This window comes from Coregonus lavaretus (assembly GCF_964263955.1).
Source record: "Coregonus lavaretus genome assembly, contig: HAP1_SCAFFOLD_367, whole genome shotgun sequence".
In the NCBI taxonomy this organism is placed as follows: domain Eukaryota; kingdom Metazoa; phylum Chordata; class Actinopteri; order Salmoniformes; family Salmonidae; genus Coregonus; species Coregonus lavaretus.
The window spans coordinates 366,875-437,500 of record NW_028157359.1 but is presented as its reverse complement, the minus strand read 5'-3'; the positions used below and the strand labels follow the sequence as shown (position 1 = coordinate 437,500).

Sequence of the window (70,626 nt, the reverse complement as noted above, 5' to 3'; positions counted from 1 at the left end):
GCGACTTACAGGAGCAATTAGGGTTAGGTGCCTTGCTCAAGGGCACATTTACGTCATTTAGCAGACGCTCTTATCCAGAGCGACGCACCAATTGGTGCGTTCACCCTATAGCCAGTAGGATAACCACTTTACAATTTGGGGGGGGGGTAGAAGGATTACTTTATCCTATCCCAGGTATTCCTTAAAGAGGTGGGGTTTCAAATGCCTCCGGAAGGTGGTGAGTGACTCCGCTGTCCTGGCGTCGTGAGGGAGCTTGTTCCACCATTGGGGTGCCAGAGCAGCGAACAGTTTTGACTGGGCTGAGCGGGAACTATGCTTCCGCAGAGGAAGGGGAGCCAGCAGGCCAGAGGTGGATGAACGCAATGCCCTCGTTTGGGTGTAGGGACTGATCAGAGCCCGAAGGTACAGAGGTGCCGTTCCCCTCACTGCTCCATAGGCAAGCACCATGGTCTTGTAGCGGATGCGAGCTTCAACTGGAAGCCAGTGGAGTGTGCGGAGGAGGGGGGTGACGTGAGAGAACTTGGGAAGGTTGAACACCAGACGGGCTGCGGCATTCTGGATGAGTTGTAGGGGTTTAATGGCACAGGCAGGGAGGCCAGCCAACAGCGAGTTGCAGTAGTCCAGACGGGAGATGACAAGTGCCTGGATTAGGACCTGTGCCGCTTCCTGTGTAAGGCAGGGTCGTACTCTCCGAATGTTGTAGAGCATGAACCTGCAGGAGCGGGTCACCGCCTTGATGTTGGCGGAGAACGACAGGGTGTTGTCCAGGGTCACGCCTAGGCTCTTCGCACTCTGGGAGGAGGACACAGCGGAGTTGTCAACCGTGATGGCGAGATCATGGAACGGGCAGTCCTTCCCCGGGAGGAAGAGCAGCTCCGTCTTGCCAGGGTTCAGCTTGAGGTGGTGATCCGTCATCCATACTGATATGTCTGCCAGACATGCAGAGATGCGATTCGCCACCTGGTTATCAGAAGGGGGAAAGGAGAAGATTAGTTGTGTATCGTCAGCGTAGCAATGATAGGAGAGGCCATGTGAGGATATGACAGAGCCAAGTGACTTGGTGTATAGGGAGAAAAGGAGAGGGCCTAGAACTGAGCCCTGGGGGACACCAGTGGTGAGAGCACGTGGTGCGGAGACAGCTTCTCGCCACGCCACTTGGTAGGAGCGACCGGTCAGGTAGGACGCAATCCAGGAGTGAGCCGCGCCGGAGATGCCCAGCTCGGAGAGGGTGGAGAGGAGGATCTGATGGTTCACAGTATCAAAGGCAGCAGACAGGTCTAGAAGGACAAGAGCAGAGGAGAGAGAGTTAGCTTTAGCAGTGCGGAGAGCCTCCGTGACACAGAGAAGAGCAGTCTCAGTTGAATGACCAGTCCTGAAACCTGACTGGTTTGGATCAAGAAGGTCATTCTGAGAGATAGCAAGAGAGTTGGCTAAAGACGGCACGCTCAATAGTTTTGGAAAGAAAAGAAAGAAGGGATACTGGTCTGTAGTTGTTGACATCAGTGGGATCGAGTGTTGGTTTCTTGAGAAGGGGAGCAACTCTCGCTCTCTTGAAGACGGAAGGGACATGGCCAGCGGTCAAGGATGAGTTGATCAGCAAGGTGAGGTAGGGGAGAAGGTCACCGGAGATGGTCTGGAGAAGAGAGGAGGGGATGGGGTCAAGCGGGCAGGTTGTTGGGCGGCCTGCAGTCACAAGTCGCAGGATTTTATCTGGAGAGAGAGGGGAGAAAGAAGTCAAAGCATAGGGTAGGGCAGTGTGAGTAGGACCAGCAGTGTCATTAGACTTAACAAACGAGGATCGAATGTCGTCAACCTTCTTTTCAAAGTGGTTGACGAAGTCATCCACAGAGAGAGAGGAGGGGGGGGGCGGGGGGGGAGGATTCAGGAGGGAGGAAAATGTGGCAAAGAGCTTCCTAGGGTTAGAGGCAGATGCTTGGAATTTAGAGTGGTAGAAAGTGGCCTTAGCAGCAGAAACAGATGAAGAAAATGTAGAGAGGAGGGAGTGAAAAGATGCCAGGTCGGCAGGGAGTTTAGTTTTCTTCCATTTCCGCTCCGCTGCCCGGAGCTCTGTTCTGTGAGCTCGCAATGAGTCATCAAGCCACGGAGCTGGAGGGGAGGACCGAGCCGGCCGGGAGGATAGGGGACACAGAGAGTCAAAGGATGCAGAAAGGGAGGAGAGGAGGGTTGAGGAGGCAGAATCAGGAGATTGGAGGGAGAAGGATTGAGCAGAGGGAAGAGATGATAGGATGGAAGAGGAGAGAGTAGTGGGAGAGAGAGAGCGAAGGTTGCGGCGGCGCATTACCATCTGTGTAGGGGCAGAGTGAGTAGTGTGGGAGGAGAGCGAGAGAGAAAAGGAAACAAAGTAGTGGTCGGAGACATGGAGGGGAGTTGCAGTGAGATTAGTAGAAGAGCAGCATCTAGTAAAGATGAGGTCAAGCGTATTGCCTGCCTTGTGAGTAGGGGGGGACGGTGAGAGGGTGAGGTCAAAAGAGGAGAGAAGTGGAAAGAAGGAGGCAGAGAGAAATGAGTCAAATGTGGACATAGGGAGGTTGAAATCCCCCAAAACTGTGAGGGGTGAGCCATCCTCAGGAAAGGAACTTATCAAGGCGTCAAGCTCATTGATGAACTCTCCAGTGGACCTTAGTGGATTGAAGCTGAGCTGGTCCTGGAGTGGTGATGTGGTTCAACTGGGTCTGTCTCTCCCCAGCTGCAGGTTTGGGTGTGACCACGATGGTGAACACACCCATGGTGTCTGGTCCGGATCGTACTGCTGCTAAGGTGTACACACCTGCGTCTGTAAGTTTAATGTCTTGGATGGTTAGTAGGATTTCATCACCTTTACATGCACCCCCTTTTGACCCCTGCACACCCCTTATCATTGAAAACCTAGCTGCTTTAGAAGCATCTCCTATTACATATGGATAGCCTCTACGCCATTCCCAGAAGGTGCCAACATTTGTAATCATAAAATCCCAATATGGACACCACTTTCCCCCACACAGATAAGTACTTCTCTTTAACACATGGGGATACATTTTGTTACAGTTTTCCTTCTGGTTCCAATTGCAACCAGTGTCCCCAATTCCACTAGCCCTATTCCTCCATGACCAGATCTTACATGGTTCTAGGGACATCACTTGAGATTCCCCTTCCTGTAAGGTAATGACTATATTATGATACTGACTGGATGTCACTGTTCCCCATAGGGCCAGCCCCGCTAGTAACCATACCATCCTCCCCGTCTGCAGCCAAGTCCTGTTGTACTTGATCTAGAGTTCTTCCTGGAACTATATCTTTGGCACAATGTGGTCTGTGGTACCACACGTCCTTCTTACTCGTGTTTACCCTCAGCGAGTGACTTGATACCTCTTTCACCTGAAAAGGCCCTTCCCACCTTGGCTCCGTCCACTTCCTGGAATGCACCTTCACTCTCACCCAATCTCCCACCAGGATGTCTCTGTTCTCGTCCGTGGTTTCAACAGCAGGAGTGCGCACTTCCACCACCTGTTTAGACAATCTTTCAACAAGAGAAATTAGTGCCTGCATGTAGTCTGTATATCTGATTTTTGCAATATCTAGCCTAGCCTCTTCTCATCCATTGTGGTCCATCAATGTGTGCAATCCCATGTGCATGGGCAGAGTCTGTGTAGATGTCCACATTCTTTCCTTCACTTAGTTGTAGAGCTCTCCTCAACGGCCTAAGTTCAGCTAACTGTGCTGAAGCTTCATTGGGACCAAGTTTCTCTGCTTCCATTACTTAATGTCCTCCTTCTGTGTCTTGTTTCACCACTGCATAGGCAGCAGTGTTTCCTTCCTTTGGGTCCTTTGACCTGTAGCAGCATCCATCAGTGAACAGGGTGATTTTGTTCCCCTCCAAGGGTGAGTTTTGCAGGTCCATTCGGACTTTAATCTGTTTGGCTGCTCTATCCTCACAGACATGTGGTTCTCCAAAACCCATACCATCGGTCATATTGGTTGCTGTTGTCACATATGTAATGTGCTTTGCAGTGATGGCCTTTGTTATGCTGGATTTTCTTTTACTGGACATTGTGAAAAGTTTGGAGCCTATAAAAGCGGTCACCCCATGATCTGTATTGATTTCAAGTGGATGTCTCATCACAATGTGGGCTGTTTTACCTATAGCTTTTGCAATGGCAGCCATGTGTCTGGCACAGTCAGTCTGTCCTGTTTCAATGTTGTCCAGTTTCGCGCTATAGTAGTGTAACACTCTTCTTTCCCCCTTTTGTTTCTGATACAGGATGGAATGTACATAACCATCCTGCTCCGAAACATCCAAACAGAATGGCGTGGTGTAATCGGGTAAGGACAGTGCTTCAGCCTGTGCCAGCATCTGTTTGAGTTGGATTAAAGCTGCCTCTGCTTCCGGAGTCCACTTAAGGACTGCTGTGAGGTTTCTGTTTCCTGCTTCTCTCAAGATTGCCCGCAGTGGTTCCACTTTAAGACAGTATTCTGGCACATGCGTTCTGCTATATCCAGTAAGGCCAAGAAATGACAAAAGGTGTTGTACAGTAGTAGGTTTGGGATGTTCCAAGATGGAGGTCCTCTGAGCCACAGACACAGCTTGTCCCTTCCCTGACAGCACTCTTCCCAGGAACTGGACACTTCTCCGACAGCACTGCACTTTCTCTTTCTTTACCTTGTATCCCTTTTTGGCCACCAACAGGAGAAGGGACTTGGTGGCCTGCAAACAAGACTCAGCAGTGGGTGCTGCCAACAGAAGATCATCAACGTATTGGAGTAGTGTCACCCCCTCAGGTAATGTTAGTTCTTCCAAGTGGCTCTTCAGGATAGCGTTGAAGATTCCCGGGGAATCACGGTAGCCTTGTGGAAGTCGGGAATACGTAAATTGCTGCCCTCTATAGGTAAATGCAAAAAGTGGTTGGGACTCTGGATGTAATGGGATGCAGAAAAATGCATTGGCGAGATCCACTACTGTAAACCAATCTTGGGTGGGTGAAATGTTCTGTAAGGCCAGATATGGGTCTGGTACAGGTCGAACATCTGGTACAGTTACTTCGTTGATTGGTCTGAAGTCCTGCACCATCCTCCATTTCCCAGTGTCACCTTTCTTTACTGGAAGGATGGGTGTATTCCACACAGAACAGGTTGGATATATAACCTGTCCTTTTTGGAGTCCTGATATCGTAGGCTCAATACCCCTCGTCTTCTCTTCACTGAGAGGGTATTGAGATTTGTGAACTGGGATAGTGAGTTCACTTCCTTCTCGAATGGAGACAACCACTGGTTCTACATCAACCAGCCCCACATCTTCAGCACTTGTTGTCCACAGTTCCTCTGGTAGTTGATTGAAAATGTTAGGAGTATCCGGATGATCAGTCATCTCCCTGCCATGGTAACGTGATCTCCTCACAACCTCTGGTTTTGACACATCATCCACATTGAGTTTAATTCTCCATACTTGATTTCCCTCAAGGAATGCGCTTTCCACTTTGTAACAAGAGGTTTTGTTCCACCGTAGGCAACTTGCTGCCTTTACCGCTGGTCCCAGAGATCTTGCCTCATATCCAAATCCCACGAGAAGGGTAACATGCGGCATAGAATCATTAGGAAGAGCAAACCATTTGTCTGTGAGTACCACGTCTCCATCCATGACCATGCAGCTGGTAGCCACTCCTTCTTTGAGTATGTACATATAATTGCTGGTCACAATCGGGCGCCTATCGTCCATTTCCTCCTCCCAGGCTTCATCCAAGTCCCTGGTATAGTTCATTGTCATGTGCGGAGGGTCCTCAGGTGGATAGTATGCATTTAAGGTCTGTATCCAGGCCTTCCATAGTTGGAACTCTCTGCATACTCGGGGAGCATCAGGGTCAGTATCCATGAGCTTCAGCCAGTAAACATATGCTTCCTCCTCATCTTCCTCGTTTAGGTGTGTTCCCACATATAGCATGTGAGGGGGGTCGGAGAGTTTTTTCATGATTACTGGCATGAGATCATCTATGGGCGTGATGGATGCATGTAAACCCTCCTGGTTACAATAGATACTACATCCCAGTTTGGAAAGCTGGTCCCTCCCCATGAGCCCCATTGAGCATTCCGGGTTGTATAGAAACTGATGGGTAACCTGTTGGTCATCCCATACAACCTCCAATGGAACTGTGTATGGCTTTCTCATTATAGCCCCAGAAACCCCAGAGAAAGCTTGTGTTTTGGTAGTGAGTTGATATGTTGCTTGTACAGAAGACCATGTACATCCTGTATCAATCAGCATATTATGTTGTCTTCCTCCAATCGAACATGTCACTATCGGCTCTGAACCTGGTGGGAAAGTGTAAATGTTGGTGGTGGGATCCTTATGGGTTTCTGGGCAGCTTCATTGGTAATTGTGTTCATCACCCAGCCATGACATGCTGGGCAGGAAGGCAGCGTTAGGCACTGCTGGGTCTTGTTTTCGGTTCTGCTGTTGTGGTGGTTGGTGCTGCTGGACTGGCATTCCTCCTCCTTGCCAGTTTCCCCATCCTTGTTGGTATCTCGGTGCTTGTCTTCTGGACTGTCCCATGTAACCCCTCCCTCTTTGTTGTCCCTGTCTTGGGAGATAACAGTGTCTTGCCAGGTGGCCATGCATCCCACAGTTAAAACACCCTTGGTCAGCGTATCTAGGGGTGTATCCCTGTTGTCGTGGTGGTATATAGGATTGCTGGTATGCGGGTGCACCATATCCAGGAGGACCAGAAGGTGCCATCATTTCCGTCATTGCCTGTATTACAGCAGTAACTGCAGCAGTAGTATCATTTCCGGGTGCAGGAGTGGTAGGATTAGATGTTGGGGTACTGGTTACCACCATTTGTTTTCCCGGCTTGTCCTCTGTCAGTTGCTTCTTCAGAACCTTTTTCTGAAGTTGTTTGAGTTCATCCTCTTCCTTTCGCTTACCCTCTCTCCATCGTTCCACATGGTGTTGTGCTATCTCGGTAAATTCCGGAATTGATTTTGCGGTGATTGCCACAACTTTTTCACATTCAGCTCGAGCCTGATCCGGGAGTCCCCCCAAGCAGTTTGTCAGGAAGAGGTGCTTCATGGTGTCTTTTCCTGGTTCTTCATTCCATGCTTGCCTCCAGAGGCACTTAGCCCTCTTCATGTATGCTGGTATGGTTTCATCGTCATTCAATATCAGAGTTCTCATCAGTTCGGGTCTGGCCTGGGTAGGATACTTCCTCCTTATGACATTCCATACGTCACTGCGGTGGGGGTCAAATCTTGTAGCCGACCACACTTGCCCTCTCAGTCCCCCAGAGGTCATTATCTCTCTGCATTCCTGGTCTCCCATACACCTGTTCATTACAGTAACCATATCACCTATGGTGAGTTCATCCGCTGCTGTGAGACTCTCAAAAGACTTCACCCATCTGTGTCCAGATTCATCAGGTTGGGGGAGACTGTCCACCAGTGTCTGTATGTCTCTGTGAGACCATGGCTTGTAAACTGAGACCCCCCCTGGGGTCTCCCTCAACGGGTACTGCCCCCCTTTGTGTCCTTCTCTGGACTGGGCCCTGGCTCGGGTATGGTATGCAGGTCCATCATTGTTGTCCCATATGTCTCCATCAAAAGCTCCACATATTAGTTTTTGTTGTTTCCCTCTTTCCTCCTCATCTCTGAGGTCAATACAGTGTCCCCTTACTGGTGAGCGTTCACTTTCACTTCCGTTCTTGTTCGCTTTGAGCTCCATTTTTTACTTTTGCAATTGTGCTTCCTGGTGTCGTACTTCCTCTTTTATCATCTTCAACTCTTCCAGTCGTTCTTCATCTCTCTGTCTCTCAAGTCTCTCCCTCCTTTCCCCTTCTTCAGCATCCTTGTTTTGTTGCCACTCCCCCTGGGCTAGACCACCTCTTACGTTTCCTCCAGTTAGGCTCATTCTCTCTTCCTTCTCACTCTCACCGTCACCGTAAATACTCCCTCCTCCTTCTGTTCCGCATCTGTTCCCCGTCTCTCCCTCAATTCTACTCAGTTCAAACACTCCTTTTTCTAGCGCTCTTGCATCTTTTAGAAGTACATTTACATTTTTTTTACATTTTTAGTCATTTAGCAGACGCTCTTATCCAGAGCGACTTACAGGAGCAATTAGGGTTAAGTGCCTTGCTCAAGGGCACATCGACAGATTTTTCACCTAGTCGGCTCTGGGATTAGAACCAGCGACCTTTCGGTTACTGGCACAACGCTCTTACCCACTAAGCTACCTGCCGCCCGCCATCCACTTCTCCCCTTCTGTCAGTCATATCGCTCTTTCTGACCCACACTCCTTCTTCCCCCTCATCTGTCCTTTGTTGATAGTGGACTTTTCCCGCTATATCCAGAACCGGAGCCATTGTTTTTGGGTGGTCTTCATATGGTGGTGGCGCTGTTGGTAAGGGTGGGTATAAACGGGTCCTTTCCTTTTGTCCTGTTTTCTCCGCACACAGTTTCTTCAATTTTCCAAGCATTGCTAGGCCAATCCTCTCCTTTAGCTTTGCTTTCTCCATTGCGTCTTTAATTTTGCCACTGCGGGGCTCTCCTTCACTTTTCCATTCGCCTTCTGCTTTCTGGGTTTTCCGTTTCAACGTCTCCAGTATTCTCCCTGGTTCGCCTTCTACAGGCACTCCATCGGGGGACAGTATACAACCATCGTCTATCCATTCTCTATAAAGTTTTTCTCCTCGCCTGCTCCATTCTTTTCCATCTTTTCCTCCGTTTGTTTCAAGTGTGGATTTTAGAGCCTTCAATATTCTTTCCGCTTCTCCGCTGGTAGTCATGTTTTTTTCGTTTTAATTTGTAATATTCGTCCGCTATTTAGTTATTTAAAGTACATCTATCTATTATTCCCACCTAATTAGTTAAACTCGGCGCCAGGTTATTTCAACCTTAATTGTTTGAAAGCAGTATTCTTACAGTGCCACACATCAAATGGTAAATTGAAGGAATAAACCCAATTGTTTCAATTATTTAACCAATGTGGCGATACATCAAATTAAACGCCACACATCAATTGGTAAATTGAACGAATAAACCCAAGTTTTTCAATAATTTAACCAATGTGGTGATACATCAAATTAAACGCCACACATCAATTGGTAAATTGAACGAATAAACCCAAGTTTTTCAATTATTTAACCAATGGTTGATACATCAAATTAAACGCCACACCAAATCACTTCAATTTACTTATTTAAAAGCAGTATTACGCTATGTCAAACATCAAATGTTATATTTCAAATATATCAGTTCAAACGTTTTAGTTCAGTCACACTCATTCATCACTTTTCATTTCATGTTTTCGATTGTTACTGACGGGTTATATGGTTTGAGTAAACACAAATCCAACATTTATTCCCAAATTATACCGTTTGGACAGCCACAAACGTCTTTTGATTCCCAATTTGTTTTCTATCAAGGTATACAGGTTTATCATTCACACTTTCATGCATACGACAACACTCGCACTGTCTAACTTTTATAGTACCTCCTATGGGTGTCTTTTGTTAACGTTTGCACACTTTAAACTTTATTTCCTAATTGTAATTCTCATCATTTACTGTTTTAAAATATTCTTTGTATTCACAGTCAAAAATGGTACACAGTTAAACGTAGTATACAGTTATCACACAGCAAAAATAGTACACAGTTATCGCACTCACTCACAATACACAGTCATAATCCTATCATACAGTCAAATATGTCACACAGTCATAAATGACACACTTATATTCCACACACAATCTATTTGGGCACACAGCCGCGTCTATTTTATTCAAAACACTGTGCTGAACCTAGCCGCAACCCTTAGTTACGGACCTTGCCAGTCACCAGTATTATCAAAAATTTCCCGAACCTAGCCGTATCTCAGTTACGGACCTTGCCGGTATAATTCTTCGAACCTTAGTCGTACTGTCGTAGTTACGAACCTTGCCGATAGCAATTATTTAAACCAATTATTCCCTATATCTTCCGAACCTTAGCCGTATTGTCGCAATTACGGACCTTGCCGGTAGATGTCAGTATTGTCTCCTGAACCTAGCCGTATCTCACGGACCTTGCCGGTAGAACCAATACTCTCTGGTACCATGGTTTAAACATCACATTTACTAAAGGCTTGCATGTCACAATATTGTGCTTATCTACTCATAATAGTTTCATAATTGAGTTCACTTACATCAGACAGGTGTTTCACAAAATTAATTTGGATAAAGCCAATGTGCAGATCTTTAGTTATTTAACAATAGGTATCTGCTTACCTTTTTAGAAGCCCGGGCAGTTTGTGAAACACACGGTTCGATGAAAGAGGTGACCAAATGGGCCGGACAGTATCCAGCGAAGTCCCTTCTACCAGATCACGTCGGGGTCACCAATTGTCAAAGTCGCGTCAATTCAAATCTGGTATTAGGAACAAAAGAGGTCAACACGACTTCTAAGATATACTAGTTATTTTAATTAATGCAAAAAACTTCAATGGTAAATATGATGTTTCGTATATACGGACTCTTTGAAATACCTCGCAGGGCACTTCAGAGAACTAAAACATTGTTTCAGATCCAATACTCAAATACTCTGACAGAGAAAGTTTCCCACTTCTCTGCTGGCCAATTAGAGTAAAGGAATGAGTGTGGTTTTAACTTTACTCAGCCAATCCGTTGGTTCAGGTGTTGGTCCCATCTCCTCGGCGCCATTTGTTGCACACTTCAGCCAGGCACAAGTTTATCATAACAACCTGTCATAGTGAGAAGAGCCAGCTCCCTTAGACCTCATTCCTACGTCCAAGGAAGGTTCACAGATCACAAAGAACCAGCATAGTCTAGCATTTGGAGAAACAATCCTTATCTCATTTTACCCCCTAAAACAGCTCTTCACATCAATCACAGCCTGCCAGGTGTCACAACCTACATTAGCCCAGTCAAGAATGCATTCTTTCTAAGTTAGTCATCCCATCAATTTAGGAGAATAATAAATCCCCAATAAACGCCAGGGTTGTAGGTTCGATTCCCACGGGGGGTATGAAAAAAAAAAAAGTAACGTATGCACTAACTGTAAGTCGCTCTGGATAAGAGCGTCTGCTAAATGACTTAAACATGTTAAATGTAGAGGGCCCCGTAAACAGTTCCACAAACGTCAGCATGAGTGCTCTGACTGTGGAAGCACTAATCACTGGACCAAAGCTCACTGTCAGATGCACCAGCTGTGCGTCAAGTGCTTTTCTCCGGGCCACATGAGCTTTGACTGTAGTGAGGCTGGGCAGCGACAGAACCCTGGATGTGGACAGACTGGCAGGTCTCAGGAAAACTAGAAAGCCTCCGTTCTGAGGAGGGCAATGTGGGGCATTCTTATTTTTCCTCCACTGATGATGATATCCAATCTGTTTATTCTTACTTTTGTGAGTCAGTACCCAAGAACAACACAGTCATTTTTCAGAACACAATGAGAATTACTCAGAATGACAGTTTGTTTTACACCACTGTGCTAGTACAGGATAAAGTTGAGCTGAAGGGGATGTTAGATAGTGGGTCCATGGCTACTACTCTGCGCGCAGATATTGTACCTCGGTTGAGGGAGGCAGGAGTGGTAGAGGGGAACTTTCTAGCTCCTTCAGACATCATCCTGGTGGGTTGTGGTGGGAACAAACTAGCCCAGTGGGCATGTGACTTAAAAATTCAACTTTATGGCTTCTGTTATGTAGTCCCAGTGCTTATTGTTGATGGGCAGGTTGATTAACTCATTGTGGGAACTAATGTGTTGAAGTCTCTGATTAGACAGGGATTTTCTATGTGCTCACGCAGGTGCCCGAGAGCTGTGGCTGCACCAAGGGCTAAGCTATTGTGTGTTGTCTCTTCGTGTACAGGTATGTCATTTATTTTGTCAGAATTATGTTGTATATCATTTTACTTGTATTGTATAGTGTGTTGTTAGGCACTGAATGTGTCCCCTGTCGGTCTGTCCCCCTGTCGGTCTGTCCCCTGTCGGTCTGTCCCCTGTCGGTCTGTCCCCTGTCAGTCTGTCACCTGTTTTTCTGTCTGTGTCCCAGGAGCCAGAGTAAATGCCAAAGACAACAAGTGGCTCACTCCTCTGCACCGGGCCGTGGCTTCCTGCAGTGAGGTACGTGTACTGATACTGTCAGCCCTCACACACACTCCTGTGCATATGTGTTTGACTGTTAAGTGTGTTGTGATTTTTAAATGCACTTTAAACAAAGTTGAACATGATTTGAACTGTGTTCCTGTAGGAGGCTGTCCAGGTGTTATTGAAACACTCTACTGACGTGAACGCCAGGGACAAGAACTGGCAAACGCCGCTCCACATCGCTGCGGCCAATAAGGCAGTCCGCTGTGCCGAGGCCCTGGTCCCTCTCCTCAGCAACGTGAACGTGTCAGACCGGGCCGGGCGCACGGCGCTGCACCATGCAGCCTTCAGTGGACACCAGGAGGTTAGCAATTAGCATGGACATGATTACACACTGTAGTCTACACTTTATACCTGTCCTATCCCCACGTTGAGCTTACTGTGCATCCGATTACTTATATTGGTTGAATGTAGGGCTGTGACGGTAATTGGATAACCGTGACATTGACGGTTTTGGATGAAGAACGCCATGAAAATAAAATAACCGTCAAAACCAAGTATGATTTTCTCTCCATAAAATGTTTTATCACCTTTTATTTTAATGTAGATATACTTTATCCATAGCGGGAGTGTTAACTCTTGATTATATGGTATTGTTTTGCTGACTTAGTTGGAGGAGATATAGACAGTTTAATAGATGGACTATCTTTTGATGCACCGCAATCACCAAATCTGCTCTATGTGCGAATAGGAGAGAATCTTTGAAGGTCAATTCAGGTTAATTGAAGAGGGGGGGTAAGGTGAAAAGTGGGGACCGGGGGTAACTATAGTACCTCTAGATCTATAGCCTACAGGCTGGGGGTGGGTGGGTAGCCTCTGACCTCTGACCTTCACCTCTGACCTTTTTCATTGTTACAGTAGATCAGAGGAGTGAGGTGAAAAAGATGGCTCTCATTGCAAAAAAAAACCCATAACAACCTGTTTGGGCACATTTCAGTTTCACACCTAATGACGATGGAGAACCAGATGACTTGGCCAGCCTGTTTGCAGAATATGCGCCAAACCCATAGGCTACCTACTAAGAATTCCAGCACCACAAACGGGACACCGATAAGTGGCGAGCACTGCCAGACACTGGAACTCGTTATTTAGTCATAGGAATGGTGCCTTTACGAACGGTGGAGAAACCCGCCTTCAAATAAATGCTCTGGAAATTTGACAGACTATACGAGTTACCGGGGAGAAAGTATTTGTCTCAAACAGCGGTCCCTACCTTGTTCAACAAGGTGAAGGGGGAGGTTCAGACAGAGCTAAAGGACGTAGATTTGTTTATTTTTGCACTGAATACGGACATGTGGTCAAGTGTAAATATGACTCCTTACATGAACCTAACAGTGCACTATCTGACGAAAGACTGGACACTGAAATCCAACTGTTTGGAAACAACCTACATTCCGGAATACCACACAGCCGACAAACTCTCCGAAGCCCTGCGTTCGGAATTCCTTGACTGGGCCCTTGATGAAAATCTAATGTCCTGTATCGCCACAGACAACAGGGCCAACATTGTGGCTGAAGTGAGGCAACTGAACTGGCCTTGGCTAAATTGCTTTGGCCACAATCTCCATCTCGCTGTCACCATCAATGTGAAGCTAGAGCACAGGCCGTGTTCTAGGCCTATGTAGAACTCTGGTGGGCACTTTTTAGCAGAGCTGGCGATTTAACAGGGGGACCTAGTAAGGCCCAGACCGAGCTGAACCTCCCAATTCACAACCTCATTCTTGTGAGAAATTAAGTTTTAATAACTAAGCTGTAATAACCATTTATAGGCTATTCAATATTAAAAGAATAAGCTATGCAAAATGATTGTTCATGAATAATTGTAATTCAGATGCCCGAGCAAATAAACAAACAAAATAGGCTAGTTTCCTTGAATCACTTAATGTTGCATTACCATAGGCCCATTGTTTTATTTAGCCAATCATACTCTAATTAAACCACTGATTATAATGAGTTAATAATGAGAATATAGAACATATTCTGGGAATCCTACATGTTACGTGTGTATACTATACCAGAAAGCATGATCATTAGCTTCTTCTGGATTGTTTTAAATCGCGTAGCCTGTCGGAAGGCAGCGGGTGCGGCGAATAGGCTTCCAAATAGATGACTGTTGAGTTGTGAATGTCAGTGAAAGAGAGGCTCAACCAGGCATATCGCAATTTTTCAAAATACAATGGAGGGAAAACAGTTTGGAAAGCAATTGGCTTATTGCTTCAAAGAGAAGAAGATGAAAATACTAATGTCTTTTTAATGATCAAAATCCTCAACTTAATTGAGGGAACAGTATCATTGGCATCGGCTATATCCCTGGTGAGTGTGCATATTCACTGTCTTTATCACTGGGTCAGTGCCACTTGAAAGTCGTGTTGAAAAATATTCTGCTAATCTCTCTAGTCATATAAAGTGTAGTAGAATTGCGTGATTTTAAAATAATAAAAGGCCACATTTTTCCAGTGAAAAGAAACCTACTCCACCACCCGCTGCATTGAACAGCCTGTGATTGAGTTATATTATTAGCCTAAATTATGACTATCCAATTTACTAATCACATTAGGAATAGTCAGCTATTTTACATAAGTTCCGAGCTGGTCATGGGTGCACTTCAGCCACGCTCAAGGTCCTAAACGATATTATAACCGCGATTGATAATAGACAGTACTGTGCAGCCGTCTTCATCGACCTGGCCAAGGCTTTCGACTCTGTCAACCACCGCATTCTTATTGGCAGACTAAATAGCCTTGGTTTCTCAAATGACTGCCTCGCCTGGTTCACCAACTACTTCTCAGATAGAGTTCAGTGTGTCAAATCGGAGGGCCTGTTGTCTGGACCTATGGCAGTCTCTATGGGGGTGCCACAGGGTTCAATTCTTGGGCCGACACTTTTCTCCTTGTATATCAATGATGTCGCTCTTGCTGCTGGTGACTCTCAGATCCACCTCTACGCAGACGACACCATTTTGTATACATCTGGCCCTTCATTGGACACTGTGTTAACAAACCTCCAAACGAGCTTCAATGCCATACAACACTCCTTCAGTAGCCTCCAACTGCTCTTAAACACTAGTAAAACTAAATGTATGCTTTTCAATCGAACGCTGCTGGCAGCCGCCCACCCGACTAGAATCACCACTCTCGACGGGTCTGACCTAGAGTATGTGGACAACTACAAATACCTAGGTGTCTGGTTAGACTGTAAACTCTCCTTCCAGACTCACATAAAGAATCTCCAATCCAAAGTTAAATCTAGAATCGGCTTCCTATTTCGCAACAAAGCCTCCTTCACTCATGCTGCCAAACATGCCCTCGTAAAACGGACTATCCTACCGATCCTTGACTTCGGCGATGTCATTTACAAAATAGCCTCCAACACTCTACTCAGCAAACTGGATGTAGTCTATCACAGTGCCATCCGTTTTGTCTCCAAAGCCCCATACACTACCCACCACTGTGACCTGTACGCTCTTGTTGGCTGGTCCTCACTACATGTTCGTCGTCAAACCCACTGGCTCCAGGCCATCTATAAATCACTGCTAGGCAAATCCCTGCCTTATCTTAGCTCATTGGTCACCATAGCAGCACCCACCCGTAGTCTGCGCTCCAGCAGGTATATCTCACTGGTCATTCCCAAAGCCAACACCTCCTTTGGCCGCCATTCCTTCCAGTTCTCTGCTGCCAATGACTGGAACGAATTGCAAAAATCTCTGAAGCTGGAGACTCTTATCTCCCTCACTAACTTTAAGCATCAGTTGTCAGAGCACCTTACCGATCACTGCACCTGTACACAGCCCATCTGAAATTAGGCCACCCAACTACCTCATCCCTATATTGTTATTTATTTTGCTCTTTTGCACCCCGGTATCTCTATTTGCACATAATCTCTTGCACATCTAGCATTCCAGTGTTAATACTATTGTAATTATTTTGCACTATAGCCTATTTATTGCCTTACCTCCATAACTTGCTACATTTGCACACACTGTATATATATTTTCTGTTGTATTTTTGACTTTATGTTTTTTTACCCCATATGTAACTCTGTGTTGTTTTTATCGCACTGCTTTGCTTTATCTTGGCCAGGTCGCAGTTGTAAATGAGAACTTGTTCTCAACTGGCTTACCTGGTTAAATAAAGGTGAAAACAAAAAACAAAACAAAAATATGTTTGCAAATGTGATGATGCATGGAATGCTTGATATTTTTCATGGAGAAAATTAGCTTCCCCAAAATTGAGAGCAAGACTGGCCTAAACGCGCTAATGTTTTCCTTTGCTAATGTCCGTCCCGCCCCCCTGTCAGCTGTCAGTTTTGTCGATGACCACGTACATAAGACACGCCAATCACCGACACCTGAAGTTCCATGACCATCACAGCCCTAGTTGTATGCTTGAGTTTGTTCAGAGGAGGCTTTGAATAAAATCCGATCTGAGTGTGAAATGCCTTACTGAGGGTAAATGGAAGCTCCTCTTGTGCCCGGCTCAGCCTTATACGGTTTAAGGTACTTTACCGTATCCATTTCAGTAAGGCCAGATTGTCCAAATTCTACCCAAATATTGATGGTACATGTGACAGGTGTAAAAGCTCCTTGGTGGACTTGACCCACATGTTCTGGTCCTGTCCCCGTCTGGCAGATTATTTGTCCACTATTTAAAACCCTTTCTGAAGCATTTGATATAAAGTTGCAGCCTAGTGCAGAAATTGCTATTTTTGGAGTACCAAACAACAATCCTTCTCTGACCAATAGACAGCTAGATGCCATTGCCTTTGCCTCCCTGTTAGCCCGCAGAAGGATTTTATTGGATTGGAAATCTATCAATCCTCCCTTAGCCTCTCTTTGGCTCGAAGATCTGAAGCTGTTCCTAAAATGAGAAAAAATGAAGTTACCATTCGAGGGTCAACCAACTCATTTTATTCCTCCTGGGACCCGATGATATCCTATTTTGAACAGCTCCAAACACTTCCTCCAAATTTGTACTCTTGGCCCCACCTTGAGATTACTGCTATATAGGCCTATAAAATCACTTAATCACCTGAAATTGTTAGGCTATTACATTTTTGCTTGAAGTAACGTTGTTGTATACTTTTGTTTTGTTTTCTGACATGTAAGTCAATTACTTTCCCTTTCTTTTTAAATGTGTTTGGAGGCATTCTGGGGAGAGGGGGAGGTCAAAGGGGGACTAAAAGGGGAGAAATGTACCATGTCTTTACATGTTATCTTTCATTCATTGTGAATACAAAATATATTTTTTAAAGGGGAGGCTTTGAAGCCAGATTTAGCGGATTTTGCTGTTTAGTTTTCCTCAACCTGTGTTTTGTTTCGCTCTCCTCTCCCTGTTAGATGGTGAGGCTGCTTCTCTCCAGAGGAGCCAACATTAATGCCTTTGACAAGAAGGATCGCCGAGCAATCCACTGGGCTGCTTACATGGGTGATGAGTTTACCACATCATTTACATTCTGACTAATGTCCTTTATACCAATGAATGAATGAATGAATGGACTGTGTGTTAGTCTCACAGCTCAGCTGTATGAGCCACGTCTAGTGTGTTATTATGTCAGAATCATGTACTTAGTAGGTTGATTAGATGTTTTCAGTTGTACTAACATGATGTAGGTGTTGCTTATGGTGCTGTGTACCACTGTAAACTAATCTATCTCTCCCTCTCTCTGCCTATCTCTCTGTGTTTGTATCTCTGTTTCTCTCTTAACCCCCTTACTATCTCCCTCCCCTTCTCTCTCTCTCTCTCTCTCTCTCTCTCTCTCTCTCTCTCTCTCTCTCTCTCTCTCTCTCTCTCTCTCTCTCTCTCTCTCTCTCTCTCTCTCTCTCTCTCTCTCTCTCTCTCTCTCTCTCTCTCTCTATTTATCCCTCCCCCTCTCTCTCTACCATAGGGCACATTGAGGTGGTGAAACTTCTGGCCTCTCATGGATCAGAGGTGTCCTGTAAAGACAAGAAGGCCTACACCCCTCTCCACTCTGCAGCCTCCAGTGGAATGATCAGTGTGGTCAAGTACCTCCTGGACCTTGGAGTGGATGTGAGTCAACACGCATTCAAATGTGTAGTCACTGTTCAATTACAACTCAATGAAAATACAGAGCTCTAGTGGGTTGGCGAATGATTTCCTTTCAAGTAATGAAGAGATGGAGGTTGGAGCCAGTGTTTTGGGCCAGGGGGTTTTCAGAACCAAGTGACCTGATCAGGAATGTATTGTTTTGTTCCCCCCCCCCCCCTCTCTCTCTCCACTCTTTTCCCTCCCTTGCTCCCTCCAGATAAATGAGCCCAATGGTTACGGTAACACCCCCCTCCACGTGGCATGCTACAACGGGCAGGACGTGGTGGTGAATGAGCTGATCGAGTGTGGCGCCAACGTGAACCAGGTGAACGAGAAGGGTTTCGCCCCACTCCACTTCACGGCCGCCTCGTGCCATGGGGCGCTCTGCTTGGAGCTGCTGGTGGGCAACGGGGCCCTCGTCAACATCAAGGTGAGGAGACCGGATGACCAACACTGTGTCTGAACTAAATAACACCCTATTCCCTATGTAGTGCACTACTTTTGACCAGGGGCCCATAGAGCAAGGAGCCGTGGTGGCACTGCCTGTGTCCCAAATGGCACCCTGTTCCCTTTATAAGTACACTACTTTGGTTCAAAAAGTAGTTCACTATGAAGAGAATAGGGTGCCATTTGGGACGCACACACTGACGCAGCACATGGCTTAGTATTTGGCCCTGGTCTACATTCAAATACCAATGGAATAGGCCTAACAATGCAAACTAAATGCAATCAAGCGCTCCTCCAATACGTGTTTGATTTTGCCTGTGGTCAGCAGCACAGACTGCCGTGTGAACCATCTTTGTCTTTCTATCTGCAGAGTAAAGATGGAAAGACCCCCCTCCACATGACGGCCATCCACGGACGCTTCTCCAGATCTCAAGCCATCATCCAGAATGGTGAGTCGCTGTGAATGCTCTCAACTGAATATATATGAACCAGTAGGCTCTTCAGCATTGTCTTTAGTCTTCAAACCATGATTCACTGGCACAGAGCAATGTTACTTGCAATGTGGTTGAACATAATGCTTCATGATGCCTCTTGGGTCAAGTGGTTGACGTGTGTGTGTGTGTGTGTGTGTTCTGTAGGTGCTGAGATCGACTGTGAAGAAAAGAATGGAAACACACCCCTGCACATCTCTGCTCGCTACGGCCACGAGTTACTCATCAATACACTCATCACGAACGGAGCTGACACAGCCAAGTGAGAACACACACAGTTTCCAGCAATAATGCAACATGCATCTGCAATTCTGTCATTGACCGAATAGCCGCTTGGAGACTATGCTCAACACATTGTGGTGTGTGGGGGGTTGATAGACAGGGCATTGCAGCATGCTGATGTGTTGATCTGCTGTGGGGTTTAATGAGGACTGTGATGTGGTGCTGTTTCCAATCTTAGCTGAATGAACTGTAAGTCGCTCTGGATAAGAGTGTCTGCTTAAAGTCTAAAATGTAAAAATGTGTTGCAGGCGAGGCGTCCATGGGATGTTCCCCCTCCACCTGGCTGCTCTCAGTGGGTTCTCTGACTGCTGTCGGAAGCTCCTCTCATCAGGCTTTGATATAGACACCCCTGACGACTTTGGAAGGACCTGTTTACATGCTGCAGCAGCTGGAGGGTGAGTGGACTGGTCCAGGCTTTACACCAAGGAATATTTAGTTCATGAACTGGAAAGCCACCAGAAAGAACAAACACATATTCACACTCTTACATTTCACATGGTTTAGCAGTATTGTTTAGAGTTATTTAAAAAATCGTATAGATCATTAGTGCGGTATCATTTCTGTATAATGTGGTTCCATGCCATGGTGGTATTGACTTGAGCTCTGGTCTAAATTGTCTTTATATCTTCTTGAAAGAGAAGCCTGCAAACTGCTCTTGCTAGTATCACTTTTTATTATTGCTTTTAGTAGCATTATAAAAACAGTGATACTAGCAAGAGCAGTGTACGGGTTTCTCTTTTCTTTCAGGTTCTCATTGTTACCATCCACCTGATAGCTCAGATGAACGAGAGCCTTTCTGAACTTGATATCTTGTTACCATCCACCTGATAGCTCAGATGTACGAGAGCCTTTCTGAACTTGATATCTTTTTACCATCCACCTGATAGCTCAGATGAACGAGAGCCTTTCTGAACTTGATATCTTGTTACCGTCCACCTGATAGCTCAGATGAACGAGAGCCTTTCTGAACTTGATATCTTGTTACCATCCACCTGATAGCTCAGATGTACGAGAGCCTTTCTGAACTTGATATCTTGTTACCATCCACCTGATAGCTCAGATGTACGAGAGCCTTTCTGAACTTGATATCTTGTTACCATCCACCTGATAGCTCAGATGTACGATAGCCTTTCTGAACTTGATATCTTGTTACCATCCACCTGATAGCTCAGATGTACGAGAGCCTTTCTAGACTTGATATCTTGTTACCATCCACCTGATAGCTCAGATGTACGAGAGCCTTTCTGAGCTTGATATCTTGTTACCATCCACCTGATAGCTCAGATGTACGAGAGCCTTTCTGAACTTGATATCTTTTTACCATCCACCTGATAGCTCAGATGAACGAGAGCCTTTCTGAACTTGATATCTTGTTACCGTCCACCTGATAGCTCAGATGAACGAGAGCCTTTCTGAACTTGATATCTTGTTACCATCCACCTGATAGCTCAGATGTACGAGAGCCTTTCTGAACTAGATATCTTGTTACCATCCACCTGATAGCTCAGATGTACGAGAGCCTTTCTGAACTTGATATCTTGTTACCATCCACCTGATAGCTCAGATGTACGAGAGCCTTTCTGAACTTGATATCTTGTTACCATCCACCTGATAGCTCAGATGTACGAGAGCCTTTCTGAACTTGATATCTTGTTACCATCCACCTGATAGCTCAGATGTACGATAGCCTTTCTGAACTTGATATCTTGTTACCATCCACCTGATAGCTCAGATGTACGAGAGCCTTTCTGAACTTGATATCTTGTTACCATCCACCTGATAGCTCAGATGTACGAGAGCCTTTCTGAACTTGATATCTTGTTACCAGGAACCTGGACTGTCTGAATCTGCTGCTCAACACAGGGGCAGACTTCAACAGAAAGGACAGCTTCGGAAGGTCTGTCTGTGGCATCAAATAACTTTCATATGTGATCTTTATGATAATGGGGAATATAGTATAGGGGCATATAGGAATTATTATGGGGAAGATTGGGCGGCAGGTAGCCTAGCGGTTAAGAGCGTTGGGTCAGTAACCGAAAGGTTGCTGGTTCGAATCCCCTAGCCGACTAGGTGAAAAATCTATGTGCCCTGCAGAAAGGCACTTAACCCTAATTGCTCCTGTAAGTCGCACTGGATAAGAGTGTCTGCTAAATGTAAAATGTAAATGTTTTACAGCTCCAATAAGCTGTTTCTGTTGTTGATGTTGAATGGTTTCTGTGCGTTCTTCTAGGAGTCCTCTGCATTATGCGGCAGCCAATTGTAACTACCAGTGTCTGTTTGCCTTGGTGGGGTCTGGGGCCAGTGTGAACGATCTGGATAAAAGGGGTTGCACCCCACTCCACTACGCTGCTGCCTCCGACACAGACGGAAAGTACGTCTCACACCTCTCTTACTGTTGTGTGTGTTGTGGTGCCATGACCTTTCACATTTCACTGTAGTCTGGAGAGTATGTTGTGGTGCCATGACCTTTCACATTTCATTGTAGTCTGGAGAGTATGTTGTGGTGCCATGACCTTTCACATTTCACTGTAGTCTGGAGAGTATGTTGTGGTGCCATGACCTTTCACATTTCATTGTAGTCTAGAGTATGTTGTTGGTCGTGTTTGAATACATACTAGTGTTAAAATCTGCAGTGTGAAAGCTTGGCCACGTCTCCTTTGGGAAAGTGTCTCTGCTTGCTTATCTGTCTGTCTTGATGTTGGTATAATGATTAGTGAACTCTTGACCTCTGACCTCTAGGTGTCTGGAATATTTGCTGTGAAACGACGCTAACCCAGGGATCAGGGACAATCAGGGCTACAACGCAGTCCATTACGCGTCTGCGTAACAGGAAGTGGCGTTTCCTACCGAAAATGCATAAGTTTCCAAAGATCATGATTAAGGTAGGGTGCTCTGTGTTTTGAGATTACCTCTGTAAGGCAGGGCTGAAATTTACCCTACAGATTCACTACACCCCTATTGTCTCTCAGCATTAGAACAATACTGTTGTCATTGTCTTTAGGAGGTTGAGTGAGGACGCTGTAATTCAATCCTAATACACATGGGAGAGAGTCAATGGCTATGTCCCAAATGGCACCCTATTCCCTATATAGTGCACTACTTTTTACCAGCGCTCTATGGGCCCTTTTCAAAAGTAGTGCCTTATGTAGCGAATAGGGTGCCTTTTGGGATGCACACTCTGTATTTTACACAGGCTCAGTTGTCCTGATGTGTTTTGTCAACAGCTGTTCAAGACAAAAGGGGAACCGAAGAGCCACCCTAAACAGGATGCACTGCCTACCAAACGTCTCAGAGAGACTCATATTTCTCAGGGTAAGTGATAAGCATCGATAATGTCATATTGATGTATCACCCTATGACAAGCTTGTTAAAACAGTGACAACAGATACAGGCAGACGGACGGGCAGGCAGACAGACAGACAGACAGGCAGGCAGGCAGGCAGGCAGGCAGGCAGGCAGGCACACGGACAGGCAGGCAGACGGACAGACACAAACACACACATTCATTTTCTGATTATGAAATGTTCTTATGACAGATGCTGAGTGTGAGGTTCCAGAGGTTCCATCCACTTCCCCTCCCAAGGAGGACCTGACAACCACACCGGCCCCTGCTCCCCAGGAGTCCCAGTCCCGTAAACGCCCACTCATAGTCAGGGTGTTACACGCTCTCTCCAGAGCCATCTCCAAACCATTCAGAGGAGCTTCTGGGAAGAAGAATTAGCCAAATGCCTGATTTTATTAATATTATATTTTAATCAGAGCCTTTATTTAATAAAACATTACTGCATTGATTTCTGTCTATAGTAGTCTTCATGTATGTGCAAGATAACGGTAAAGTACTTCAAACCACATAGTCAAAAGTATTCATAGTGAAGTACCGTTTATGATTATTGATTGTGGAAATACACATAATACAGAAAAGTTGTTGTCACATACAAAGACAGACATAAAGGAGAACTCCGTAGACCAGTCACATTCTCAAGCCATAACTAAATCCATGAATGGATCTCCTATAAGATGACAGGAGAACATTTGTAACACTTTCTATGAATCCAGGCTCTGTCGCAGCCGGCCGCGACCGGGAGACTCATGGGCGACGCACAATTGGCCCAGCGTCGTCCAGGGTAGGGGAGGGAATGGCCGGCAGGGATGTAGCTCAGTTGATAGAGCATGGCGTTTGCAAGCAAAACCTCAAGACTTCCTTAGTATTTGATTTTGTGCACCAGCTGTTGTTTACAAATATACACAGACCGCCACCCCTTGTCTTACCGGAGTCAGCCGCTCTTTCCTGCCGATGTAGCGTATATCCCGTCAGCTGTATGTTGTCCATGTCGTCCTTCAGCCACGACTTGGTGAAACATAAGATATTACAGTTTTTAATGTCCCGTTGGTAGGATAACCGTAATCGTAGGTCTTCTAATTTATTTTCAAATGATTGAACATTGGCTAATAGGATTGATTGAAGAGGCAGTTTACTTGCTCGCCGTCGGATTCTTACAAGGCACCCTGACCTACGTCCACGATATCTCCGTCTCTTTCTCCTGCGAATGACGGGGATTTGGTCCTTGTCGGGTGTCTGTAGGATATCCTTCGCGTCCGACTCGTTGAAGAAAAAATCTTCGTCCAATATGAGGTGAGTAATCGCTATCCTGATATCCAGAAGCTCTTTCTGGTTATAAGAGACGATGACAGAAACATTATGTACAGAATAAATTACAAATAACGCGAAAAAACACACATTATAGTACAATTGGTTAGAGGGCTGTAAAACGGCAGCCATCTTCTCCGGCGCCATCTCCCCAGATGCCTTTAAACAGCTTGGAAAATCACCCCCACAGCATGATGCTGCCACCCCCGTGCTTCACGGTTGGGAGGGTGATCTTCGACTTGCAAGCAACCCCCTTTTTCCTCCAAACATAACAATGGTCATTATGGCCAAACAGTTCTATTTTTGTTTCATCAGACCAGAGGACATTTCTCCAAAAAGTACGATCTTTGTCCCCATATGCAGTTGCAAACCGTAGTCTGGCTTTTCTATGGCGGTTTTGGAGCAGTGCCTTCTTCCTTGCTGATTGACCTTTCAGTACCTTTTGTACCTGTTTCCTCCAGCATCTTCACAAGGTCCTTTACTGTTGTTCTGGGATTTATTTGCATTTTTCGCACCAAAGTACGTTCATCTCTAGGAGACAGAACGTGTCTCCTTCCTGAGCGGTATGACGGCTGCGTGGTCCCATGGTGTTTATACTTACGTACTATTGTTTGTACAGATGAACGTGGTACCTTCAGATGTTTGGAAATTGCTCCCAAGGATGAACCATACTTGTGTACGTCTACACATTTTTTTTTTGAGGTCTTGGCTGATTTCTTTTGATTTTCCCATGATGTCAAGCAAAGTGGCACAGAGTTTGAAGGTAGGCCTGGAAATATATCCACAGGTACACCTCCAATTGACTCAAACAATGTCAATTAGCCTATCAGAAGCGTCTAAAGCCATTTTCTGGAATTTTCCAAGCTGTTTAAAGGCACAATCAACTTAGTGTATGTAAACTTCTGACCAACTGGAATTGTGATACAGTGAATTATAAGTGAAATAATCAGTCTGTAAACAATTGTTGGAAAAATTACTTGTGTCATGCACAAATTAGATGTCCTAACCGACTTGCCAAAACTATAGTTTGTTAACATGACATTTGTGGAGTTGTTGAAAAACGAGTTTTAATGACTCCAACCTAAGTGTATGTCAACTTCCGACTTCAACTGTATGTCTCCTTTACTATGTGACTAGCTCTCAGCACGTCTCAGATATCACTGGGGTAATAGAATAGGACTACACTACAAAAAGACTGAAAAGGAAATTGAAAGTGATGTCAGACAGATGACAGGAGGGATATTGTAAAGACATCAGCTCTGGGATACAAAGTCTCATCTTCTCAGAACTGGAGTCATAATATTTCACTTTACTGCTGAGGGTGCAGAGTGTTAAACACACACACGGACGGGCGGACGGACGGACGGACGGGCGGACGGACGGCTATGATGACACACCAAATGATGACCACCAGTCAGAGACCACTATGATGACACAACAAATGATGACCACCAATCAGAGACCTCTAAAATGACACACCAAATGATGACCACCAATCACAGACCACTATGATGACACACCAAATGATGACCACCAATCAGAGACCACTATGATGACACACCAAATGATGACCACCAGTCAGACACCACTATGATGACACACCAAATGATGACCACCAATCAGAGACCACTATGATGACACACCAAATGATGACCACCAATCAGAGACCACTATGATGACACACCAAATGATGACCACCAATCAGAGACCACTATGATGACACACCAAATGATGACCACCAATCAGAGACCACTATGATGACACACCAAATGATGACCACCAATCAGAGACCACTATGATGACACACCAAATGATGACCACCAATCAGAGACCACTATGATAACACACCAAATGCGTTTGATGGATCCTTTTTGGGTTCTTCTAATGCCTCTTAAGGGGACAGTAATCAAAATGTAACTGAAAGTAATCAGATTACATTACTGAGTTTGGGTAATCCAAAAGTTACGTTACTGATTACAATTTTGGACAGGCAACAAGTAACTGACATCATCTTCTGCACATCTATCACTCCAGTGTTAATACTAAATTGTAATTATTTTGCACTATGGCCTATTTATTGCCTTACCTCCATAACTTACTACATTTGCACACACTGTATATAGATTTTCTATTGTGTTATTGACTGTACATTTTGTTTATCCCATATGTAACTCTGTGTTGTTGTTGTTTTTATCGCACTGCTTTGCTTTATCTTGGCCAGGTCGCAGTTGTAAATGAGAACTTGTTCTCAACTGGCTTACCTGGTTAAATAAAGGTGAAATAAAACAAAAAAAAACTGTAACACACACTATATTACAAACAAACACGATGAAACACTGCCACCTAGTGCTCATTAAACAGTTTAGCGGTATGAACAGACGCACTCTTGAACCATTCTATTGTCTGGTATGGACTTTAATCTATGGATTAATCTAAAATCCAAAATCAATGTGTAATCTATGGATAAAGATCAAGTTTGAGTAAGATAGTATCTCTCTCTCTCTCTCTCTCTCTCTCTCTCTCTCTCTCTCTCTCTCTCTCTCACTCTCTCACTCTCTCACTCTCTCTCTCTCCAGTCTATCTCTCTCCAGTCTATCTCTCTCCAGTCTCTAGAGAGAGAGAGAGAGAGAGACTGGAGAGATAGAGACTGGAGAGAGAGACAGAGAGAGAGAGAGAAAAAGAGAGAGAGAAAAATAGAGAGAGAGAGAGAGATGGCGAGAGAGAGAGAAAGAGAGAGAGAGAAAGAGAGAGAGAGATGGCGATTGAGAGAGAGAGAGAGAGAGAGAGAGAGAGAGAGAGAGAGAGAGAGAGAGAGAGGGAGAGGGAGAGAGAGAGAGAGAGAGAGATGGCAAGAGAGAGAGAGAGAGAGAGAGAGAGACTGGAGAGATAGAGACTGGAGAGAGAGACAGAGAGAGAGAGAGAAAAAGAGAGAGAGAAAAAGAGAGAGAGAGAGAGATGGCGAGAGAGAGAGAGAGAGAAAGAGAGAGAGAAAGAGAGAGAGAGATGGCGATTGAGAGAGAGAGAGAGAGAGAGAGAGAGAGAGGGAGAGAGAGAGAGAGAGAGAGAGAGAGAGAGATGGCAAGAGAGAGAGAGAGAGAGAGAGAGAGAGAGAGATACTATTCAAAAAATTTCAAATAGAGCAGCAGCTAATGAAAAAATGAGTTTTTAGAGTGAAGTACATCGGAAAAAAACCAAAAGAAAACTGCAAGACTGAATAAGAGACAAAACAAGCAACAAACAAAGAAGAAAGGCTTTTGAAAAAGTAACTATTTTTCATAAAACTGTACAGTTATCTTAGCTAGCTGAATTGTTTACCAGTTGCTAAGCAGTTGCTAGGGACTCTCCTGGAAGAAGCTAGCTAGCTAACAAAGAATATCTAGTTAACTGAAGAAAAGAAAGACAAAATAAGACAAAATAAGGACAGAAGACAAATGACATCAAAGTAAAACAGTCCTCTAAAAGACACAAGAGAGAATAATACAAGAAACAACGCTTCTATTGCAACATTGTGTGAAATTGTTTACCCACCAGACATCCAGACGGAGAAAGCTAAGAAAAGTTTCAAAGGTTTGATGATGGAACAGAACCATGAATGCCTGTTTGCAGATCTTACCAGTTGCAAAACAAGAGCAAATGTAATATTTAATACCAAACAAGGGCACATATGAAAAAGGGTTATTTGCAACAATTTCCCTTTCTCAAAAAAGAGAGGCATCAGCCAAGGATGTCAGATCAGCATTTTTGAAGAAGCTGACAAGAGCAACACGTATTAAACAGTAAACTTATATAATAATGGAACTGTATTGATACAAGGCAATGATTCAAGCCTCCAGGATTTTTAGAATATGTTTGCTACCCTAAAAGCAGAAGCTAAACTCATCTCAGAAACTGAGGAAAAAGTCAATGAGGGAGATGGAGAAAAGCAGGCCCCAACGGTCTCTGTGACACAGCAAGAAGCCCTCAGTGTCCCTCTACCTACCTCACCTGCAGCAGACAAAGCCAAGGACATGCCTACGACACCAAGAACACCTGCTATGCAATGTTTCCACAACACCCTCTCTCTAATTGAAGCAGAGGTCATATAATTCAAAGAGAGGGAGGAGGACACTGTCCAGAAACTAAAAGAAGAGATGAAACAGTTCAATCAGACAAATGATGACCTCAGAGACCATCTGAGCACAACAAGAAAGGAGCTAGAACAAAGAGAGAGGTACATTGAGACCCTCAACCAGCAGCTAGTCAATATGTCCTCTGCATCTAGAGAACATGTCCACCAGCCTGGTACAACACAAGCAGAACCTGAGACCAGCATGGCCTCCACCACACAGCCTGATGACACTGCACCCGCCTACCAGTCTGCTCCAGTCCAGATCAGCCAACCAGCATCCCACTCTGCTCTAGCCCAGGTCAGCCTACCTGCTTCCCAGTCTGCTCCAGCACAGTGTGCTCCAACCCAGGTCAGCCAACCAGCAAACCAGTCTGCTCCAACCCAGGTCAGCCAACCAGCCACCCAGTCTGCTCCAGCCCAGGTCAGCCAACCAGCCTCCCAGTCTGCTCCAGCCCAGGTCAGAATACCAGTCTCCCAGTCTGCTCCAGCCCAGGTCAGAATACCAGTCTCCCAGTCTGCTCCACCCAGACAGTCACCCACAACTGCAATCCTTATTGATTCAAATGGGAAGTTCTTAGTCCAGGAAAGATTATTCCCTAGACACCAGGTGTATAAGTTCTGGTGTCCTACAACTGAGAGTGCAATGCAGCTACTCAGTCAGACCAGGATTGACACCCCCGACAACGTCATCATCCACACTTCCCAGGAAAGTTGATCGAAAAAATAAATCAACAGATCACTGTGGACTGTGCCTCACTGCTCAACGGCTCACCACCCCACTCTGACATGTGAACATTTATACGATAATGTACATCTTGATCAGGACAGTATCAGAACCTTTGCCAAGGACCTAAAGGATGCAACACTTGGCAGGGACCCACACACCCATCACCTCAGCAACAGAGCCCCCCCCCCTCCCCCCCCCACTCCCCCCGCCCCACCTTCTGAAACAACAGTACCCCCACCATCCCCAAGAGAGAATAGCCAGACACGGCTTATTACAGCCCAGCTCTACAAGACCAGGCCCAACACAGCACAGATTTACCAGACCAGACCCGCCTCAGGACAGCACGACCAGACCCGTCCCATCACAACACAGCTCTACTAGACCTGGCCCATCACAACACAGCTCTACTAGACCCGGCCCATCACAACACAGCTCTACTAGACCTGGCCCATCACAACACAGCTCTACTAGACCCGGCCCATCACAACACAGCTCTACTAGACCCGGCCCATCACAACACAGCTCTACTAGACCCGGCCCATCACAACACAGCTCTACTAGACCCGGCCCATCACAACACAGCTCTACTAGACCCGGCCCATCACAACACAGCTCTACTAGACCCGGCCCATCACAACACAGCTCTACTAGACCTGGCCCATCACAACACAGCTCTACTAGACCCGGCCCATCACAACACAGCTCTACTAGACCCGGCCCATCACAACACAGCTCTACTAGACCCGGCCCATCACAACACAGCTCTACTAGACCCGTCCCATCACAACACAGCTCTACTAGACCTGGCCCATCACAACACAGCTCTACTAGACCCGGCCCATCACAACACAGCTCTACTAGACCTGGCCCATCACAACACAGCTCTACTAGACCCGGCCCATCACAACACAGCTCTACTAGACCTGGCCCATCACAACACAGCACTGCCCACTACTCCAGGGTCGGGCAGAACACTGTCCTTCAGAGAAGTACACCACATGATGCAGTCCACACCATGTATCATTCAGATCATCAGCCTACATATGCTGAGGTAACCTCTGGCAAAAGACACCTAGAACTATCAGAGATTGGAGAGGTGCGCCAACTACTGCATCTAATATGCAGACTACTGGGATAAACAGACCCTTTCATTCACACGCACGCACACACGCACACACACAGACACAGGGTTGCAGATTGCTTTGTACTTATTTTTTGGGCCATTCTTATTAATTTGTTTACAACTATCCTTTATTTTAATGCCACTGGTATTTTAATAATAGTGATGTGTAATGGTGTGTGTGTGTGTATGTGTATATGTATGTATATATGTGTATGTGTATATATGTATGTATATATATATGTGTATGTGTATATGTATGTATGTACAGTGGGGAAAAAAAGTATTTAGTCAGCCACCAATTGTGCAAGTTCTCCCACTTAAAAAGATGAGAGAGGCCTGTAATTTTCATCATAGGTACACGTCAACTATGACAGACAAAATTAGAAAAAAAATCCAGAAAATCACATTGTAGGATTTTTAATGAATTTATTTGCAAATTATGGTGGAAAATAAGTATTTGGTCAATAACAAAAGTTTCTCAATACTTTGTTATATACCCTTTGTTGGCAATGACACAGGTCAAACGTTTTCTGTAAGTCTTCACAAGGTTTTCACACACTGTTGCTGGTATTTTGGCCCATTCCTCCATGCAGATCTCCTCTAGAGCAGTGATGTTTTGGGGCTGTCGCTGGGCAACACGGACTTTCAACTCCCTCCAAAGATTTTCTATGGGGTTGAGATCTGGAGACTGGCTAGGCCACTCCAGGACCTTGAAATGCTTCTTACGAACCCACTCCTTCGTTGCCCAGGCGGTGTGTTTGGGATCATTGTCATGCTGAAAGACCCAGCCACGTTTCATCTTCAATGCCCTTGCTGATGGAAGGAGGTTTTCACTCAAAATCTCACGATACATGGCCCCATTCATTCTTTCCTTTACACAGATCAGTCGTCCTGGTCCCTTTGCAGAAAAACAGCCCCAAAGCATGATGTTTCCACCCCCATGCTTCACAGTAGGTATGGTGTTCTTTGGATGCAACTCAGCATTCTTTGTCCTCCAAACACGACGAGTTGAGTTTTTACCAAAAAGTTATATTTTGGTTTCATCTGACCATATGACATTCTCCCAATCCTCTTCTGGATCATCCAAATGCACTCTAGCAAACTTCAGACGGGCCTGGATATGTACTGGCTTAAGCAGGGGGACACATCTCGCACTGCAGGATTTGAGTCCCTGGCGGCGTAGTGTGTTACTGATGGTAGGCTTTGTTACTTTGGTCCCAGCTCTCTGCAGGTCATTCACTAGGTCCCCCCGTGTGGTTCTGGGATTTTTGCTCACCGTTCTTGTGATCATTTTGACCCCACGGGGTGAGATCTTGCGTGGAGCCCCATATCGAGGGAGATTATCAGTGGTCTTGTATGTCTTCCATTTCCTAATAATTGCTCCCACAGTTGATTTCTTCAAACCAAGCTGCTTACCTATTGCAGATTCAGTCTTCCCAGCCTGGTGCAGGTCTACAATTTTGTTTCTGGTGTCCTTTGACAGCTCTTTGGTCTTGGCCATAGTGGAGTTTGGAGTGTGACTGTTTGAGGTTGTGGACAGGTGTCTTTTATACTGATAACAAGTTCAAACAGGTTCCATTAATACAGGTAACGAGTGGAGGACAGAGGAGCCTTAGTTAGTTAATCATTAGTCTAACAGTTGTTTTTCATTTTATTGTTTTCATTTATTTTATTTCTCACATTAAACAGACATTTGAGAAGGATTTGAGAAGCGAATTGCTTGCAGTTGTACCTATGACACACAGACACACTAAAGCTGTACAGTGTAGTTAGAAAAGTCAGTTTACATTATTTGCAGATGTGTTCCCTTTTATTTACAAATCGAAAAATGTAACATTTGAAATGAATGTGACAGAACAGTTAAGCCAAGAGTTCCTGTGGGAGTCTTCTCCTTCAGTCTTTTTGCCTCCTATGCCTCGTTTCCCATTATATGGGATTTTCCCAATGCCAACTTCACCTGAGACAGCCACTATCCAGTGTCATGTGTTGCTGAATTACAGATCTCGCTATCCCAATGTCGCTGCTGTCCATGGTGCTGAAATATCCAATCTCGAGCTATTTGCATACATAGGACCATCCACACTTGACACCACACACACAAGTTAATGCTTTTTCTCTCACACACTTTTGAACATTGCACAACCTGCAACAAGACACTGAAACAACACTTAATTTCAAGTTTGTTTTTTTCTGAATAAGATGAAATCAATGTGTGGAAGGAGATTGGACAATGTATAGGCATTCCCTATAGCTGTTTTTGACTGGAGCATGATCCGATTGCTTTGTTTGAGCCAGAATGGAAATTTGGTCTGAGAAACGACGCCCATTTTAGCATGACTATTTCAGACAAAATTAACTTTATGTTATATGTAAAAATATAAATAAGGCAATGTTTATATGTCACGCCCTGGCTCTGGGGACTATGTTATGTTGAGCCAGGGTGTGTAAGTCTATGTTTGTATATCTATGTTGGCCTGAGTGACTCCCAATCAGAGGCAACGAGTGTCAGCTGGTTGTCTCTGACTGGGAGCCATATTTAACTATCGGTCTTTTCACTTTGTGTTGTGGTTTCTTGTTCCGTTAAGGTTTGTTCGTGTTGTAACCTTAGACGTCACGCATCGTTGGTTATTGTTTTGATCGTGTTGATCAGTTAATAAATATATATTATGTTCACCTTCAACGCTGCGCATTGGTCCTCTCTCGTAGACGAGCGTGACATTATATGACCCCCTTTCAAACAGTCACTTATTTATCACTTTCTTGCAGATATACAGTGCATTCAGAAAGTATTCATACCCCTTAACTTATTCCACATGTTGCTTTCTTACAGCCTGAATTCAAAATGGATTCAATTATAACATTTTCTCTCACGCAGCTACACACAATACCCCATAATGACAAATTGAAAACACGCTTTTGAAATTTTTGCAAATGTATTGGAAATTACATACAGAAATATCTCATTTACATAAGTATTCCCACCCCTGAGTCGATTAAAGCTGTGTCTTACTTGATAAATCTCCAAGAGCTTTGCACAACTGGATTGTAAAATATATGCATTATACAATATATAGACAGACATTTTTTTTTTGCCATAGGTTTTCAAGCCGAATTAAGTCAAAACTGTAACTAAGCCACTCAGAAACATTCAATGTCGTCTTGGTAAGCAACTCCAGTGAATATTTGGCCTTGTGTTTTAGGTTATTGTCCTGCTGAAGAGGGAATTTGTCTCCCAGTGTCTGTTGGAAAGCAGACTGAACCAGGTTTTCCTCTAGGAATCTGCCTGTACTTAGCTCTATGCCGTTTATTTTTATCCTAAAAAAGTATCTAGTCCTTGCCAATGACATGCATACCCATAACATGATGCAGCCACCACCATGCTTGGAAATATGAAGAGTGGTACTCAGTGATGTGTTGTGTTGGATTTGCCCCAAACATTAGGCTTTGTATTCAGGGCATTAAGTTCATTTCTTTGCCACATTATTTGCAGTTTTACTTTAGTGCCTTATTGCAAACACAATGCATGTACAGGTTTCCTTCTTTTACATTTACATTTTAGTCATTTAGCAGACGCTCTTATCCAGAGCGACTTACAGTTAGTGAGTGCATACTCTGTCAATTAGGTTAGTATTGTGGAGTAACTACAATGTTGATGATTCATCCTCAGTTTTCTCCTATCAAAGCATTAAACTTTCTAACTGTTTTAAAGTCACAATTGGCCTCATGGTGAAATCCCTGAGCGTTTTCCTTCCTCTCTGGCAGCTGAGTTAGGATGGACACCTGTATTTTTGTGGTGACTGGGTGTATTGATACACCATCCAAAGCATAATTAATAACTTCACCATGCTCAAAGGAATATTCAATGTCTGCTTTATTTGTACCCATCTACCAAAAGGTGCCCTTCTTTGCGAGGCATTGGAAAACCTCCCTGGTCTTCATGGTTGAATCTATGTTTGAAATTCACTGCTCGACTGAGGGACCTAATAGATAATTGCATGTGTGGGGTACAGAGATTATGTATTCGTTCAAAAATCACTATTATTGCACACATAGTGAGTACATCTAACTGATTATGTGACTTGTTAAGCACATTTTTACTCCTGAGCTTATTTACACTTGCCATAACAAAGGGGTTGAAAACAAATTGATTAGATTACTAGATACTAGACTCTGTCAATATGTTTTTGGAAGTGGCTCTGCATTTCTTGCATACATATCATATTTATGTAAGGATTATGATGACTTTCTAAAAGGACAAAGCTGTTTATGTGTGTTCCCTTGTCTCCACTGTCACCACATCCCTCGATGCGTGCAAACAGAGCATCTATATCAGGGATGGGCAACTCCAGTCCTCGGGACCTGATTGGTGTTACACTTTTTCCCCAGCCCCAGCTAACACGTTTGACTCTAATAATCAAGTGCTCATGGGTTTCAGTTTAGAATGCAATAAGTTTAATCATCTGTGTTTGCTAGGGATGGGGAAAAAGTGTGACACCCCTCCGACCCCCAAGGACTGGAATTGTCCATCCCTGATCTATATGGTAGGACCAGTACCAGACCTGAATGAATGTGTCTGTTTTGAATATTCACGGAGACAGAATGATGTGGTTGATAGCAGAGACGTCATGCCCAAAGGGGGCACAGGGTCACTTGCCCCCTCAGATTTGTGATGTTTAAATTTGTCTTGTTATATTTTCTCTGTCATACTACTAACCATGAAGTTGGCTTTAGCTAGCCCAGATAGGATCCCAATCTCCCAACCTAATAACTACACTGAACAAAAATATAAACGCAACATGTAAAGTGTTGGTCCCAAAATCCCAGAAATGTTCCATTTGCACAAAAAGCTTATTTCTCTCAAATTGTGTACACACATTTGTTTACATCCCTGTAAGCAAGCATTTCTCCTTTGCCAAGATAATCCATCCACCTGACAAATATGGCATATCAAGAAGCTGATTAAACAGCATGATAATTACACAGGTGCACCTTGTGCTGAGGACAATAAAATGCCACTCTAAAATGTGCAGTTTTGTCACACAACACAATGCACAGAAATTTCAAGTTTTGAGGCAGCGTGCAATTGGCTTACAGACTGCAGGAATGTCCACCAGAGCTGTTGCCAGATACGTTTATGTTAATTTCTCAACCATAAGCCAAGGCGGCTTTAGAGAATTTGGCAGTACTTCTAACTGGCCTCACGACTTCAGACCACTTGTAAAGCAGCATATGGGCGAGCTGTTGGCTGATGTCAACGTTGTGAATGCCCCATGGTGGCATTGGGGTTATGGTATGGGCAGGCATAAGCTACGGACAATGAACACAATTGCATTTTATCGATGACAATTTGAATGCACAGAGATACCGTGGGATAGTGTACGTGCACAAAGTGAGTTTGTAACATGTATATCATTCTTGCTTGTTGTTCTTTATAGTTACTACCATTGCCTATTGTAAGTTGCCTCTCTGTGTTTTACTGTGTTGTGTAATACTCCGCAGGTAGCATTATGCCATTAATACAGCCCTTCCTTTGTTAATAGCGTTGTTGCTCTACTTGTGCTATCAGTTATTGTGCATATTCATTACCCCTGTTATCTGTCCATTACAGGACCACTATCATTCCACTACCTTTCCATGTCCATTTCATCCGTTTGTGTCAATAAAGTATCCTTGGATGTAACTCTGAGGTTGCCTTATTCCCCTCTTACCGAGGGAGGTGAAAGCGCAACCTGGTCTCAAAACATTTCAAGGCAAAGGGTGGCTACTTTGAAGAATCTCAAATCTGAAATATATTTTGATATGTGTAACACGTTTTTGGTTACTACATGATGCCATATGTGTTATTTAATAGTTTTGAAGACTTCACTATTATTCTACAATGTAGAAAATACACAAGACACAGAGGAGGAGAAACTATCCAACACCCTGGGAGAGAGAACGAGTGACCTCAGTCGAACTCATAGCCAGAAAGATGGGTTAGATACAGGAGAGGAGGAGGTTACCCCGGATGCCATCACCCCTGCTCCTGTGATCAGGCCAACGGGCAGGCGGAGCGAGAGGTCATAGTGATAGTGATTCACACCCAGAGAGAGACAGACAACCCATACAACCTCTTGGCTGAGATTAACCACACAGAGGTAGAGGTAGAGGGCCTTCAGGGCAAGCCAGTCAGTCTGCCTGCTCTGATCCTCAAGTCAATTGTATTTAAATTCATATTCATTAAAGATTTTTAGTCAAGACTTGAAAAGTGCCATTTATTTCAAATGATAATTATTCAGTGTCTGCAACCCTCAAGAACCAGGGTGAGTCTGGGTCCCCCTTTAACTGGGCAAACACAACTTGCATATCGTCATAGACTAGGCGGAAACGTTCATCTTTTAACTTTGCTTAAATAAAACAATGCATTTTTCATAGTGAGCAAGAGTTTTCTATGATGATTAAAGTTTTTTGGTCGCGCCCTCCACTTTTTTTGTCAAATAATACATCTAAAAAAAATGTAATAAGTTAATTATTAAAAGCATTAAAATTGGGATTGGGATGTTTCCCACTTATTTATACAACCTACTCCACAAAGTTTAGAGAAATGTTCTGAAATTAATTAAGAATTAAACAGAAGAAAATCAGAATTGAAGGCAACTATAATGCAAAGAATTTAATGGTCTATGGTTCAATCCTGTTTCTGGTCTAATGAATAATTAATATTGTTCCTCCTCTTCCTTGTGGCAAGCGCAGCAGCACACTGCCCTCCAAAGCCTGCAAAAAAAACGCCGGACTGCCCCTTTCCTCGCCCTGCATGGAACATCCAGGGTCACCTCCTTGGTGACGTGTGGGGTGACGTCCAGGGTGACCACAGCAACATCCTCTGGAAAGGGACAAAAGTGGGGCAGAATGTAAATAAATGCAAACCGTAGGTTCTAAACACTGGCCAGTTGAATGGGATCTTTTATTTCAGCTCATGAAACATGGGACCAACACTTTACATGTTATCATGATGAACGGCACCTGTCAGAGTGCTTTCTATAAGTCTTACTCACCTGCTTGGATGTCAGATGGCAGAGTGGCGTAGACGGCCACCATGAGAGGCTTTTCTTCAGGTGTGACGTCCGCAACCTCCAAGAGTGCAGAAGCAGGGTATTTATCTGTGTTAGGGGTGAGGTCCAAAACCTCCAGCTGAGAACAAGCCGGATCTGCCTCTGTGTTAGGGGTGATGTCCACAACCTTCAGGTGGGTAGAAGCCGGGTCTGCCTCTGTGTAAGGGGTGATGTCCACAACTTCCAAGTGGGACGAGACGGGTTCTGCCTCTGTGTTAGGTGTGACGAATACAATCTCCAAGTGGGAAGAGACGGGTTCTGCCTCTTTGTTAGGGGTGATTTCCACAACCTCCAGGTGAGAAGAAGCCGGGTCTACCTCTGTATTAGGGGTGATGTCCACAACCTTACGGTGGGAAGAAGCCGGGTCTGCCTCTATGTTAGGGGTGATTTCCACAACTTCCAGCTGGGAATAAGCCGGGTCTGCCTCTGTGTTAAAGGTTATGTCCACAACAACTAGGTGGAAAGAAGCCGGGTCTGCCTCTGTGTTAGGGGTGATGTCCACAAGCTCCAGGTGGGAAGAAGCAGGATCTGCCTCTGTGTTTGGGGTGATGTCCACAACCTCTAGGTGGGAAGAAGCCAGGTCTGCATCTGTGTTAGGGGTGATGTCCACAAACTCCAGGTGGGAAGAAGCAGGATCTGCCTCTTTGTTTGGGGTGATGTCCACAAGCTCCAGGTGGGAAGATGCCGGGTCTGTCTCTGTGTTAGGGGTGGTTTCCACAACCTCCTGATAGGAAGAAGCCGGGTCTAACTCTGTGTTAGGGGTGATGACCACAAACTTCAGGTGGGTAGAAGCCTTCTTAGCCTCTGTGTTAGGGGTGATGTCCACAAGCTCCAAGTGGAAAGCAGCCAGGTCTGCCTCTGTGTTAGGGATGATTTCCATAACCTCCTGGTGGGAAGAAGATGGGTCTGCCTCTGTGTTAGGGGTGATGTCCACAAGCTCCAAGTGGAAAGCAGCCAGGTCTGCCTCTGTGTTAGGGATGATTTCCATAACCTCCTGGTGGGAAGAAGATGGGTCTGCCTCTGTGTTAGGGGTGATGTCCACAAGCTCCTGGTGGGAAGAAGCCAGGTGTGCCTCTTTGTTAGGAGTGATGTCCACAACCTCCAGTTGGGAAGAAGCAAGGTGTGCCTCTTTGTTAGGGGTGATGTCCACAACCTCCAGGTGAGAAGAAGCCGGGTCTGCCTCTGTGTTTGAGGTGATGTCCACAACCTCCAGGTGGGAAGATGCTGGGTCTGCCTCTGAGTTATGGGAGATGTCAACAACCATACGGTGGGAAGAAGCCGGGTCTGCCTCTGTGTTTGGGGTGATGTCCACAAGCTCCAGGTGGGAAGAAGCCGGGTCTGTCTCTGTGTTAGGGGTGGTTTCCACAACCTCCTGATAGGAAGAAGCCGGGTCTAACTCTGTGTTAGGGGTGATGTCCACAAGCTCCAGGTGGGAAGAAGCCAGGTGTGCCTCTTTGTTAGGGGTGATGTCCACAACCTCCTGATAGGAAGAAGCCGGGTCTAACTCTGTGTTAGGGGTGATGACCACAAACTTCAGGTGGGTAGAAGCCGTCTCAGCCTCTGTGTTAGGGGTGATGTCCACAAGCTCCAGGTGGGAAGAAGCCAGGTGTGCCTCTTTGTTAGGGGTGATGTCCACAACCTCCAGCTGAGAAGAAGCCGGGTCTGCCTCTGTGTTATGGGTGATGTCCACAACCTCCAGGTTGGAAGAAGCAGGGTCTGACTCTGTGTTAGGGGTGATGTCCACAACCAATGGGTGGGAAGAAGCTGGGTCTGCCTCTGTGTTATGGGGGATTTCCACAACCTCCAGGTGGGAAGAATCCTGGTCTGCATCTGTGTTTGGGGTGACAATTAAAATCCTGATTGGCTTTACTACTACAAGGCACCAGGATGTCATGACAAAAGGCATATGTCAGAGTGTTCTCTATGAGTGCTACTCACCTGCTTGGATGTCAGCTGGTAGTGTGGCGGAGAAGGCCACCACTAGGACAGGGGGAACTGGCAGGGTGTCTGCAGTAGGCTGGAAGTAGCTTTTCACCTCGTCCGCCACAAAGGCACAGACAGAGCTCATAAAAAAAGGGGTTGTGAGGTCATCCAGGGAGAAGGACTGGCTGATTCTCCCAAGGATCGACCTCACAGAGTCAAAAGTAGCAGCCCGGGAGAAAGGGGTGTGAGGAGAAGAGGCCTTCAACATGCTGGAGAGCTTCTCCCCTACGGCCACCACCATACTCACAGCCATCCCGCTTAGGAGGATGGGGTGATCTGAATGGCCTTCCTCTGGCTGAAGCCACAGGGCCAGGAGGATCCTGGGCACCAGCTCCACCACCACCTGGGATGGGCTGAGCAGGTTGCTACAGGGCTTATTGGACAGCTTGTCCTGAATGCTCCTCACAGCTCTCTCCATGATGATGTGGACCTTGGGGTCGCTGAAATCAACAAAAAGCAGCAGAGAAAGCTAAACAATGTGCAATGTTCACACAGAGAACACTGCCCTAGTTTTTTTCTGCATAGCTCCAGATGTGTAGATGAATGGAGCAAGCCGTATGCGGGGCAGTACATGGAACTCACATGTCAGCGCCAGCTGGAGAGGTGGGGTGCATAGAGCGGCGGAGCTTGCAGACAGCCTTGTGCTCCATGTCAATCATTTTTAGGCAGGTGTTTACTTCCCAGGTCTGCCGTAGGAAACAGGAAGTCCCATTAGTGTAATTTCACAACAGATATATTCTGCTGTACTAACTAGTTGTTGAAAGGCTAGAAAAGAGCTCACTGACTGATAGTCTAAGTCTCTAACTCTCATTCTCTTACCAGCCGAGCGAGTTCGTTCCCCTCCTCCAGGGTTTCCTTCCACACCCTTCAAATAAAACACAAAGCATTTCAACTTTCCTGGCTTCCTATTTATCTGTTGTTTATTTTACCCACACCTCCTGGAGTGCTGCTGGTGACAGAGAATGGCAGTGAAGGTGAGAGCTGACGTGGTACTCACCTCTCCCTAAGGGATTTTTTGCCCTGAGACACCAGCCAGTCGCTCATGTGCTCCATGGTGACATGGGGCGAGACCTGGCCTCGACTCTGGAGCAGCAGATAGTGGACCATGAGCTTCTTCTGCAAGATGAGGTAAGGTGTGAGACCGTGCCACTAAAGACCATATAATGTGCTTTCAGAAGGGCCTCTCGTAACATTTCACAACTGCTCATGTCTCACAATTTGCAAGTGATATTAAGAACTCTTATGACCATCTTCTCTAAACTGTCTTGAAATAAAACTCTTGTTTTGGGATTAAATCTATCTCTTTCTTTCTGTGGTTACTGTTTTTGTGGGATGAATCTTACCTGTTTATTGTAATATGCTTCCTCCCAGCAGGCCTGCAGAGTCTGAAAATAAAGGCTGCTTCTACAGAATTCCTTTGAAAATAATTAAAATAAGTATGCTTTATTAGGTACATTATGCACAGGCATTTACAGTATGCCAAAAGGAATATCTCCTAAAATTACCTTAGTGGGACCATAAGTGAACTCAGGAATGCTCCCAATCCTATCCATGGTCAGAGGGGGACGAAATGCAGCGCTATAAATATACGGGATGCTCTAGAGATAACAGGAATTACTTAAAGTCGCGAATGATCAATGCCTGTGGAATCGTCCAATTTGCTGCGCTGAGAATTGAGTTGTAGGCGATATTTGGTTATGTTTGGCGCAACATACATGTTTACATTCTATTGCCATGGAGAAATTGAGTTTCTAGAACCTGTTTTCTTCTATATCTTTATTTCGTGAAAGATTAAGATCTTTTTTTTGTCATAATGTGTATATGAGGACGTTGGAGCCCGTTCCGATTCATGACGCGGTTATCCAGGTGCAAGTTGCATAGACCTACTAATCAAACCTTGGCTTACAAGTTAAATTAAATTAGTATATATGCCTATACAAATCTATTGACCACGTCCATTTAAATCAATGATTGTCAATTGAAAATCTGGTTGTTGTGTTATCCTGTTGTGCGTGTCAGGTGTCCTCTTAAGCACGTTATTCCAATATTTCCTAGAATTGACGCAGGTTACACTTTTGCAAAACTACTCGGTTAAAAATAAGAGCATGAATGACAATAAAGGTATGACTTGAATTATATGTGTAGTAGTGTGATGTTGTTCCCCTAGATTATGCACCAAATTGCACACAAGGACAGTTCAAGTAGGCCAGGTCAAGAGGGGATGTTAAAAAGTTAATAATAATAGTAATTCAATGTGGTTTCTTTATTTAATTACAGCTCCATAGCTAATGTTATTTTTTGGTGTACAAACATTTTTATGTATCTATATTGTTAATACACCTAATTGTAAAAGTTGTGTATATTTTGGTTTGGTCCATCGCGGGTTATCTGTATTTATGTACCCTCTTATTGTTCTCTTTTGCCTGACCTTCAACTAGCAAGGTATGTTGTCCTTGGCGCCGTAATTTGTCGATATAAAACTGTGGTAAAGTTACACAAAGTGCTGTTACGCAACTACAGGTTTTGTTACAATGTGGACAATATAAAGATGTATGTTAACAACTTTCACCGAGCTCGCTAATTAGGGTACCTATTGTAACTCGGGAGTATTTGGGGCAGTGTTTGAGTGAGTTTCTATGTGCTCACGCAGGTGCCCGAGAGCTGTGGCTGCACCAAGGGCTAAACTATTGTGTGTTGTCTCTTCGTGTACAGGTATGTCATTTATTTTGTCAGAATTATGTTGTATATCATTTTACTTGTATTGTATAGTGTGTTGTTAGGCACTGAATGTGTGCATGCAGCACCTGTTCTCTTTTGCCTGACCTTCAACTAGCAAGGTGCCCGAGAGCTGTGGCTGCACCAAGAGCTAACATATTGTGTGTTGTCTCTTTGTGTGCAGGTCGAATAAAAATTATCCAACCATCAGAATTCCAGTTGTGGCAGTGTCCTAATTACGTGACCTGCCGACTGGTCAGCTCAAGCCGACCGCCGGAGCTGTGCATGTGGATGAGGTGCACGACCTGCGCATGTGAATTTGTTGATGGCTTACTGTAAGTGAATATATACTGTAAACAGTGAAAGTGAATGTAGCATATTCATTAGATACAGGTATTCGTGCTTATTTGTATGTTTTGGATGAATTTGTTTATTGCATTTTTTGGGGGGGGTATTTGAATGCACTAAATGCACCCGTGTTATGCTGGGGATTTTAGTGTGGGTAGAGGGAGGGGTGTCCTTCCATTTACACCAATTGTACAGTCAGCTCCTGGGAGTAGAGCGTTTGCTAGTCCTGAGTTTGCAAGCACTGGGAGGGGTAGGCTGTTTGTTCCACCTGACCAGGGTATCCCACCTCTGTCTTTTGATGTACCATCATCCACAGTACTCGGTGATAATGGGACGCCTCCGAGTCAGCTTAGTGACCTTATTAAGCAGATTGGTTCAGAGATAGGAGAATCTATCAGAGCGAGTTTACTGCAGCCTGGGGTTTCAAGTCTTTCTCCTGCCCGTCCCCCTCACCAACCCCAGCAGTTTCCCCTGCCTGAGCAGTGTGGGTCAACCTTTATTGATGCGTCCAAGCTGAATCTGGTTGTGAAGTCAGATGTTAGTGCTCCACCTCTTTTTAGGGGTGATGGCTCAGATAAGTACTCTGTCCTGGAGTGGGAGGAGTTAATGGAAGTCTACCTAGAGAAGAGGGGTTACACTGGGTCTGGGAATGAGATGAGGATTCCTAGTCAATGAACTTGTCATAAATCAACATAGGATAGGCCCTCTTCCCCCCCCCCCCCCCACAAGACTCATATATATATATAGGAAATGTAAGCAAGGGTTGAGCTTCTTCAGTTTGTGTCACAAAGTGGATAAGTTTCTGTGTCCCTTTCAGAGTGAGTGACAAATTTACTTTATATAGTGTACCAAGAGTTGTTCCCTCGCTTACGGCCATACCAGCCTGAATACGCCCGATCTCGTCCGATCTCGGAAGCTAAGCAGGGTTGGGCCTGGTTAGTACTTGGATGGGAGACCGCCTGGGAATACCAGGTGCTGTAAGCTTTTTGTCCCAGTAGAGCGTGCTCTTGTGTCATGGAGCAACTGCCTTTTATTTATCACCCTAATAATATCATGGATTGTTATTGGACTAAATGCAGTTTGTGTGCTGCCCTGCCCTGCCCTGATCAAATCAAATAATGGACAGTGCGTTTCCCTCAAAATATAGGCAGTACATGCAATCTTAGTTTTTAGTCTAGGAGACAGTCAATGTCTGTAGTCCATTAGGGCACTATAAAATCCCTTCAATGTTTTGCCTGATTCCGTTAATTCCCAAGTTCCCTTTTCTCCGTTTAGATTTCCCCGTTGACCGTTTGTCCCTGTTTTGGCAGGTTTTCGCTCTCAAAAGTACACCTTTTTAATAGCAAAACAGCACAATTGGATGTTCTATGTCCACAACAATGTTTAAACCCTATCAGGTGACCATTTGTGAGGTCTGGGAAAAATGTAAGACATTTAGATTTTGGGGTGTAGTTACCCTTAAATGCAAGCGTGCACCAGGAAGAGACCTTTGTTTGGTTAAGCGGTGTTGCTGTAGAACAAATGGCCACTGGAGTGATGCAAATGATCACGGTATAATTCTGCCAGGCAGGCATAGGCTACTTTGTAGTTAACATTTACTTGCGAAGGTTTTGGGGAAAGCCATTCCTTCCCTACCAGAAGAAGGTTATCATTAGCATCATCGCTAACGGCTACACAAAGTGTAGACATACGCGCGCACCGCACACATGCACACAGACAGGGGCATTCCTGTGCCGTTTCAGAAAGTTCATGGAAATACGAATCACTGATGCATTTTGTTCATGTCTTATGATTGACTTGGGCAAATGAATGTGTTTTCTAACAAGTTGAATAGATTTAGTTGATTTCTTACTAAGTTCAATAAATGTTTGAATATTGTTGAATTTCGGTTTAATGTCTGGATTCCGTGATTCGGTCCGCAACGCTTATTTTATAGGGCCCTAGTCAATGAACTTGTCATAAATCAACATAGGATAACGATATTATAACCGCGATTGATAATAGACAGTACTGTGCAGCCGTCTTCATCGACCTGGCCAAGGCTTTCGACTCTGTCAACCACCGCATTCTTATTGGCAGACTAAATAGCCTTGGTTTCTCAAATGACTGCCTCGCCTGGTTCACCAACTACTTCTCAGATAGAGTTCAGTGTGTCAAATCGGAGGGCCTGTTGTCTGGACCTATGGCAGTCTCTATGGGGGTGCCACAGGGTTCAATTCTTGGGCCGACACTTTTCTCCGTGTATATCAATGATGTCGCTCTTGCTGCTGGTGACTCTCAGATCCACCTCTACGCAGACGACACCATTTTGTATACATCTGGCCCTTCATTGGACACTGTGTTAACAAACCTCCAAACGAGCTTCAATGCCATACAACACTCCTTCAGTAGCCTCCAACTGCTCTTAAACACTAGTAAAACTAAATGTATGCTTTTCAATCGAACGCTGCTGGCACCCGCCCTCCCGACTAGAATCACCACTCTCGACGGGTCTGACCTAGAGTATGTGGACAACTACAAATACCTAGGTGTCTGGTTAGACTGTAAACTCTCCTTCCAGACTCACATAAAGAATCTCCAATCCAAAGTTAAATCTAGAATCGGCTTCCTATTTCGCAAACAAAGCCTCCTTCACTCATGCTGCCAAACATGCCCTCGTAAAACTGACTATCCTACCGATCCTTGACTTCGGCGATGTCATTTACAAAATAGCCTCCAACACTCTACTCAGCAAACTGGATGTAGTCTATCACAGTGCCATCCGTTTTGTCTCCAAAGCCCCATACACTACCCACCACTGTGACCTGTACGCTCTTGTTGGCTGGTCCTCACTACATGTTCGTCGTCAAACCCACTGGCTCCAGGCCATCTATAAATCACTGCTAGGCAAATCCCCGCCTTATCTTAGCTCATTGGTCACCATAGCAGCACCCACCCGTAGTCTGCGCTCCAGCAGGTATATCTCACTGGTCATTCCCAAAGCCAACACCTCCTTTGGCCGCCATTCCTTCCAGTTCTCTGCTGCCAATGACTGGAACGAATTGCAAAAATCTCTGAAGCTGGAGACTCTTATCTCCCTCACTAACTTTAAGCATCAGTTGTCAGAGCACCTTACCGATCACTGCACCTGTACACAGCCCATCTGAAATTAGGCCACCCAACTACCTCATCCCTATATTGTTATTTATTTTGCTCTTTTGCACCCCGGTATCTCTATTTGCACATAATCTCTTGCACATCTAGCATTCCAGTGTTAATACTATTGTAATTATTTTGCACTATAGCCTATTTATTGCCTTACCTCCATAACTTGCTACATTTGCACACACTGTATATATATTTTCTGTTGTATTTTTGACTTTGTTTTTTTACCCCAAATGTAACTCTGTGTTGTTTTTATCGCACTGCTTTGCTTTATCTTGGCCAGGTCGCAGTTGTAAATGAGAACTTGTTCTCAACTGGCTTACCTGGTTAAATAAAGGTGAATTTTTTTTAATTTTTTAAATAAGTTTGCAAATGTGATGATGCATGGAATGCTTGATATTTTTCATGGAGAAAATTAGCTTCCCCAAACTTGAGAGCAAGACTGGCCTAAACGCGCTAATGTTTTCCTTTGCTAATGTCCGTCCCGCCCCCCTGTCAGCTGTCAGTTTTGTCGATGACCACGTACATAAGACACGCCAATCACCGACACCTGAAGTTCCATGACCATCACAGCCCTAGTTGTATGCTTGAGTTTGTTCAGAGGAGGCTTTGAATAAAATCCGATCTGAGTGTGAAATGCCTTACTGAGGGTAAATGGAAGCTCCTCTTGTGCCCGGCTCAGCCTTATACAGTTTAAGGTACTTTACCGTATCCATTTCAGTAAGGCCAGATTGTCCAAATTCTACCCAAATATTGATGGTACATGTGACAGGTGTAAAAGCTCCTTGGTGGACTTGACCCACATGTTCTGGTCCTGTCCCCGTCTGGCAGATTATTTGTCCACTATTTAAAACCCTTTCTGAAGCATTTGATATAAAGTTGCAGCCTAGTGCAGAAATTGCTATTTTTGGAGTACCAAACAACAATCCTTCTCTGACCAATAGACAGCTAGATGCCATTGCCTTTGCCTCCCTGTTAGCCCGCAGAAGGATTTTATTGGATTGGAAATCTATCAATCCTCCCTTAGCCTCTCTTTGGCTCGAAGATCTGAAGCTGTTCCTAAAATGAGAAAAAATGAAGTTACCATTCGAGGGTCAACCAACTCATTTTATTCCTCCTGGGACCCGATGATATCCTATTTTGAACAGCTCCAAACACTTCCTCCAGATTAGTACTCTTGGCCCCACCTTGAGATGACTGCTATATAGGCCTATAAAATCACTTAATCACCTGAAATTGTTAGGCTATTACATTTTTGCTTGAAGTAACGTTGTTGTATACTTTTGTTTTGTTTTCTGACATGTAAGTCAATTACTTTCCCTTTCTTTTTAAATGTGTTTGGAGGCATTCTGGGGGGAGGGGGAGGTCAAAGGGGGACTAAAAGGGGAGAAATGTACCATGTCTTTACATGTTATCTTTCATTCATTGTGAATACAAAATATATAATTTTAAAGGGAAGGCTTTGAAGCCAGATTTAGCGGATTTTGCTGTTTAGTTTTCCTCAACCTGTGTTTTGTTTCTCTCTCCTCTCCCTGTTAGATGGTGAGGCTGCTTCTCTCCAGAGGAGCCAACATTAATGCCTTTGACAAGAAGGATCGCCGAGCAATCCACTGGGCTGCTTACATGGGTGATGAGTTTACCACATCATTTACATTCTGACTAATGTCCTTTATACCAATGAATGAATGAATGAATGGACTGTGTGTTAGTCTCACAGCTCAGCTGTATGAGCCACGTCTAGTGTGTTATTATGTCAGAATCATGTACTAAGTAGGTTGATTAGATGTTTTCAGTTGTACTAACATGATGTAGGTGTTGCTTATGGTGCTGTGTACCACTGTAAACTAATCTCTCTCTCTCTCTCGCTCTCGCTCTCTCTACCTACCATAGGGCACATTGAGGTGGTGAAACTGCTGGCCTCTCATGGATCAGAGGTGTCCTGTAAAGACAAGAAGGCCTACACCCCTCTCCACTCTGCAGCCTCCAGTGGAATGATCAGTGTGGTCAAGTACCTCCTGGACCTTGGAGTGGATGTGAGTCAACACGCATTCAAATGTGTAGTCACTGTTCAATTACAACTCAATGAAAATACAGAGCTCTAGTGGGTTGGCGAATGATTTCCTTTCAAGTAATGAAGAGATGGAGGTTGGAGCCAGTGTTTTGGACCAGGGGGTTTTCAGAACCAAGTAATGAAGAGAGAGAGGTTGGACCAGGGGGTTTTCATAACCAGGTAATGAAGAGAGAGAGGTTGGACCAGGGGGTTTTCATAACCAAGTAATGAAGAGAGAGAGGTTGGACCAGGGGGTTTTCAGAACCAAGTAATGAAGAGAGAGAGGTTGGACCAGGGGGTTTTCATAACCAGGTAATGAAGAGAGAGAGGTTGGACCAGGGGGTTTTCATAACCAAGTAATGAAGAGAGAGAGGTTGGACCAGGGGGTTTTCATAACCAAGTAATGAAGAGAGAGAGGTTGGACCAGGGGGTTTTCATAACCAAGTAATGAAGAGAGAGAGGTTGGACCAGGGGGTTTTCAGAACCAAGTAATGAAGAGAGAGAGGTTGGACCAGGGGGTTTTCATAACCAAGTAATGAAGAGAGAGAGGTTGGACCAGGGGGTTTTCATAACCAAGTAATGAAGAGAGAGAGGTTGTACCAGGGGGTTTTCAAAACCAAGTAATGAAGAGAGAGAGGTTGGACCAGGGGGTTTTCATAACCAAGTAATGAAGAGAGAGAGGTTGGACCAGGGGGTTTTCAGAACCAAGTAATGAAGAGAGAGAGGTTGGACCAGGGGGTTTTCAGAACCAAGTAATGAAGAGATGGAGGTTGGACCAGGGGGTTTTCAGAACCAAGTAATGAAGAGAGAGAGGTTGTACCAGGGGGTTTTCATAACCAAGTAATGAAGAGAGAGAGGTTGGACCAGGGGGTTTTCAGAACCAAGTAATGAAGAGAGAGAGGTTGGACCAGGGGGTTTTCAGAACCAAGTAATGAAGAGAGAGAGGTTGGACCAGGGGGTTTTCAGAACCAAGTAATGAAGAGAGAGAGGTTGGACCAGGGGGTTTTCATAACCAGGTAATGAAGAGAGAGAGGTTGGACCAGGGGGTTTTCATAACCAAGTAATGAAGAGAGAGAGGTTGGACCAGGGGGTTTTCAGAACCAAGTAATGAAGAGAGAGAGGTTGGACCAGGGGGTTTTCATAACCAGGTAATGAAGAGAGAGAGGTTGGACCAGGGGGTTTTCATAACCAAGTAATGAAGAGAGAGAGGTTGGACCAGGGGGTTTTCATAACCAAGTAATGAAGAGAGAGAGGTTGGACCAGGGGGTTTTCATAACCAAGTAATGAAGAGAGAGAGGTTGGACCAGGGGGTTTTCAGAACCAAGTAATGAAGAGAGAGAGGTTGGACCAGGGGGTTTTCATAACCAAGTAATGAAGAGAGAGAGGTTGGACCAGGGGGTTTTCATAACCAAGTAATGAAGAGAGAGAGGTTGGACCAGGGGGTTTTCATAACCAAGTAATGAAGAGAGAGAGGTTGGACCAGGGGGTTTTCAGAACCAAGTAATGAAGAGAGAGAGGTTGGACCAGGGGGTTTTCAGAACCAAGTAATGAAGAGAGAGAGGTTGTACCAGGGGGTTTTCATAACCAAGTAATGAAGAGAGAGAGGTTGGACCAGGGGGTTTTCATAACCAAGTAATGAAGAGAGAGAGGTTGGACCAGGGGGTTTTCAGAACCAAGTAATGAAGAGATGGAGGTTGGACCAGGGGGTTTTCATAACCAAGTAATGAAGAGAGAGAGGTTGTACCAGGGGGTTTTCATAACCAAGTAATGAAGAGAGAGAGGTTGGACCAGGGGGTTTTCATAACCAAGTAATGAAGAGAGAGAGGTTGGACCAGGGGGTTTTCAGAACCAAGTAATGAAGAGAGAGAGGTTGGACCAGGGGGTTTTCAGAACCAAGTAATGAAGAGAGAGAGGTTGGACCAGGGGGTTTTCATAACCAAGTAATGAAGAGAGAGAGGTTGGACCAGGGGGTTTTCATAACCAAGTAATGAAGAGAGAGAGGTTGGACCAGGGGGTTTTCATAACCAAGTAATGAAGAGAGAGAGGTTGGACCAGGGGGTTTTCAGAACCAAGTAATGAAGAGAGAGAGGTTGGACCAGGGGGTTTTCAGAACCAAGTAATGAAGAGAGAGAGGTTGGACCAGGGGGTTTTCAGAACCAAGTAATGAAGAGAGAGAGGTTGGACCAGGGGGTTTTCAGAACCAAGTAATGAAGAGAGAGAGGTTGTACCAGGGGGTTTTCATAACCAAGTAATGAAGAGAGAGAGGTTGGACCAGGGGGTTTTCATAACCAAGTAATGAAGAGAGAGAGGTTGGACCAGGGGGTTTTCAGAACCAAGTAATGAAGAGAGAGAGGTTGGACCAGGGGGTTTTCAGAACCAAGTAATGAAGAGAGAGAGGTTGGACCAGGGGGTTTTCAGAACCAAGTAATGAAGAGAGAGAGGTTGGACCAGGGGGTTTTCATAACCAAGTAATGAAGAGATGGAGGTTGGAGCCAGTGTTTTGGGCCAGGGGGTTTTCAGAACCAAGTGACCTGATCAGGAATGTATTGTTTTGTTCCCCCCCCCCCCCCCCCCCTCTCTCTCTCCACTCTTTTCCCTCCCTTGCTCCCTCCAGATAAATGAGCCCAATGGGTACGGTAACACCCCCCTCCACGTGGCATGCTACAACGGGCAGGACGTGGTGGTGAATGAGCTGATCGAGTGTGGCGCCAACGTGAACCAGGTGAACGAGAAGGGTTTCGCCCCACTCCACTTCACGGCCGCCTCGTGCCATGGGGCGCTCTGCCTGGAGCTGCTGGTGGGCAACGGGGCCCTCGTCAACATCAAGGTGAGGAGACCGGATGACCAACACTGTGTCTGAACTAAATAACACCCTATTCCCTATGTAGTGCACTACTTTTGACCAGGGGCCCATAGAGCAAGGAGCCGTGGTGACACTGGCTGTGTCCCAAATGGCACCCTGTTCCCTTTATAAGTACACTACTTTGGTTCAAAAAGTAGTTCACTATGAAGAGAATAGGGTGCCATTTGCGACGCACACACTGACGCAGCACATGGCTTAGTATTTGGCCCTGGTCTACATTCAAATACCAATGGAATAGGCCTAACAATGCAAACTAAATGCAATCAAGCGCTCCTCCAATACGTGTTTGATTTTGCCTGTGGTCAGCAGCACAGACTGCCGTGTGAACCATCTTTGTCTTTCTATCTGCAGAGTAAAGATGGAAAGACCCCCCTCCACATGACGGCCATCCACGGACGCTTCTCCAGATCTCAAGCCATCATCCAGAATGGTGAGTCGCTGTGAATGCTCTCAACTGAATATATATGAACCAGTAGGCTCTTCAGCATTGTCTTTAGTCTTCAAACCATGATTCACTGGCACAGAGCAATGTTACTTGCAATGTGGTTGAACATGAAGCTTCATGAGGCCTCTAGGGTCAAGTGGTTGACGTGTGTGTGTGTCTGTGTGTGTGTATGTGTGTGTGTGTGTGTGTGTCTGTGTGTGTGTGTCTGTGTGTGTGTGTCTGTGTGTGTGTGTGTTCTGTAGGTGCTGAGATCGACTGTGAAGAAAAGAATGGAAACACACCCCTGCACATCTCTGCTCGCTACGGCCACGAGTTACTCATCAATACACTCATCACGAACGGAGCTGACACAGCCAAGTGAGAACACACACACACACACAGTTTCCAGCAATAATGCAACATGCATCTGCAATTCTGTCATTGACCGAATTGCCGCTTGGAGACTATGCTCAACACATTGTGGTGTGTGGGGGGTTGATAGACAGGGCATTGCAGCATGCTGATGTGTTGATCTGCTGTGGGGTTTAATGAGGACTGTGATGTGGTGCTGTTTCCAATCTTAGCTGAATCAACTGTAAGTCACTCTGGATAAGAGTGTCTGCTTAAAGTCTAAAATGTAAAAATGTGTTGCAGGCGAGGCGTCCATGGGATGTTCCCCCTCCACCTGGCTGCTCTCAGTGGGTTCTCTGACTGCTGTCGGAAGCTCCTCTCATCAGGCTTTGATATAGACACCCCTGACGACTTTGGAAGGACCTGTTTACATGCTGCAGCAGCTGTTGGGTGAGTGGACTGGTCCAGGCTTTACACCAAGGAATATTTAGTTCATGAACTGGAAAGCCACCAGAAAGAACAAACACATATTCACACTCTTACATTTCACATTGTTTAGCAGTATAAAAAAATCGTTTAGATCATTAGTGCGGTATCATTTCTGTATAATGTGGTTCCATGCCATGGTGGTATTGACTTGCGCTCTGGTCTAAATTGTCTTTATATCTTCTTGAAAGAGAAGAGAAACCTGCAAACTGCTCTTGCTAGTATCACTTTTTATTATAGCTTTTATTAGCATTATAAAAACAGTGATACTAGCAAGAGCAGTGTACGGGTTTCTCTTTTCTTTAAGGTTCTCATTGTTACCATCCACCTGATAGCTCAGATGTGAAAGGGCCTTTCTGAACTTGATATCTTGTTACCATCCACCTGATAGCTCAGATGAACGAGAGCCTTTCTGAACTTGATATCTTGTTACCATCCACCTGATAGCTCAGATGTACGAGAGCCTTTCTGAACTTGATATCTTGTTACCATCCACCTGATAGCTCAGATGTACGAGAGCCTTTCTGAACTTGATATCTTGTTACCATCCACCTGATAGCTCAGATGAACGAGAGCCTTTCTGAACTTGATATCTTGTTACCATCCACCTGATAGCTCAGATGTACGAGAGCCTTTCTGAACTTGATATCTTGTTACCATCCACCTGATAGCTCAGATGTACGAGAGCCTTTCTGAACTTGATATCTTGTTACCATCCACCTGATAGCTCAGATGTACGAGAGCCTTTCTGAACTTGATATCTTGTTACCATCCACCTGATAGCTCAGATGTACGAGAGCCTTTCTGAACTTGATATCTTGTTACCATTCACCTGATAGCTCAGATGTACGAGGGCCTTTCTGAACTTGATATCTTGTTACCATCCACCTGATAGCTCAGATGTACGAGAGCCTTTCTGAACTTGATATCTTGTTACCATCCACCTGATAGCTCAGATGTACGAGAGCCTTTCTGAACTTGATATCTTGTTACCATCCACCTGATAGCTCAGATGTACGAGAGCCTTTCTGAACTTGATATCTTGTTACCATCCACCTGATAGCTCAGATGTACGAGAGCCTTTCTGAACTTGATATCTTGTTACCATCCACCTGATAGCTCAGATGTACGAGAGCCTTTCTGAACTTGATATCTTGTTACCATTCACCTGATAGCTCAGATGTACGAGGGCCTTTCTGAACTTGATATCTTGTTACCATCCACCTGATAGCTCAGATGTACGAGAGCCTTTCTGAACTTGATATCTTGTTACCATCCACCTGATAGCTCAGATGTACGAGAGCCTTTCTGAACTTGATATCTTGTTACCATCCACCTGATAGCTCAGATGTACGAGAGCCTTTCTGAACTTGATATCTTGTTACCAGGAACCTGGACTGTCTGAATCTGCTGCTCAACACAGGGGCAGACTTCAACAGAAAGGACAGCTTCGGAAGGTCTGTCTGTGGCATCAAATAACTTTCATATGTGATCTTTATGATAATGGGGAATATAGTATAGGGGCATATAGGAATTATTATGGGAAATATTGGGCGGCAGGTAGCCTAGCGGTTAAGAGCGTTGGGTCAGTAACCGAAAGGTTGCTGGTTCAAATCCCCTAGCTGACTAGGTGAAAAATGTGTCTATGTGCACTGCAGCAAGGCACTTAACCCTAATTGCTCCTGTAAGTCGCACTGGATAAGAGTGTCTGCTAAATGACGTAAATGTAAAATGTAAATGTTATACAGCTCCAATAAGCTGTTTCTGTTGTTGATGTTGAATGGTTTCTGTGCGTTCTTCTAGGAGTCCTCTGCATTATGCGGCAGCCAATTGTAACTACCAGTGTCTGTTTGCCTTGGTGGGGTCTGGGGCCAGTGTGAACGATCTGGATAAAAGGGGTTGCACCCCGCTCCACTACGCTGCTGCCTCCGACACAGACGGAAAGTACGTCTCACACCTCTCTTACTGTTGTGTGTGTTGTGGTGCCATGACCTTTCACATTTCACTGTAGTCTGGAGAGTATGTTGTGGTGCCATGACCTTTCACATTTCACTGTAGTCTGGAGAGTATGTTGTGGTGCCATGACCTTTCACATTTCACTGTAGTCTGGAGAGTATGTTGTGGTGCCATGACCTTTCACATTTCATTGTAGTCTGGAGAGTATGTTGTGGTGCCATGACCTTTCACATTTCACTGTAGTCTGGAGAGTATGTTGTGGTGCCATGACCTTTCACATTTCACTGTAGTCTGGAGAGTATGTTGTGGTGCCATGACCTTTCACATTTCACTGTAGTCTGGAGAGTATGTTGTGGTGCCATGACCTTTCACATTTCACTGTAGTCTGGAGAGTATGTTGTGGTGCCATGACCTTTCACATTTCACTGTAGTCTGGAGAGTATGTTGTGGTGCCATGACCTTTCACATTTCACTGTAGTCTGGAGAGTATGTTGTGGTACCATGACCTTTCACATTTCACTGTAGTCTGGAGAGTATGTTGTGGTGCCATGACCTTTCACATTTCATTGTAGTCTGGAGAGTATGTTGTGGTGCCATGACCTTTCACATTTCACTGTAGTCTGGAGAGTATGTTGTGGTGCCATGACCTTTCACATTTCACTGTAGTCTAGAGTATGTTGTTGGTCGTGTTTGAATACATACTAGTGTTAAATCTGCAGTGTGAAAGCTTGGCCACGTCTCCTTTGGGAAAGTGTCTCTGCTTGCTTATCTGTCTGTCTTGATGTTGGTATAATGATTAGTGAACTCTTGACCTCTGACCTCTAGGTGTCTGGAATATTTGCTGCGAAACGACGCTAACCCAGGGATCAGGGACAATCAGGGCTACAACGCAGTCCATTACGCGTCTGCGTACGGACACCGCCTCTGTCTGGAGCTGGTGAGTCAGAACCACAGGGGACTAGACGCCCTGCATTCACAGACCATTTTGTCTGCGTCCCAAATGAATGTAGGGCCCATAGGGCTCTGGTCAAAAGTAATGCACTATATAGGGAATAGGGTGCCATTTGGGACAGACGTTGATATTCAGTAGGTTTTAAGGTGTGGTTGCATGTTTGTCGTGGCCGCATCGTCACTCTTGATGTTCTTTTTCCAGATTGCAAGTGAAACACCTTTAGATGTGGTAAGTACCAGTTGGTTACTTTTCCTCACACTAGCTTGTTTAAGATACGAATGCAACACCCCAGTATGTCTGCAGGGGCTGGTCACTGAGATTTACAACATGAAACATGCTACTAGACTAACCTTCAAAGTAAATATGTTACAAGTCTAAACTGGCCCGTCCTTGTCTTTCCCCAGCTAATGGAAACCTCAGGGACAGACATCCTGAACGACTCTGATGTCAGAGCTCCCATCAGCCCCCTACACTTAGCTGTGAGTAAAGCCTACCTGCTCCTGTAGGGGTCTCGCCACATGACAAATGGCACCCTATTCCCTATTTAGTGCACTACTTTTGACCAGAGCCTTATGGGCCCAGATCAAAAGTACTGCACTACATGGGAAATAGGGTGCTATCTGGGATGCAGGCATGGTGTTGTTTTTCCACGAAAAGTTGATTGTCCAGACACTCACACACCATGTTCCTATCTGTTCCTGATTAGTGTAAAATACATGCATATTTTGACACGGTGATGATGAGGATGATTTCCTTATTTTGCCATTTGAGTTAATCAACCTCCAACAGAGGAGAAGTAGAGTGTTTCTAAATCTCACGCTTGGCAGGGACCTTCGATGTTGATGCTGGGCGGGAGAAAAAATGGGCACCCGATTTGAGAGACACTGGTCTACTTTAGGGGTCTAGGACTGTTTCTGTTCAGGCATACCACTGGTCTACTATAGGACATTGATTATATTAAGAGTGTATATCTGTTCAGGCGCACCACTGGTCTACTATAGGACATTGATTATATTAGGAGTGTATTTCTGTTCAGGCGTACCACTGGTCTACTATAGGACATTGATTATATTAAGAGTGTATATCTGTTCTGGCATACCACTGGTCTACTATAGGACATTGATTATATTAGGAGTGTATATCTGTTCTGGCATACCACTGGTCTACTATAGGACATTGATTATATTAGGAGTGTATTTCTGTTCAGGCGTACCACTGGTCTACTATAGGACATTGATTATATTAGGAGTGTAAATGTGTTCAGGCATACCACTGGACTTTGCTTCAGACTGTGTGTTTGTTTCCATTCAGGCGTACCACGGCCACCACCATGCTATGGAGGTCCTGGTTCAGTCTCTGCTGGATCTAGACGTGAGGAACAGCCAGGGGCGCACCCCTCTGGACCTGGCTGCCTTTAAAGGCCATGTGGAGTGTGTTGACGTCCTCATCAACCAGGGAGCCTCCATCCTGGTTAAAGACTTCACCCTGAAGAGGACCCCCATCCACGCTGCAGGTACGCATAGGATATCACGTAAGACCTAGAGATTCTGTAATTCAAAAGTTTTCCTTACCAAGATGGACATTTGTTTGGTCATGTTGCTAGGACGCCAATGTCCACTCTAGGGATATTATATAGCATAGTGTGAAAATGCCCACTACACACTGATCTAAGGTCATTTTTTGTCATTATTGCTGAGGATCTGGGGAGGGTAAGCTGATCCTAGATCAGTGCACAGGGGGACTTCTATCCAGAGCCAGGTACACAGCTAGCAGGTGACAGGCTTCGAGGGCCTCAGCCCCAAAATGTTTTATTATCTGCTGTGTTAACATCATGAGGATGTCATCTACCAATACCACTGTTCTAGAAATCTGTCTGTTCATGTGAAGGTAATAGTCGTCCAGCAATCAGCTCATATCCTCTCTGTTTAGCCTCCTCTAGCTACCAACGGTCAATCATCTCACATTCTTATATCCTCTCTGTTTATCCTCCTCTAGCTACCAACGGTCATTCGGAGTGTTTGCGTTTGCTGATTGGAAATGCTGACCTCCAGAGTCCAGTGGACGTTCAAGACGGGAATGGACAGTAAGTCAATTGGGTTTTGGATACAATTCCTGAAATAAAGAGATTTTGACACTAGTTCTACGTCCCAAATGGCACCCTATGCCCTACTTGGTGCACTACTTTAAACCAGAACCCTATGGGCTCGGGTCAAAAGTAGTGTACCATATAGGGAATAGGTTGCCATTTGGGACTCAGCCTGGTTATTACCAGTTTGTAATATGACCTTGTTGTCTTGTGTATCAGAACCCCTCTGATGCTGTCAGTGCTGAGCGGACACACAGACTGTGTGTACTCACTGCTCAACAAGGGAGCCAGCGTAGAAGCCAAAGACAAGTGGGGCAGAACAGCGCTACACAGAGGGGTGAGGAGGAGAGCTGGCTGTATACGCTCACACACAGAAAGAGACGGGGAGGCTCAAATATACATATTATCTTCAGAAAAGTAGTTGTCCATGGGTAGTGGTGTATTCATCCCTGTAGGGGGACCTGCCTCCAGACATCATTTGTAATAATTGATGATTCATTATTATATCATTGATTATTAGTTATTCAAATCCATTCTTGTCTCCCTGCCCTTCCTCCCAGGCGTTGACGGGTCATGAGGAGTGTGTGGAGGCCCTGCTGCAGCACAGCGCCAGCTTCCTGGTTCGGGACTGTAAGGGGCGGACCCCTGTCCACCTGGCGGCGGCATCCGGACACATCGGGGTGCTGGGGGGACTCCTACACGCCGCCCAGTCAGTGGAGACCCTCCCCGTCATCACAGACAACCAGGGCTACACGCCACTACACTGGGCCTGCTACAACGGTACGTACTGGACTAACGGAACACTAGATATTTTCTGATTTTCTCTCTTCAGCACCGTAAACATGTCCCTGAATTAGGCAGGCCATACAACTAGGGGTGTAACGATTCGATTTGTATCACGATTCGTGGTTGTCGATACGATTCAAGGACGATATTGGTTCATTTAGAACGATACGATCCGAAACGATTCAGTGACTTGAAATCGATTCAGTAACCTTTTAGCCAAAAATTCAACCAGTGTGACTGAAATAAATACCTGGATACTGGACAGTGCAGGTGAAGTTTCCTAGATTCCTGTTTCTTGTAAGGACCGCAATGGTGGCTTGATAATTTCTCGCTCGTCGGCTTCTCCTCTGTCGTCCGCCATGCTATGTTTTGTTGTCTTTGCGCCTTTGCGCTGCTGCTGGCGTGGGGCGATGACGTCACGGATAGGCAGACTGAATCGAGTAATGTTTAAAGCCTTTATCATTAAAAGTGCTAAGAAAAAACATCCATATAAAGTCTGACGTGCTTAAATCCAATGGGTTATTTCCTAGTATCGATACAATCGATTTATTACATTTTAAAACGATGTTAGAGTGATATATGTTGTCCAAAAGGCCAACTCACCGAGCACAGATCGATGTAGTTGGATCATAGGAATATAAATCGATACATCGATGTAGTAGATGGATCGTTACACCCCTACATACAACGGTACGTACTGACTAACTGGACTGTAGCTCTGTTCTCTCCTCCATGAAGTGTACACTCATTCACTCCCTCTTGTGGCTTGAAAAGCATTCGATTGGTGTGGACGGAGCCATGTGGGGGAATGAACAAGACTACAACAGAATTAGGGGTTATGACTCTCAGTGGAGGACCTTACACTGAAACAGGACTTTGTCATAGCATATGTCACCGAGGGCAACTCGTTCAGCCCCCTCCACTGTGCTGTGATCAATGACAACGAGGGGGCTGCAGAGATGCTGATTGACACTCTGGGGCCGGCCATTGTCAACGCCACTGACACCAAGAACCGGTAACTACAGCACATGACAAAGTCCTTTTCTTCTGGAGAATAATGTTGTCTTGGGAATAAAATGACCTCTGGGGTTGGATGAGGGATTGTAGATTACTTTTAATACATCTATTAGTGATTTTATATTTCTATGGTATAAACAGGGTTAATTGAACAAACTTGTTTATAACAGTCCTACATGATATCGGTGAAATAAGTTTCCTCTCTCTCCAGGACCCCCCTGCATGCGGCGGCTTTCACGGACCACGTGGAGTGTCTTCAGCTGCTGCTAGGCCACAACGCCCAGGTCAACTCCCCCGATGCCTCCGGGAAGACCTCCCTCATGATGGCTGCTGAGAACGGACAAACCAACGCTGTCGGTACGCAGCCCCCTCTCCTCCGCTTTGCCTCGCCCAGCCGGCTTAAGTTCAACATGTCTGTTTTACATTTTAATAAGTCGCTTCATTTCCTAATTGAGTTTCTTTATGTTTCTCTGTCTGTGTCAGAGCTGTTGGTGAGCAGTGCCAAAGCAGAGCTCACCCTGCAGGATGCAGTCAAGAACACTGCTCTTCATCTGGCCTGCAGTAAGGTGAGCATCCCCACATGAAGATGACGTTCATCTGAACAGTTGGCTCTCTCTGGTTGACATTTTGGTCTGACATGTTTGACTCTGGTTTTTAAAGGGGCATGAAACCAGTGCTTTGTTGATATTGGAGAAGATTACAGACAGGAACCTCATCAACTCGACTAACGCAGCCTTACAGACGTACGTATGGTTCAGCTGTATTAATTGGGCCAGAAGAATTAGAAGAAGTGCACTATATAGGGAATAGTCTGGCATTTGGGAGGTATCCTCATTTGCTGCTGGCTAATCTGACGGTACTTTCTCCTCAGGCCGTTACACGTTGCAGCCAGAAATGGTCTGACGGTGGTGGTTCAGGAGCTACTAGTGAAGGGTGCTAGCGTGCTAGCAGTCGATGACAATGGTAAGATCCATAACGCTAACACCGTTTTCTTCTGTACTTCTCTTCTCAATGTGTCCACAAATGTTTCTCTCTAGTCCACTGCTTGGTTATTGTCTTAACTTTGTATCTCCTAGCCTGCTGTTATTTCATGTTTTTCACCAAAAGTGTTATAGTAAACGGTGATGCTCCTGAAGTGACCCTCTGCTGTTCTGTTTGAACCCCTCAGGTTACACGCCTGCCTTGGCCTGCGCCCCCAACAAAGACGTGGCGGACTGCCTGGCGCTGATCCTGGCCACCATGATGCCCGTGTCCCCCTGCAACCCGGCGCCCAGCCTGTCCTTCAGTGCCATTAACCACTACACCACCAGCCCCTCCAAGAGTGTGACCTTCGACAGCCTGCCCGTGCTGCGCAGCGAGCACAGCTCCTACTGCAGCTTCAACAACATCGGCCACCGCGACCACGATGGAGGCTTCTACAAGGATGAGGAACTCAACGACTCAGACTCAGAGACATACTGAGGGGGGTGGTGGTCGCTGCCCAGGAGGGGAGCCAAGGGTAGGCGGATGGACAGTGAAGTGGGGCAGAGGCCACAAACAAATCCACACATACACACCGTGTCTTAAATCACCACAGCCAGCTTTGGGAGGGCACGAGCCGAGACAGTCCGCACAGGAGCCTTAAGAGTCCTGCAGATGGAGAGAGAGAAATGGAGGGAGGGAGGGAGAGGGGGAGGCACAACAGGCTGGCTGGCCACACTCATCCTCTCGTACCACCAGGTGTCCTTCCAGCAGATACTGGACTTCAGAGGAACTGCTGCTGCTATACCCCACCTTTACCTTTACCCACAAAGGTCCTAAACGGTAGAAACTGTCCAGCCAACAGACAGACGGACACCTTATGACGGCAATAACCTGTAGTCCAAGGGGATAGTAGCACTTCACTGAGTGAAAAACAGACATGGACCAAAAGATGCGGAAGAAGCCTTTTCAAAACCTGTTTTGACAGTAGAAATGGGATTGAGCGTTTTGGCCTGAGAAAAAACATAAGGAGTGATGTTTCATTTAAGTTTTATGAGAGTGATGGTCATGTTTATCCGCACACTAAGACAGTCAGAACGCACCTAGCCTCTTGTCTGTAATCCATGTGGGAGGAGGGGAAATCATTTATTTTTTATGAACAAACATTTTAATAATATCATTCATGTCTTAAGCTCCTGACCCTCTGTGGGAACCAAAGAATCGTAGTATTTGCTCTCATGAGTAATTTCAAAGAATTTCCATCCCCAATGGCACCCTATTCCCTTTATAGTACACTACTTTTGACCAGGGCCATAGGGTTCTGGTCAAAAGTAGTGTACTCTATAAAGAATAGGGTGCCATTTAGATTTTGCATTTGTATGTGAGCGACAGGACTTTTTACATTTGCGTTATTAAACCTACCTGTCCTTTGCCCTCTAGAAAATATTTTAGAAAGTAAATTATTAATTCATGTATTCTTTCTTGTGATATTTATGTCATCATTTTGTGCCTTCTTTAGTTACTGAGGGGAGGTTAGGAGAGTAGGGGCAGCTGTATGAGCGAAAACAATGATGCACACTAAGTAATACAACGTTTGTGAAAAGCACTGATACTATTCCGAGGCATACGAGGGGGAAAACATGCCTCCCTTGGAGAGGAGAAACACTGTAAACCAATGGTAGGACAGCAGCATTTAGATTTTCTTCTGTTGAAAAAAATATATATATATTATTTGTCTTGGTCTTATAATCAATGTATTTTGACAGGTTTTGCTTGCTTAACTTCTTCAAAAAAATGAAACCACTCAAACCTTTTATGTGATTGCTTGTTCAAACCCCCGTTTTTGTCTCTTTTTTAAAATAATTTTAACTGGAAATATGTACAATACATATGCTATGTTCGTCAAATCAGGATCAGGAGGTTCACAGGTTTTTTCGTGTCCTTTTTTTCTTTAAAAGGATGAAACTAGCATGTACATATGAAATAGTGACTGAATCGAAACTCCCATGAATTCTTTCAGTATCTGAAGATTGCTGTATATTTTATGAGTAATAAAATAAAGAAATGAGTTATGTTATTTAATAATGAACTATGGGTTATCTGTTTTATGTGACAACCGCAGTATCAATTTCTAGGTGACAGTGGTGCTAATCCCAAAAGAAAGGCTACATACAACAAGGAACAAGAAGTCTATTGGCAAAGTGATGAATATTGCATGTACCTTGGCCTAACGGTGTGGGTTATGTATTTTATTTTTCATGGCGTCCTCAACATTACAGTTTTAAGGGCAACAATAGCCTAAATTTGTTTACAACTCGCAGGATTTCCATACATGAGCTTTCAACAACACAGAGTGTTGCATCAGCACGAGATCGAAAGTGCGTCAAATCTGTACAGGTCATTGTTACGTCATCACTGATAAACGTTGAAACTGATGAAAAACCGCTGGAGCAGTTCAGTCTAAACCTCCCTAGTGCTGGAGGATTGCGTTTGTTTTCGCTCTGGATGCGCGTTCATTTTGGCAAGGAAATGTGCTGATTTTGCAAGGAGATGGAGAATAAAGAGTTCAAGGTAGGCATGTTATTTATTTTTAAATCTTCAATTATATTAATTACTGTGGATTAAATATTGTTTAACAAATGAAATAATGTGCTATTCATGCTGTAATATCAAACTAGAAAGTCTATGGCCGGGGAGTCATGAGAGTTGGCTAAAGGTACAGTAGGGTCAAATGGGGGTCAAAGGTTATGACAGCACCTTCATAATTTCGTCCAAAATGGCACCCTATTCCCTATGTAGGCTAGTGTACTACTTTTGACCAGGAGCCATAGAAGGGTTGGCTGACGTCACGAAAACGATGCCCGCGCATCGATGGCCCGAAGTCGTGTATCTTGTTATGATTCTGAACCTCAGCTAACAACAAGCTGCCATGTGGGGAATCGTAGCTCTGTGGCATGTTTCAGCTTGTTGTATGGTGTTATTGATACCATGTCTTGTTTTGAGGTGTTTTGACTGATATCATGTCTATGCAATGACTCAAATTCGCTACCTAGCTAACCAACAACAACTGTAACAATGTATTTGAGACGAGTTCATTGTTCAAATGTATTTATGTTTGCATTAAACATTTAGAGACTAAATATAGTTTACATGTTGTCAACAGTCTAAGTCAAACCCTGTCTATTTTGCCCCATAGTTGCATGCCAGTTTTGTTGCTTAACAACCAACCCCTCTATAGAGTCCCACAGTGGAGGTGTGATAATACCCAAAAAACCTAGCGGTCAAACAGGGACATGGTTCCAATCGTTTTTCCACCATTCATTTTTCCCATAGCCGATTTTAGAAACACATAAAATAAGGGCTGTATTTCGTGTAGGCTTACCCTGGCGTGACGTTTTTGTAACCATGTAAATCTCTCTCGGACAAGTTGACTTTTATCAGTATATTTACATTTTACATTTATATCATTTAGCAGACGCTCTTATCCAGAGCGACTTACAATGGTGCATTCAACAATTGGTGTATTCAACTTATGATAGCCAGTGGGACAACCACTTATTTTTCTTCTTTTTTTTTTATGGGGGGGGAGGGGGGGGGTAGAAGGATTACTTCATACTATTCCAGGTATTCCTTAAAGAGGTAGGGTTTCAAGTGTCTCCGGAAGGTGGTCAGTGACTCCGCTGTCCTGGCGTCGTGGGGGAGCTTGTTCCACCATTGGGGTGCCAGAGCCTGAAGGTAAGGAGGTGCCGTTCCCCTCACAGCTCCGTAGGCAAGCACCATGGTCTTGTAGTAGATGCGAGCCTCAACTGAGCGGGGTGACATGAGAGAACTTGGGAAGGTCGAACACCAGACGGGCTGCGGCGTTCTGGATAAGTTGTAGGGGTTTAATGGCACAGGCAGGGAGCCCAGCCAACAGCGAGTTGCAGTAATCCAGACGGGAGATGACATGTGCCTGGATTAGGAACTGTGCCGCTTTCTGTGTAAGGTAGGGTCGTACTCTGCAAATGTTGTAGAGCATGAACCTGCAGGATCGGGTCACCGTTTTGATGTTAGCAGAGAATGACAGGGTGTTGTCCAGGGTCACGCCAAGGCTCTTTGCACTCTGGGAGGAGGACACAATGGAGTTGTCAACCGTGATGGCGAGATCATGGAACGGGCAGTCCTTCCCAGGGATGAAGAGCAGCTCCGTCTTGCAGAGGTTCAGCTTGAGGTGGTGATCCGACATCCACACTGATATGTCTGCCAGACATGCAGAGATGCGATTCGCCACCTGGTTATCAGAAGGGGGAAAGGAGAAAATTAATTGTGTGTCGTCTGCGTAGCAATGATAGGAGAGACCATGTGAGGATATGACAGAGCCAAGTGACTTGGTGTATAGAGAGAATAGGAGAGGGCCTAGAACTGAGCCCTGGGGGACACCAGTGGTGAGAGCACATGGTGCGGAGACAGATTCTCGCCACGCTACCTGGTAGGAGCGACCTGTCAGGTAGGACGCAATCCAAGAGTGAGCAGCGCCGGAGATGCCCAACTCGGAGAGGGTGGAGAGGAGGATCTGATGGTTCACAGTATCAAAGGCAGCGGATAGGTCTAGAAGGATAAGAGCAGAGGAGAGAGAGTTAGCTTTAGCAGTGCGGAGAGCCTCCATGACACAGAGAAGAGCAGTCTCAGTTGAATGACCAGTCTTGAAACCTGACTGGTTTGGATCAAGAAGGTCATTCTGAGAGTGATAGCAGGAGAGTTGGCTAGAGACGGCACGCTCAAGAGATTTGGAGAGAAAAGAAAGAAGGGATACTTACTTGTCTGTAGTTGTTGACATCGGAGGGATCGAGTGTAGGTTTTTTGAGGAGGGGTGCAACTCTCGCTCTCTTGAAGACGGAAGGGACATGGCCAGCGGTCAAGGATGAGTTGATGTGGGAGGTGAGGTGAGGTGAGGTAAGGGAGAAGGTCTCCGGAAATGGTCTGGAGAAGAGAGGACGGGATAGGGTCAAGCAGGCAGGTTGTTGGGCGGCCGGCCGTCACAAGTCGCAAGATTTCATCTGGAGAGAGAGGGGAGAAAAAAGTCAAAGCATAGGGTAGGGCAGTGTGAGCAGGACCAGCGGTGTCATTTCACTTAATAAATGAGGATCGGATGTCGTCAACCTTCTTTTCAAAATGGTTGACGAAGTCATCCACAGAGAGGGAGGAGGGTGGGGGAGGAGGATTCAGCAGGGAGGAGAAGGTGGCAAAGAGCTTCCTAGGGTTAGAGGCATAGGCTTGAAATTTAGAGTGGTAGAAAGTGGCTTTAGCAGCGGAAACAGAGGAAGATAATGTAGAGAGGAGGGAGTGAAAAGATGACAGGTCCGCAGGGAGTCTAGTTTTCCTCCATTTCCGCTCGGCTGCCCGGAGCCCTCTTCTGTGAGCTCGCAATGAGTCGTCAAGCCACGGAGCAGGAGGGGAGGACCGAGCCGGCCGGGAGGATAGGGGACATAGAGAGTCAAAAGATGCAGAAAGGGAGGAGAGGAGGGTTGAGGAGGCAGAATCAGGAGATCGGAGGGAGAATGATTTAGCAGAGGGAAGAGATGATAGGATGGAAGAGGAGAGAGTAGCGGGAGAGAGAGAGCGAAGGTTGTGATGGCACATTACCATCTGAGTAGGGGCAGAGTGAGTAGTGTTGGAGGAGAGCGAGAGAGAAAAGGATACAAAGTAGTGGTCGGAGACTTGGAGGGGAGTTGCAGTGAGATTAGTAGAAGAACAGCATCTAGTAAAGATGAGGTCAAGCGTATTGCCTGCCTTGTGAGTAGGGGGGGACGGTGAGAGGGTGAGGTCAAAAGAGGAAAGGAGTGGAAAGAAGGAGGCAGAGAGAAATGAGTCAAAGGCAGAGACGTAGGGAGGTTAAAGTCACCCAGAACTGTGAGGGGTGAGCCATCCTCAGGAAAGGAACTTATCAAGGCGTCAAGCTCATTGATGAACTCTCCAAGGGAACCTGGAGGGCGATAAATGACAAGGATGTTAAGCTTGAATGGGCTAGTGATGTGACAGCATGGAATTCAAATGAGGAGATAGACAGATGGGTCAGGGGAAAAAGAGAGAATGTCCACTTTGGAGAGATGAGGATTCCTGTGCCACCGCCGCGCCGACCAGATGCTCTCGGGGTATGCGAGAACACATGGTTAGACGAGGAAAGAGCAGTAGGAGTAGCAGTGTTTTCTGTGGTAATCCATGTTTCCGTCAGCGCCAAGAAGTCGAGGGACTGGAGGGTAGCATAGGCTGAGATTAACTCTGCCTTGTTGGCTGCAGAACGGCAGTTCCAGAGGCTGCCAGACCACTAGGTTTTATGGGTATTATGACTCATACTGTGGGACTCTATAGGGCTCCAGCCAAAAGAAGTGCACTATATTGGAACTAGGGTGCTATTTCGGACACAAGCATAGATATGATGCATTATTATGTGACCATAGAAATAGAATCACTAGAAAGGATAGAGCCTCTGACCTTGGCAATTTGACTGGTAAACTGAACTGCACACCTGATATGATGTTCTGGTGATTCTATTTCTCTGAATATGATGCATTATGATGTGACAATGAGAGTTGGGTTAATGGTGCTCTCAAGGCAACTGGGAACTCGAAAAAAATAACTAGGTCAAATCATGACGTCCGTGATCTTCAGGTCGGAAAGTCGGAGCTCTAGAAAGATGCCAGAGTTTCCGACTTGGAATTCCTTTTTACATTTTGTGGTGGTAATTTTATCCCCTTTTTCTCCCCAATTTTTCGTGATATCCAATTGGTAGTTACGATCTTGTTACGATCTTGTCTCATCGCTGCAACTCCCCAGCGGGCTCGGGAGAGGTGAAGGTTGAGTCAGGCGTCCTCCAAAACATGACCCGCCAAGCCGCGCTGCTTCCGACTTGGAATTCCGAGTTGGATGACTGTTCAAAACGATTTTTCCCAGTCGGAGCTTGTTTTTTTTTCCTATTTCCCAGTTGTCTTGAACGCACTGAAGTCGGAAGTCAGAGATTTCCCAGTTGTTTTGAACACGGCAAAAGGCGACACAGTAGGTGACATCTAAACATGACTTTGTGCTGTCTTTCAGAGGTCAGAGGTCAATGGAAATGACCTCACCCTCATAGACCTGGATGACCCCATCAATGAAGCTGATGTTATGAAGGAAGTCAGGTAAGTGATTTACACTAATGACACATTTGTGACTGGTTACAGGATCACATAGGCCTACAGATACAGATTCAGTAGTAGGTCAAAGGTCACCGCCTATGGAGAGGTAGGCCCAGAGCCATGTATTTAGAGAGTTGGGACATTGAGATATAAACTCAGCAAAAAAAGAAACGTCCTCTCACTGTCAACTGCGTTTATTTTCAGCAAACTTAACGTGTAAATAACGCATCTCCCGAGTGGCGCAGTGTTCTAAGGCACTGCATCGCAGTGCTAGCTGTGCCACTAGAGATCCTGGTTCGAATCCAGGCTCTGTCGTAGCCGGCCGCGACCGGGAGACCCATGGGGCGGCGCACAATTGGCACAGCGTCGTCCAGGGTAGGGGAGGGAATGGCCGGCAGGGATGTAGCTCAGTTGGTAGAGCATGGCGTTTGCAACGCCAGGGTTGTGGGTTCGATACCCACGGGGGGGCAGTATGAAAAAAAAAAATATATATATATAAAAAAAGAATAAAAATAAAATAAACAAATAAAAGAATGTATGCACTCACTAACTGTAAGTCGCTCTGGATAAGAGCGTCTGCTAAATGACTAAAATGTAAAAATGTAATGTAAATATTTGTATGAACATAACAAGATTCAACAACTGAGACATAAACTGAGATGTTACCCCCTCGTCCACCAAGGCACCTGCAAGTTCCCAGACATTTCTGGGGGGAATGGCTAAATCCTAGCCCTCACCCTCCGATCCAACAGATCCAGGCTCTTCATGGCAGAACACTGACATTCCTGTCTTGCAGGAAATCACGCACAGAACGAGCAGTATGGCTGGTGGCATTGTCATGCTGGAGGGTCATGTCAGGATGAGCCTGCAGGAAGGGTACCACATGAGGGAGGAGGATGTCTTCCCTGTAACGCACAGCGTTGAAATTTCCTGCAATGACAACAAGCGTAGTCCGATGATGCTGTGACACACCGCCCAAGACCATGACGGACCATCCACCTCCAAATCGATCCCGCTCCAGAGTACAGGCCTTGGTGTATCGCTCATTCCTTCGACGATAAACACGAATCCGACCATCACCCCTGGTGAGACAAAACCGCGACTCGTCAGTGAAGAGCACTTTTTTGCCAGTCCTGTCTGGTCCAGCGACGGTGTGTTTGTGCCCATAGGCGACGGTGTTGCCGGTGATGTCTGGTGAGGACTTGCCTTACAACAGGCCTACAAGCCCTCAGTCCAGCCTCTCTCAGCCTATTACGGACAGTCTGAGCACTGATGGAGGGATTGTGCGTTCCTGGTGTAACTCGGGCAGTTGTTGTTTCCATCCTGTACCTGTCCCGCAGGATGTTCCGATCCTGTGCCGATGTTGTTACACGTGGTCTGCCACTGCGAGGATGATCAGCTGTCCGTCCTGTCTCCCTGTAGCTCTGTCTTAGGCGTCTCACAGTACGGACATTGCAATTTATTGCCCTGGCCACATCTGCAGTCCTCATGCCTCCTTGCAGCATGCCTAAGGCACGTTCACGCAGATGAGCAGGGACCCTGGGCATTTTTCTTTTGGTGTTTTTCAGAGTCAGTAGAAAGGCCTCTTTAGGGTCCTAAGTTTTCATAACTACCGTCTGTAAGCTGTTAGTGTCTTAATGACCGTTCATTGAACAACATTTTACATTTTAGTCATTTAGCAGACACTCTTATCCAGAGCGACTTACAGTTAGTGAGTGCATACATTTTCATACTGGCCCCCCGTGGGAAACAAACCCACAACCCTGGCGTTGCAAGCGCCATGCTCTACCAACTGAGCTACAGGGGACTAGCATGGGAAACAGTGTTTAAACCCTTTACAATGAAGATCTGTGAAGATATTTGGATTTTTACGAATTATCTTTGAAAGATCCTGAAAAAGGGACGTTTTCTTTTTTTGCTGAGTTTATGTATACATTACATGACACAGTAGATATCCATATGACAGCTGGCTCCCCATGGGCAATGTTGACATTTTTAAACAATGCTATGTAACTGAACATCTATAATTAGAATTTACTTATAATGAAAGGATAAATGAAAGGCTCCAAGGCGCTAACATGGAGTCCTTTTAAAAGTTGGCAGAATTCTCTAAATATTTGGCTCTGGATAGGCCGAGTCATCTCAAGAGTATTGGAGCCATAGAATTTGAGTGATTCTATTCTAATTCTAGAATGATTCATTCTAATTCTGTGATTCTAATTCTATAATTACACATCCTCACACTCACATTATAGCAGTGACCTAAGAGATATTCCTTTTCTCTATCTAGATCCCATAAAGATCACAGAGAGGCTGAGAGACTGACCAAGTTGGACGAGGCTGTTCTAGACACAGATACCCCAACTCAGTCACAGGAGGTTGAAGAAGAGAGTGAGTTGGACGAGGCTGTTGCCATCCCATCTCAGTCGCAGGAGGTTGAAGGAGAGAGTGAGTTGGACGAGGCTGTTGCCATCCCATCTGAGTCGCAGGAGGTTGAAGGAGAGAGTGAGATGGACGAGGCTGTTGCCATCCCATCTCAGTCGCAGGAGGTTGAAGGAGAGAGTGAGTTGGACGAGGCTGTTGCCATCCCATCTCAGTCGCAGGAGGTTGAAGGAGAGAGTGAGTTGGACGAGGCTGTTGCCATCCCATCTCAGTCGCAGGAGGTTGAGGGAGAGAGTGAGTTGGACGAGGCTGTTGCCATCCCATCTCGGTCGCAGGAGGTTGAAGGAGAGAGTGAGTTGGACGAGGCTGTTGCCATCCCATCTCGGTCGCAGGAGGTTGAAGGAGAGAGTGATTTGGACGAGGCTGTTGCCATCCCATCTCAGTCGCAGGAGGTTGAAGGAGAGAGTGAGTTGGACGAGGCTGTTGCCATCCCATCTCAGTCGCAGGAGGTTGAAGGAGAGAGTGAGTTGGACGAGGCTGTTGCCATCCCATCTCAGTCGCAGGAGGTTGAAGGAGAGAGTGAGTTGGACGAGGCTGTTGCCATCCCATCTCAGTCGCAGGAGGTTGAAGGAGAGAGTGATTTGGACGAGGCTGTTGCCATCCCATCTCAGTCACAGGAGGTTGAAGGAGAGAGTGAGTTGGACGAGGCTGTTGCCATCCCATCTCAGTCACAGGAGGTTGAAGGAGAGAGTGAGTTGGACGAGGCTGTTGCCATCCCATCTCAGTCACAGGAGGTATGATGTATTTTTCTATTACATGGATGACATTTCATTGAGATATTTTGTGTTTTAATGACGCAAAATTGAATTCCAGCCTAACTCTGCTTTCTGTTGTCGCCATCAGGCTGCAGTGGTGACCTTCACTACCGTGACCCACAAGGATGAAACTTCCCAGACCAGTCTCACCCTCAGCAGGGGAAAGAGAAGCTACCCAGACCTACACACCTTTGTGCAGGACATGAAGGACGAGTAAGTTGCTCTTTGGCTTCCCCATGCATCCCCTAGATATGTTCCCTATCTCAATTGCATACTCCTCGTGTCCTCTCTTCTCAAAACCCATTGGATGAGAAAGCCAGAGGTCCCGCCCTTCTGACCTTCTCATCCAATGGGTTTTGAGAAGGAGGTGAGGAGATTGAGAGTCTCCCATAGTCTCGGGCCAATACAAAGGACTCAACGGACCAAATAACCAATCAGGGATGTCTGGGTGTGGCCTAGTTCCATAGAGGTCCATCCTTAACGTAGTCTAAGATAATAGAGGTAATGTCCATCCATAACGTAATCAAAGATAATAGAGGTAATGTCCATCCATAACGTAATCTAAAATAATAGAGGTAATGTCCATCCATAACGTAATCTAAAATAATAGAGGTAATGTCCATCCATAACGTAGTCTAAGATAATAGAGGTAATGTCCATCCATAACGTAATCTAAGATAATAGAGGTAATGTCCATCCATAACGTAATCTAAAATAATAGAGGTAATGTCCATCCATAACGTAATCTAAAATAATAGAGGTAATGTCCATCCATAACGTAATCTAAAATAATAGAGGTCATGTCCATCCATAACGTAGTCTAAGATAATAGAGGTAATGTCATGTAGTTCATTGTGTACTTGCATTTATTTACTTTTCAGCCATTGGAATCTGCTGAGTGAGAATATGCGTGCCGGGGTGAGTTATAGTCACCTCTAAAGTAGTTAATGTTGGTAAAATGGACCAAACATTCATTTGTGGAAATCCTGCAGGACCTTTAATCCTGAACCACTGCTTTAATTGACTAGCTTGAGTAAATGGTTCTACGTTTTATATCAGTGCAGCCCCTTTAACAA

General features: G+C 45.3%; 1 protein-coding gene and 1 long non-coding RNA gene across 2 annotated transcripts; both read left to right on the top strand.

Moving 5' to 3' along the window:
- Positions 1 to 11,766: 11,766 nt before the first annotated feature.
- Positions 11,767 to 59,833, top strand: LOC311125502 (serine/threonine-protein phosphatase 6 regulatory ankyrin repeat subunit A-like; the record flags this gene model as incomplete). The annotated part of the gene is made up of 24 exons (XM_084199546.1): positions 11,767 to 11,842; positions 12,026 to 12,096; positions 12,224 to 12,424; positions 46,811 to 46,898; positions 47,162 to 47,304; positions 49,936 to 50,148; positions 50,536 to 50,614; positions 50,872 to 50,986; positions 51,263 to 51,409; positions 52,834 to 52,902; positions 53,249 to 53,389; positions 54,227 to 54,338; positions 54,555 to 54,581; positions 54,758 to 54,832; positions 55,665 to 55,866; positions 56,349 to 56,436; positions 56,659 to 56,776; positions 57,000 to 57,219; positions 58,075 to 58,240; positions 58,454 to 58,599; positions 58,726 to 58,808; positions 58,903 to 58,985; positions 59,114 to 59,205; positions 59,411 to 59,833. The coding sequence occupies 24 exons, from the start codon at positions 11,767 to 11,769 to the stop codon at positions 59,701 to 59,703; spliced, it is 3,048 nt and encodes a 1,015-aa protein (XP_084055672.1). The 3' UTR covers positions 59,704 to 59,833.
- Positions 59,834 to 61,691: 1,858 nt separating this feature from the next.
- On the top strand, positions 61,692 to 68,676 carry LOC311125503. Its single transcript, XR_014612880.1, has 3 exons — positions 61,692 to 61,773; positions 66,274 to 66,356; positions 68,644 to 68,676. It is a non-coding gene; the product is annotated as an uncharacterized lncRNA (long non-coding RNA).
- The last annotated feature ends 1,950 nt before the right edge of the window (positions 68,677 to 70,626 follow it).